Below are 70,551 nucleotides of genomic sequence, written 5' to 3' on the forward strand. Positions count from 1 at the left end.
AAGTGATACCTGATATTGATTCTTTATTAAGTCTAGATGCATTTTTTCCTGACATACAAAGTCACATTCAGTCAAAGTTAAAAGTCAAATTTGTATGCTGTGGATGTTCCCCCCATTTAGGGCTGCAACGAACGATTATTTTCATTGTCAATTAATCTGTTGATTATTTTCTCGATTAATCGATTAGTTGTTTGGTCTATAAAATGTCAGAAAATGGTGAAAAATGTGGATCAGTGTTTCCCAAAGCCCAAGATGACGTCCTCAAATGTCTTGTTTTGTCCACAACCCAAAGATATTCAGTTTACTGTCATAGAGGAGGAAAGAAACCAGAAAATATTCACATTTAAGAAGCTGGAATCAGAGAATTTTGACTTATTTTTCTTAAAATATTACTCAAACCGATGAATCGATTATCAAAATAGTTGGCGATTAATTTTATAGTTGACAACTAATCGATTAATCGTTGCAGCTCTACCTCCATTGGTTACATGATCAACAAACTGGACAATTTAACACTCAAAAAGGAAAACAGCAGTGGGGCTGTAACCAATCCAACCTACAGCTAAGTCATTCTAATTGAATACATAAACAAGTCTGTGCAATAACATCACCCCCTCTATGAAGAAAAGTAAGTTAAGAAAAGTAACCAGAGAGACACTTTTAACAATACTTACAATATGTTTTTTTTTATTTTTTTTATATATATATCAAGTGTCCCCTGTGAGTTTTTGCATGTCATGCTTTCAGCCACAGCCATGAGAAAGCTGAAGGCTGAATTCAAAATGAGGAGCTTAACATCATGCAAGTGTTGAGTGCGAAAAGCCAGGGAAGAGGAAATTTGCAGGGGGAAATAAAAAAAAAACACGTGACTGCACGTCCACTCACTAAAGGCAAGGCTGGGGGGGGGGAGGGGGGTGAGTGCTTTTCCAATGCTTCAGAGCTATAGGCCTGCATGCTGACAGATGTAGCCTTACACAGGCATCAAAACCAACAGTGCAAGCAACAAGCCACAGGCACAGAATTGATTCGAGGGGGCATTGCTTCCACACTGGGGAGGTCGGCAATGAGGGGAGTTACAACTTAGGCTTTGATGCACTGCGATGCATTACCCACTCCAGCTCTCAGAGGGCCGCAGCCTCCTGCTGAGGAAACGTAGTCAGCGTCTGACTCAGCAGTTCGATGAAACCGAGCGGGTGTGGCGGCGGCGGTGATGTCACGGGACACGCCGGGAAGCGCGGTGCGTTACTTCCCGTCCAGAGATGCGTCGGTGATACGATCTCTGCGGCGGTATTGCGAAATCCATGACATCAGCAGCTGCCCGACCCTGCTGAGTCTCATTCAGAAACAGGAAGTCAGCCTCAGTGGTAGATAACCGACTACTCTGGTGTTCACCCCTGATTCCAGGAAGCAGGAGAAAGACGTATGTTTCTGTTCCAGCCCTGTGTCCACATCAGCCTGTTTGTAGATCCGATCTCAACTAGTAATAGCCAAATTCATTCAGAGGATGTGCCTCAGATAAAAAAAATGGCAGACACCGGACTGGCAGTGAAACATACAGGAACCAGGAGTGAACATTGTGAGGCTCTTGAGGCGGCCCAGTGGAGCGCTGGAGGGTGCATCCCCGGTGCTTCGGGGTGGGGGGGTGGGGGGTACGGGACTCACCCGGTGCGGCCGCCGTCACACAAGGACGTGGCGAGCGTCTACTTGGCGTGATGCTCGTAGGGAATGCTATTCTGAGGTTGGGGGGAGGGAGAGAGAAGGCCGAATATGTCAAGTCAGAACCCACAACCTGCAGCAACCACACAACTGGAGAGAACTGGCTTCTTCTGGCCGTTCTGGATCCTGTGTGAATCACTATAGCTCAGCCTTTTGTAAAGCTTGTAGATGGCACTCCGTTGGCCTCTCTCCCTTCAAAGCAATGATCTTTGACGGCCATTTGGAGTAGTACAATACACAGTTCTATGAAGACATAACTTTAAAAGATAGATAGATTGCTATAAAGCTCCTGCTGACTAAGTAGTGGGTTACGAGATGTGATCCAAAGAGCCTGAGCTGAGCCAGAACAGTCTATGACAAATCCAAAGTTTGTTTCTCGTGGGTGGAGGCGCTACCGGGAGCTGGCTCGCGGGTGTCTTGTACCTGTGAGGTGGACATGCGGGAGGTGTCCTGCCGCCCGGTCAGGTCTGAGGACGACACGTTGACGGGGGCGCCGCGGTGCAGCCGCATGCTCACCTTCCGCTCGCGCTCCATGCCGGACACTTGCCGGGGGGAGGTGTTCGCTGGAGGAAAGAGAAGAGGAGGGTTAGACCGGTGCATGGGGCCGACATTGGCCTTTTGTCAAAAAAAAAAAAAAAAGCGTATCGTCCACTAGGGCTGAACAATTAATCGAAATTTTATCGAAATCGCAATTTATCGCCTACTGCAATTTTCAAATCGCAGGAGGTGCAATATTTGTTAAAGGTGAAATGTGTCAAAATAGCATTTTAAATGAAATATTGTGGTGCTGCAGAGATGTCCTGGCCTACACATCATATTCTACAGACTTAAGAAAACATCTTTGTTTGGTACAGATCCCCCGCAAAAATCACACCATAATCATGTTAATGTTTTTCAATGAAAATGAGAATAATGATGTAAAAATGGTCATTCCCTCTAATATCGCAAATCATATCGCAATATGCTATTTTTTCATAATCGTTCAGCCCTATCGTCCACCTCTGATATGATAGACCTGATGCAGTTTTATTACATATTTAATGTAGAATTTATCAATACTACACTGTTGTCTATGAGAAGGTCTTAACCTGAATTGATTCTACTGTAACATTTTGATAAGATTCCAGACCAGTATGCATGGATGTCTTTATTATTATTATTATCTTGGCTTTCAATGGAGAGTTTTAGTGTCCCATGATGGTCTAAATGCTGTTTCAAAAGGTGTTTCCACCCTGACAAGAATTAAATCTGGGGGAAGCACTGAATATTTTGTGGATATTTTTGGGATTAAAACAGTCAAATTCAAATTGGCACAATATCAGTCCAAAAAGAAGGAGTATTCAGAACGAGTGAGGCTTTGGCTGACTCACCACTGTTACTCATCTGGATTTTTATCTACATGTGTGGGCCTGAGGAGGGGACGGGGCACTCTCTGGACGAGGTGCGTTATCTCATCTGTGCTTAGACCGCGGAAAAGCATTTACTGTGGCTAAGGCGGCGAGTTGTGGCCCAGGCGTGAACTGACCCGTGTGTGAGGTGGGCGTTAGCGGGGTGGGCGGCGCTCCGTCCTGGGTGCCCCGGGGTCGCCCCGACGCGGCGGGTATCCCCCGGGCGCCGGGGTTCCTGCCGTGTCTCAGCCTGTCCTCCCGGTCCCGGCGCTCCCTCTCCGCCTCCTCTGCTGCGCGGTTGGCTCCCTGTGTGGCGGAGTGAGGCGTTATTGGGAGAGGAAACAAGGCAACATGCAACGTGATGGGTGGGTTCGGTGGGAAACTACATGGCTATAGCTTAGGGATATATCCCTGACCGCAGCTAGTGAATATTTATTATTATTAATGAAATCATTCCAGTGAGGTGTGGGAAGATTTTACCCAACAGTCTGTGAAACCTGCCTCACCCTGCCTTAAGGATCCGCAAACCAACCTGAACAAATTTCATTAGTTTGGGTTTCGATGGAGAGTTTTAGTCTCCCATGATGGTCTAAATCAGTGATTCTCAACCTTTTTCATATCATATCTAATTTAGTACACTTTAGGGCCACAGACCCACATTTGATGAGATTTTGTCTCTCCGACCCAAATTTGAGACATTTTTTATTGTTAGATATGATTTTGTCCAGAATTCCATAACTATGTGTATTGTAGGTAGAGCGATAACAGTGAAACTATGATCAAAACAGTCATTCTTCTACATTCTCTAATTGTGTTAACTTCTTGTAAATGAAGTAATTGTGAAGTTTAATACTTCATCAATTTGCTGGGGACCCCCTGGAACCCCCTCAGGGACCCCTAGTGGTCCCTGGACACCGTGTTGAGAACCACTGGTCTAAATGCTGTTTAAGAGGCTTTTCCACCCTGAGAAGAATACAATTCTGGGGGAAAGACTAAATGCATGGACTCTTTGGCATGAAAATGATCAAATTTAAAGACACTGCACATCAACCATTGGCTATCACAGCAGCTTCAATCCAAAAACTCATTCTGATTGAACCCTACTCTAAACCCCCTAAACGCAATGCCATGTATTCTTACCATCCGTCAAGAACAGTGCAAATTTGAAAACATTTTAAGGCTGATGCTCTTTTTTCCCCCCCAGAAACTGATCGGATTTAGCTTTTTTTTTTTTTTTTACGATCGGCACTCACAAACTTGAGCATGTTCCAGTCGAAGACGTAGTCGTAGGAGAAGCCCTGTCTGTGGAAAAGGTTCCTGAACAGCTGCCTTAGGTAGGAGTAGTCCGGCTTGTCGTCGAAGCGCAGGGAGCGGCAGAAGTTCAGGTAGGTGGCGAACTCGGCTGTGGGGAAAAAAAAAAAAAAAAAAAGAGTGAGAAAAGTGATGAAGCGATCCGTTTTTTGTTCTCAACGTTTATCGCGGTCTGGACGACGGGGGGGGGGGGGGGGGGGACTCACATGGGTATCCCTTGCACAGCACCTCGATGGGGGTGGACATTTTCTTCTCGCTGATGCGTTCGTACTTCTGCCTCTTGGTGGCCGCCTTGAGGCCCTGCCAGGGGAGGGAGCCCAGGTTGAAGTACATGAGGACGTAGCCGAGGGACTCCAGGTCATCTCGCCGCGACTGCTCTGTGGAGGGAAGACGGGGTGGGGGGGGGGGAGAAAAGGGAGGGGTGGGAAGAAGAGAGAGGGAAGGAGAGGGGTCAGTGTCGCACCCGGAGGAAATTAAAACTTTGATTCATTTTGAAGGGGGGTTCGGCTAGCGTCAAGGAAGTGTTTAGTACCGATTCCCAGATGTGTGTTGATGGAGGCGTAGCGGGCGGTGCCGGTCAGGTTCTTGTTCTCGCGGTAGGGGATGTGCTGGTGCGTGCGGGCGTCGCGGTACTTCTTGGCCAGGCCGAAGTCGATGATGTAGACCAGGTTGCCCTTCTTGCCCAGCCCCATCAGGAAGTTGTCGGGCTTCACGTCTCGGTGGATGAAGTTCTTGGAGTGGATGTACTCGATGCGGCTGATCTGTGGCGGGGAGGAGAGAGAGGGAGGAGGTCATTACCAAAGATCGTAAAGAAAAAGAACGGACACGGCGCACAGAGTCGTAAGTGACATCACCTCATTTGTTTTGAATGGGGTGTGCTCAGTGGCAAGAATTCTCACGCTTTCCTGGTTGCAATTTTGCTTCACTTCTGCCCATGAGACTGCATACTATTGAGCAGTCCTTCCAGTCTGTAGTTCCTTGTTTTGAGTTTCTAATATTTTCTAACTTAATTCAGATGCAGCATGTAGCGTCCGCACTCTTTCTCACCGTTTTCTCAGCACCAAACCAATCTCTTCCTGACCAGACCTCTGGTAAAAAAATAATGCCATCCAGAGAGGGGAATCCGGGGACAGAGCACCAAATCCAGCCTGTAAGAATGTCTGGTCACCCTAGTACAGCTTATATAGCCAGGGGAGAGGGGGACTCCACCATTGAAAATGAATTGAAAAAAAAATAATTTTGGGCGCTTGTTTGGCACATTTGGTCACGTGCCAATCCCTGCCCCCCCTGGTGATAGGTTAAGCTTATATGAAAGCCATTATATCAATCATTGTCTGTGGGAAAATCTCAATAATGGAAGAGGCTTCTCGTCTCCTCTCATGTGCAGTGATCTGAGAAGAAATAGGAGCGGCACAATTTCCCTTGTAATTGACATAAAAAAAAAAACAGATAGCAAACTGCACAACGTTTAGCAGGATGGCCCGAAGTGCCCATAAACAAGACAATGAAGTCCTACCTGCTCACTCATTTTAAGCCGCTTTGGATGAATGCCTAAAATGTAATGCGATTTTAGTGCTTTCTGCTGTCGTTTGTAGGTCATCTGGATGAACAGATAAGAGGTTGAGTGCGAGTTGGTCAGTGGGTAAGGTGTCTATGTGTGTGTGTAGTAAGCGGTTGGTCTCACCATCTGGTCGGCCAGCAGCAGGACCGTCTTGAGGCTGAACTTGCGGGAGCAGAAGTTGAACAGGTCCTCCAGACTGGGCCCCAGCAGCTCCATCACCATCACGTTGTAGTCGCCCTCCGCGCCGCACCACTTTATTGTCGGGATGCCCACTGCAAACAGACGGGGGGAGAGAATTGTATGTATTTATTTTTTTTCATTTTTTTTAATGGTTCTGTAACGCAAGGGAACAGAAAACAAAGTTAAAAAAAATGAACCCTCAGTCGGTGAAATTAGCCGAGTCAGTAGGTTATGTGATTGAACTCTGTAATGCAGAAAGGCGATGCATTAATAGCAAACATTTGCATCAACAGCACCATCCCCAAACTACTAATGCACCCACTGTTTACACTCCAATCAGCTGAAGTGCGCTACTTTTGACCCACTCCCTTCAGGACAACATGATTTCCAGTTGAGTGAGTGGGCTCTCCCACGTGAGTGTGGACTCAGGCTCCCAGTGATTCTCGGGCTGTGAGCTGATTCAATGTTGCAGTCGGTCGCTCGCTCTCTCACTCACTCAGCCTGCCGGGTGACTCATGTGGATCACTGGCTGCCCGAGCCATGTGTGTGCATCACATTTACATGGAGAGGAAGGGGGGGGGGGGGGGATAGGGGCGGGGAGGACGGAATCAAACAGAGGAAGAGGATTGGGAGAAAGGAGATTTGGGGAAGGGGGCAAGAACGAGCGATGGAAGAGGCTGGAAAAAAAATGTTTGAAGAGGAGTAAATAAATCTGATGGACAGAGAGCAGGGAGGAGGGGGGGGTGAAAGGGCTGATGGAGAAAGAGTGGAGGGCTAAGTGGAGAAAATGCAGAGAAATGCAGCTAGTTAAGGGCTCAGCAGAGTGGGCTGGAGTGGCCAAAATGGAGGCCAGAAGGTAGTATGTCCAATGAAGGATGGAGGGGTTCAACAGTGGGAGCTGATGCCTCACCTCCGCCTTGCATCATCTTGTAGATCTTGCTCTCGATGTGGAGCTGGGGGTGTTTGGTCTTCACACATTCCAGCTTGATGGCGACCTCCTCACCCACTGAAATGTCCGTGCCTAGAGAATGAACAGAAGCAGTCAGGGGTTATTTTTCTGGTATCCACATGATTACCGTCCAGGTGGATATGATCTCTTATCTCAAACCGTCTCAAACTCAACGTGTTTGTTGTTTCAGGAGTCAAGTTTTTTTTTTTTTTTTTTCCACTAAAGGGAATGTGGACTTTCAGATCCTCAGAGCATTAGCGGCTCTAAAATCCGCTAATGTCAAACTGGTGAGCCCAGGCCAGCCGGGAAAAAAACACTACTTAATTTTACTCTGATTTAGCTCATTTCAGACCTTGTGTAATAGGAATGCCGTTACGAGAAAGGAAAAGGAGAACATTCTCTTCCGAACTTGTGAAAGTGAGCGACAGGGTCAGGGAACAGTGAGTGTGACTGAACGAGTCCAGGCCCGTCCCTGCCCGGCAGCAGTAAAAACAGAGAAGGAAGCCAACTCTATCCTGACTACCGACCGCAACTATAGAGGCTTGCAGAGAGGAACCTTACAGTCGGGTTTCACACCCCAGGAACAGGCCAAGACGTTACATAAGACTCAGCTTGAAGCTTCAGTGTGAAAAGGCACCTCTGTGCCCATTACTGCGGAGCTAGGCCCGGGCCGACGCGACCTGCAAAGTTTAAAAAGGATAAATCTAAGCAGTGGGAGACGAACTTAATGAGAAAGGGAAATACAAAGCCAAGTGCTGCGAGGTAAATGTTTGATCTGTGGTTGTCAGTGGCTGCCCTGAGGGGGTCACACCAGGCCGCGTCTTCTGTTATCAAAAAACATAAACGTTCAAGCAGAATACAAAGGGCAGTGCAGGGAGGCCTACTCAATGGCCACTTGGTTAGAGGAGAACAGAGTGTCGGCTTGCTATGCAAAGCAGACGAGCCACCGTGCAGTGGCAATTTTGGTCGGCCTATCTCCTGAAAAGGCACTTAACACCTCCGTGCGCAAACACTCGACATGTTGGATGATTCATATGTGCGTGCGTGTGTGGTTACATAAAACTAACCGCATTAGTCCACACTAGAGCTAGGCAGGGGAATTATGGTCGACTGGAGCTTCCCTCTCTCTACGCGTGTTTGCGTGTGCGATGACTAACACACACCTGTGTTCAGCCTCGGCCCCGCCTTCCGTGGACACCGCGAGACATGGAAACAATGCGATGGCTGATAGAGCATGGACAGGGGCACAAGACGGCCCTGTACTAACTTCTGTCATTATTGAGGGTAGGGCTGCAACGCATGATTATTTTCATTGTCGATTATTTTCTCGATTAGGTTGTTTGGTCTATAAAATGTCAGAAAATGGTGAAAAATGTGGATCAGTGTTTCCCAAAGCCCAAGATGACGTCCTCAAATGTCTTGTTTTGTCCACAACCCAAAGATATTCAGTTTACTGTCATAGAGGAGTAAAGAAACCAGAAAATATTCACATTTAAGAAGCTGGAATCAGAGAATTTTGACTTATTTTTCTTAAAAAATTACTCAAACCGATTAATCGATTATCAAAATAGTTGGAGTTGACAACTAATCGATTAATCGTTGCAGCTCTAATTGAGGGTGTAGTGACACTCCAAGTTAACACAGTACTAGTGGGCCTACTTAATGCTTATCCGTGGCTATGCTTCTCCACCAAGTCCAAAGTGATCTGCAGCCTAGGAGGAGCAGGCCTGCTAAATGTTTAAGGCATGTTCCAGGCTCCGTTATGCAACATGCTGTAATTCAGTCGAGGGTCTCCGCACAGCTAAAGCATGTGTAGGCTGTGCGAGGAGTGTTTCCGGACTTGAGAGGAAACCCCAGGGAGTGGGGCGGGGTAAACTGGCCTTATCAAATCCACATGTCTACTATGGAGCGCTCAGAAAACATCCACACACAGTCGCCCTGCACGAGCCAGGCTGGGTCGGGGGTCAGGCCCTTTAGGACCGCTCTCCCTCGAAATCGACAAACCTATGATTCGACTCTCTAGATGGGTTTGGTGGATATTCCAAAACAGGTTTCACACGTTTCAAAGCTTCTTATTTGCAAAAAACACTAATCCAAATGGTGTACGCAAATGAGTCTACAAATTCTGCAGAGCAAACACGCTGCTTTGTCAGTTGAGGGTTCTCCCATGTAGGTCTAGCCTATTTGTTTTCTCAGCTGGCCTATTCAAATACCCATCTTCAGGCTCAAATGCTGCACAAAATGACTGAAACAACCATTTAAGCTTCGCCGCCCATGTATACTACGAGCTATTTCGGTCAGTGGAATTTTCTCTGCAACAGCGGCAGGTGAAATAAGGTGACGGCGGTGTACGGTGGAGTGAATAATTTTGAACATCAAAGACAGTTATTTACAGTTTTCCACATCCACACTGACACACAGACCGTTAGCGCGACAACAAGAGGATTGTTTGTGGCACAGCTGATGTCATCCTAGGAAAACAATACGTTCTTTCTAACTTTTATACACTAGTAACTGCCGTGTGCATGTGCCGAGCCAAGCTTGGTAGGCTTGTGTGGCAGACTCCCGAGTTCCTGGCTCACTTACAGTACAGTAACTGAATAAATCCTGGACAAATGCGGTCTTGGCTCAACAATGGAGAGGTCACATGTAAACACCCAGGCAACAAATTACACGTTCCATGACCAGGCTGAAAAGAAAGTCAAGGATCCAGGAGCCTGAACCTCTTCTGACATCTGTTTATGACAAGATTATACCAGATACAAAACTATCCTTGCAAATGACAGAGTTCTCCGGGCCCGAGCCTGACTGGCAAACAGTGCATCATGAGACAATTTCGCCCTGACAGCTGCCTGATGACTCCCGTGAACTGGAAAAACCAGCGTGCCCACTCTTTGTTTGTATAGAAACACATACACGCAAAACCAGTCAAAAGAGAATCCATCAAAGTCAATGCATGTCACGCCAAAACAATAAATGTGTGAGTGAAACAAAGAGAAGCAAACTCAGGCAAACTGGGGGGGGGGGGGGGGTTAGGGGGTGAGGGATGGGGGGGGGGGGGTGCAGGGGGTATAGCAGGGAAACTGGTTCACTGTGTCTCATCCTAAAATATGGGTGACTGCCATAGCCTGGAGTACAGGACAGAATTGCCTGGCTGGCTCGCTCATGTTATCTCCTGCCCTTCAGCAGTGGAATTAGCTGACAGATGGCAGGGACCTAGCAAGCTACTGGCAAACAACTGCAATTTAGGGTGACTAGGTCTGCCTGTACTCAGCCTAGTTCTGGAGGATTCAAAAGCCTGTCTAGGCTGGAAGTAGTCGTCTACACTGTAATCTAGCTGCTGTAATAACAAAAAAAAAAACAAGCTAGCCTCGGCCAGCAGTAGCTTGACCATAACACTGGTTCAGGTAACACTGACAGTTTACTGCATTTTCCATTGATGCCTGCAATGCCACAGATCGGTCAATGTATTTCAAGCCGTATCCCCTTACATGGAGACACCATACACCTTACGATAACTTCATTTCTGTCAACTGATACGCCTGGCATTTGATTGTCAGTATGATGCTGGTAGACAGGTTCATCAGCGCACTGATATGATAGCTAGCCGATGAATTTGACTGGCTTTATCTTCCGAGCAGACAGCTAACGGTAGCTAACTTGGCGAGATTGTGGTTAGCAAACTAGCTTGGTGTTAACTAACGTTAGTAGGAAGATGACATTAGCTCAACGTCATTGGGATTCTGTAATGTTTTCGCTAGCTCAACAGTGTAGTTAACAGTTGCAGAAAATGTACTTGGTGAGAGAACTTAGGATTCAAATTTTTACTCACCCAAATAGATGTCTCCAAAAGATCCACTTCCAATTTTTCTCCCCAGTCTGTATCGGTTTCCCACTCTCAGTTCCATTTCGCTGTTAGCTAATGTTAACGTTTACAGCCTCGTCTGTACCTTGTTAACCAACGTTACCTTGTCCTAAATATCCAACCTAAATGCTCTTTACTCTTTTTGTTAATGTTCCCTCGGTAAATATTTCACCTTCCTCAACTGGTTTACAACCTCCTTTATTCACACTCCCCCCTTCCCCCAGAATCCAAGCAGATTCAGTTCCTTCTTTAACAGTCCAACTTTCACCATTCCTTTTTTATCTTTCTGAAACACGAAATGCTACAATATCGATATCATCCGATAGCCCGGAGTGTGTAGTTTATGTTCTCGGCGTTTTGGATGTCATTATTCCCCAAAAAGAGAAGGATGGAGACGGATTTTGATAGTAGCTTTATCCCCGAAATCGTCCGTCCGCTACTCCACTGTGAGAATTTTCCTCCACTGTGAAAGCTGTCATACGCCGGTGACGCCACTTCCCCTAGCAACCGTGGGCAGATCAGAAAAAAGGAAAGACGAGCGTAGCCCCGACATGTTCCATTCTCTGTATGAGAACGTTACACCAAACTTCATTTAAAAAATCTGGCAATTTAATGTTTCCTTATTTATCGGCAAACGTGCACACCTAATAGAACACGACTTAAAACCGTTTACGAATATTAAGGGTCTACTGATAAATTCGGCCTACATGTGACCCACCAAGCAGCTCTTATTTAAATTCAAATTAAACTTTTAGAATTGGTTCACACTCCGAGCTACCACTCACCACGCTGTATTTTGGTGGTAAAATATTGCGGCGGTAGCAGGCGAACCATTGCTCAGGATAAAATTGTATTTACCTAAGAGCTGCTTGGTGAAATGTATACCTGCCGAATTAATCAGTTACATTGCAAGGTATTTTATAGTACATTGAATAATTATGTGATTACTTTTATAGATTATAATAACGAGTTCATATTCACATACAGAGAAGTAAGGCTGTTTGACAAGTCACTCTATTACTGACTACTGTATTCATTCAGGCATGGTGACATATTCATTTTGTCACTTGGAAAGAATGAGAAAAACTCAAGACTTGGAATCTCCACTATGTTAGGCAGCACAATAATGTGAAACAGTGAAACATGATGCATTGAAGGCTATCATTAAAAGGTTTATCATAGTTTTACTAGTGTACCATTTATGAATTCAGTTATACATGAATTATTCAATGTCAAACAAGGTAAGAGACTAAGCCGTGAACGCAAATGGCCTAAACTGTAGGAGAGAAGCTTCAGGCCTTTTAAATATCATCTTCTAAACTTTAGTGTCGGTTGCTGGGTTTGTTACAGGACAGATTGTGATGTGTCCCTCCTCTGGCTGGGTCGATTTTGAAAACCGAGCATGAGGAACGGGAAATAGGTTTAGTCAGCATCTTTCATCACCCACTCCTCCATGCAGTTCTATGTAGGGAAGTAGGCCACACTCCACTGTAACTTTCCCCTCGGTGCACATTATATGAAGGGACGCATCTAGGATAGGCAAATCAGTTGCAAATGTGCATGGCTTAGTCTTCCTCCAATATAACTAAATGAGCAGAGTGAGTCATGGCCTTGTTATTATCAAGTCAGCCATTGAAATGAGAACACATCAGCTATGGGTTTTGCAGATGTGTCAGTTCTCTAAACCCTATAAGTCCCAGCATCTAATATTTTCCACGTATTAAACTATTAAATTATCAGTATCAAGCTAGCACTGTTGTGTTCATCTTGGCATATAAGAACCAAGCCAGAGAGAGAGAGAGAAAGGGAGAGAGAGGGGGCACGTCCCACTCATATCCATATATGGTATCGCCCAGCTCCTAGCCACGCCCGCTAATCTGAAGAGCGCGTGAGATTTTTTCTGATTGGCCGCCTATGGACCAGCCGCTGCGATTTTTCTGATTGGTCGCGCACGGGCCAACCAGCGAAGCGCTGGGGCGGCTCACATGGCAGCCTGTTGTTGTTTAGATTGGGTAATCCGCGCCGCACGTGTCGGCCAATGCTCTGAACAGGAGTCTGCATGCCGCGTTCATGACCTGTAGGAATAATGACGCACTAACGTCTTCGGACATGTTCGCGGCGTTCAAATTCACGCGAAGCCGTTGTTTTCTGTAGACTTTGGTTTCTTGTTAAAAAAAAAAAAAAAAGACTAAGGTTTTTTCAACACATGTGAATACGTTTTTATTATACAGCAAACCAAACTTTGGTGTAAATACACAAATTAGTCATGTCCTGCCATGGCATTTATGGGGATTATGCTGAAAAAATTAATTATGTGCTGTAAATTGTTTATCTTACCTATTATTTTGTACACTTGACTACAGCTATGTCTTTGTTAGTGACATCACAATTCTGTAAGTGTTAGACAACAGAGTCCAAGTAGCATTTACCTGAGGTTAACCTTATTTTCTAGTAATATTTACCACCAGAGCTGGGGGGAACAGTATTTCTAGTACTATTTACTACCTGAAAACTGAGGTAAACAATGTTTTCAAGTACGAATCTCACATTTACCATCTTTCCGATATCACTTGAACGCAACATCAGAGGAAACGAGGAACGGCTCTCAAGTTGAGAGAGAGGACAACATGGTTTTTATTGTTTTGTTAGCTGTTCAAATATATTGTCATTAACGGCATACGCTTACTTTCCATTCATTTCTGTGACTATTAATGCCAAACGCTGCTACATTTTTAGAAACATGTGCATACTACAGCCAACGTCACGCATTAGGACAGCGTGTACTCACAGCTGGTTAATGAGGAAGAAGCCTAATCCAATCATCAGAGGGTTACTGTTCTCTATCCCTTTATCAAAACAATATTGTGACATGTACCTGCCCGCTAATACGGAACAAATGGAGTAGCGTGTGTTATGCAACAGCTGAGTTTCCATTACAAACTGACACGCTGAAGCCTAGCCAACATGGTGTTTTTTTACAAATGAAGAAAAAAAAATGCTAGTCTCTTATCTCAGTTCAATTCAGTTCAATTGAATGACTTTATTGGCATGGCTCTTTATCGACATCAATACTGCCAGAGTATGTACGTATGTAATAAATTAGCAGCCATGAAACCTGTCAAACCCGACTCAAACTATTCCTCCTTCAGCAAAACATTATCTGTTGTTGTCTTTGAACTGGAGCAGGGGGACTGGACCGTATGGACTGTACGTTCTGTTCAGGTTTCCACAGATGCCTCGGCTCAGTCCCGGGACTCTGCTGAGCACAGCGGAGGCCTGTAAGCTCATTCATCTGACCTCCCTTTGGCCGCCAGTGCCGCCACAGTACGGCCAGAGAATTATAGGAGCGTCCAGAGGAATTAAATCCAACGCTAAATGGTCAAAACTCTGGGCTCTCCTCTGAGGCTCTCTCACAGATTGTGCTTTCAGTTATGCAAATATTTCTGCAGTTAGAGGAGTCTCTGGAGTCTAATTGGTTGAGTCAAACTTCAGTGGGCGGGGCCAAATAAACAGTTTTTCTGGCTAAGTAAGGTTAGACTGAAGCCCAGCTGAGGCAAGAGGTAAGAGGAAGGAAGTTCCAAGTTCAACCTAACCATAGTAGCCTATAGCTATCTAAACAAGCTAGCCTGTTGAACTTCCATGAATGCCATGGACACAAATTCATGAAAAAAATAAGTCATTGCCATATACATGTTTCATTTTTATTTTACGGTCCATATGTTCTTAAAACCCCACACAACATACATCCTGTACATTTTTGCACTCTGCATCCTTTTGCAGCTTAGAACCATACACACTGTTTACACACTGATAATTGTAAATTGTTTATAACTGGCCACTTTTCTTTTTTTCTTTTTTATCTATTCCTTGCTATTTTTATTTTTTTATTTTTATTTTTTATTTCTATCCTATGTTATTATGTACATATAGCTTTTATGATACTCGTCATTTTTTCCCTGTATATAGCTTTATATTATTATATATTATTATTGATATCCTGTTACTACGTTCGCTATTTGCACAGTTGTCGGAGTTGTTGCAACCCCATTTTACTGCTGTTGTACATGTACAATCATGCATGTGACAAATAAATCTCTTGAATCTTGAATCTTGACCAGAGTTCCTTCTTTGACATTCAAGTTTGCTGGTTCACTAACTGTTTCTTTGGCTCCACTTATTGAGGTTTAACTCAACCATTGAGATTATTTCTGCCTCTGTCTGAGAAATGTTTGTATAACTACAACTCCCATCTGCTGTTCTTTCAAAACTGGAAGACTGCTTTCTTTTTGGTCAATCTGTTGCGATACCAGACAGCAATTAATAGAAGTGTACAGACAAGATTTCATATTTTTGATCTGGTAGCAAATTGATTACAGAACTTTATGACTATCTGATAAAGACCATAGCCATAGATGTTGATGTGCGCTACTAGTCCATAAATAAGATGAAATTTTAATGATATTTGTGGGGAAATTGGATCGGTGCAACAACAGAATAGCAACAGGATACACCAAATGTAAATACAAACATAGCAGATGGGTGAGTATTAAACATAATGCAGCCGATAAGTCCAACATGTCAAAATCATGTAAAGTAGGCTAGAAATGTATGAATGAAACATGAAAAAATGAATTACAGGCAGCATTAGGGTGTGCACAATAACAGCTTGAACATAGTAGGTAAAAAATGAATGAAAAATACATAGGATATGAAAATACACCACAAAATGAAATATATGCAAAGAGAGAAATGATCAAATATCAAGATATATTCAATATAAGCAAAGGAGAGAACATGGGAATAAAACAATTATGTTAATTTTCAGCAAATATATACACAGGATGTGTAAATTGTGTAAAAGTGTTCAAATTAAGGCCATACTGTATGCAAAAAGTGGATAAATCCTAGTATGTCAGGCAGTTAAAATCTTTGACACCTGTTAAAAAAAAGCTGGTGTGGTGACAATATGATAATTTGTGACAAGTGAAGTGGCAGAAAAAACATTCATGGATAGTGTCTGATCTCTGCTGTAGCTGTTGAGCCCGTCTGTTACCACTCACTCACTCAACAGCCTGGCCTGGTTTGACCTGTGGAAGTCTTCAAACCAACGGCGACATCTAGTGGATATGAGGAGGCAGTGTCTCGAATTGGCGGTGTTCATTTACAGTAAACACCCAGCTTAAGAGCCCTCCGTTAAGCGGTAAAATGACATGTTTTCCTCAGCTGTGAAAAGGTCAAACCCTCGCCCGTTCCCTGAAAAACAGGCGGCAGTCCCCTCCTCGTCTTTTGTTTCCCGCCTGGATGGGAGCGCTGCTTGTTTACGCTGGCTGGGAAATTCCTCCAAACGGAAGCCGTGACCTGCTATGCTCTTTGTGTCTGCAGCAGATGGACGCTTGGCAATGTCTCTCTCTCTTTCTCTCTCTCTCTCTGGCAGACGCTGTTCCTTGAAGAAAACATACACACAGGGATGTAAAGGGATCAACTCAGCTTACCCACTTTTTGCAGAATAGGGTTTACTCACCTTCTCGACGTAAATCTTTTAAGTAAATTCACGGGAAACATCTTAGTAAGAGGCGTCAAATTGATGTAAGTTGTATAAATAGATGGTCTTTTAAGGGGGAAAAAAACCCATGAATTAATCATTTTCGTCTGAAAATAGTTTACACATTTTTGTTTACACCATATCACTGCGTGCGCATGCGCATATATGTATGCACACACACATGTTGATTCTTATGGTAGGTTCAAGCTGAAAGAATCAATCAACGCTTCAGAAAAATCCAGAGAAATATGAGGTGTTGAAAGGAAACCCTAAACCTAAACCTAACCCTAAACATAACCCTAACCCTAACCCTAACCCTGGTTGCAATCTATTTACGGTTGATGGCCAGTGCCTAACCTGGATAGCTCTGATAAAAAGCCCTTCTGTTCTTTGAAACAGTTGTGGTCAGAGCTCTGGGTAAACATCTACAAACAACCAACCTAACCCTAACCCTGACCCAACAAGGTTTAACCCCCATAAGGCAAATATAAAAACCATTACCCAGACCTAAAATTTATGGCAATAAAACTAGGGTTTTTCCCCCCTACACCACAAATGTCTACATGGTCTGAAAATCCATCCAGATATTCAATCGGTTGATGAGGTAACATCGCACACCCCACAGCAGTTTATGCTGCGGCAGAGAAAAATAGTTCTGTGATTTCCTGATTAGTTAAAGTGTGTGTAATGGTGGAATTGTGTCATGTTTACGCTCAACTCCTCTGTGGTGTAGCAAGAGGCAATGGAGCTCACTGGAGTCAATATTGTCTGTGGGTCCAAGTACTACAGGTATGTAAGAGACAAATTATATATAGGTCAAAAATCACCGAACCTCTCTTTTAAAAGCTCACATGCCGCATTTATGCCACATTTTACCATTGTATCCTTGCATAACTCAAACATACCGCCATGAAAACTGGAATAGCATCAATAACAGCTGTGCTTCCCCTTCCAGCACAATGTGTAACCCATTACCTCACTAAGCCTCTTGTAACAAATTCCAGATTCCTGCTGGGAAAAACCTTAAACAAACCAAAACGGACAATCTTGCATATTACTGCGGCAGCCAGATGTTTGTCTTTATGAGTTTGGCTGAGAGAACCGAACTCAACACCTGTCCTGTTTGGTTGCTCTTGGTGGTGGAATGTGGGAATACACAAGACATAAAGAGTTCAGAAGTCATTACACTTCATCACAAACACTTATTACCAGTGTTGTGTACAAAAGAGCCTGTGATCTGATAAGTAAGGTAGGGACTCGAGTCACATGACTTGGACTTGAGTCAGTCTTAATTGCTTGAGACTTGACTTGATGCATGAAGAGAAGACTTGAGACTCGACTTGACTTGGGTTCTGGTGACTTGACCTTTGACTTTGACTTGGGTTCTGGTGACTTGGGACTTGACTTTGACTTGGGGTCTAGTAGCTTGGGACTTGACTTGATGCATGAAGAGAAGACTTGAGACTTGACTTGACTTGGGTTCTGGTGACTTGGGACTTGACTTTGTCTTGTACTTTGATGACTTGAAAAGGTTTCTAAAGTCTTGACAAAAGACTCAGGCTCAAGTCTTGAGGCACAAGTCTCAAGTCAAGTCCCAGGTCTAAATGTAGATTACCAAGTCAAGTCCATGTCATTAATGTCAAGTCTCAATCAATTTAATATTGAGACAATTGTACGCTCTGATTTCTTATTTTTATTTTGTATTTATCAGAGGTGGGGACTCAAGTCACATGACTTGGACTCGAGTCACAGTTTTAATTGCTTGAAACTTGACTTGATGCATGAAGAGAAGACTTGAGACTTGACTTAACTTGGGTTCTGGTGACTTGACCTATGACTTTGACTTGGGTTCTGGTGACTTGGGACTTGACTTTGACTTGTACTCTGATGACTTAAAAAAGGTTTCTAAAGTCTTGACTTGAGATCTTGTGTTTGTGTAAATGACTTAGATTGAAAGTGATGAGATTTGTTCCAGCAGACGACTGAATTGAAATTCTGTTTTCTAAATTTGTATGGAATGATTGAATTTATTGAAGTTGAAACTGATTATAGAAATCAAACTCATGATGCTCCTACCAAGTTTTTATCCTATTAAAACCATATTGCATTGGAAAGTCCTAGATATTTAGTTTTCTTTAAGATATTAAATTGACTCTTGATTTGTTCTGACTTGACTTGCTGTTCTACATTTAGACTTGGGACTTGACATTAATGACATGGACTTGACTTGGACTTGACTTTGTAATCTACGAGTTTGTGATCATACGAGTTAAGATCAAGCAAAAATCTATTTGGAAACCAAATCAGCTCTACATTGACACAATTGTTGTCAATATAACCAGTTTTGGAGGTTATAGTGGCAAATGATATTGAATGCAGGGACTTTGCCATAGCGTAGTTTATTGAATTGACGCCTAGAGAGTTGTTTGTTCACATTACAATGAATAAATGAGAAAATATTTCAGTTTGTGGGTGAGAAAAGATGTAAAGAGATGTTGAATGTAGTATCATTGATTACAGATGATCGTTGGGCTTCCTGTCAGAAACACACAATGCATTGCAACACAGGCCGCTTCATCATTTCAAGTTGTGCAGATCTTGAAAGCCTTTTCATGCCTTGAGCATTAACAGAATCAGTCATGCACCACTTCAAAAAGTTTGGGTTTGATTGAGCGGAACCACAGAGCCATAAAAAGAGAATACCAGCTCTGTCTATTATATGGGGTGAAGTCGGTGAAAATAAACTCTTTCTCTTTTAGAAACTGTGTGTGTGTGTGTGTGTGTGTGTATACATACTGTAAGCTTGAGTTGACTTACTAAAGGACAAATCCACTTGTCCTTACACTCTTAGATCTGGTGATGTTCCGGGAGTTACTTTGTGTTGTAATTAACTTTTTTGGTCGACCCACTTTAACTCAACCTGCCTGTCTACTTCTAATTCCGTTAGTGATTTCCTACATTTCCCAGAATGCTTTGTGAACTTTTTGCATTCAGTGGTGGGTTTTACATGTAGGTGGAGAGAGCAATAGCGATAGTGACAGTAAGATTTTCACCAAACAACAAAATTGACCCAGAAATGTAATAGCTGTTTTGTAACAGTGTGTTTTCGGGTGGATTTTTCCTTTAAAACGTGAAAAATCATGATGTGAGCAGACAGAAAAATCCCCCATCCATGGCACAGTGAATCAAATGTTCTAAGAAATCCCAATCAACAGTTTGAATTGAATTTTCAGTTTCCCATTTGGCTGTGTAAGTATGATTATACTCAGTGGTGGAAGAAGTACTCAGATCTTGTACTTAAGTAAAAGTAACAATACCACAGTGTAGAAATACTCTGTTACAAGTAAAAGTCCTGCATTCAAAATGTTACTTCAGTAAAAGTACAAAAGTATTAGCATCAAAATATACTTAAAGTACCAAATGTAAAAGTACCCATTATGCAGAATGGCCCATTTCAGAATAATGTATATTATATTACTGGATTATAATTATTGATGCATTAATGTGTAAGCATCACTTTAATGTTGCAGCTGGTAAAGGTGAAGCTGATTTTAATGACTTTATTTACTGCTGGGTAGTTTGTAAATTTCCCCCTGGGGATCAATAAAGTTTTATCTTAATCTATAATAATACATCATAATTTATTTGTTGATTATATTTTGTATTATTAATCTGAATCTGCAAAGTAACTAGTAACTTAAGTTATCAAATAAATGTAGTGGAGTAAAAAGTACAATATTTCTCTCTGAAATGTAGTAGTAGTAGAAGTATAAAGTAGCAGAAAATGGAAATACTCAAGTAAAGTACAAGTACCTCAAAATTGTACTTAAGTACAGTATTCGAGTAAATGTACTTAGTGATTTCCGCCACTGATTATACTTATATATTATTATATATTATAGAATTATATATTATAGAATTCACTCACAGCCGCATCTAGGATTTAGATGCAGGCTTGAGAATGTTATGTATAAAAACAAACCCTAACCATTCCACATTTAACTTTTTTCATGCTCATCATAAGAAGTTATAGTAAATTTGGGATTCTTGGGTTTAGCATTGCTGATAATTTGCACGAACTGTGCCAGTATACCTCGGTCCATGATCAAATCTTAGTACGGAAAAATGATAAACTCGTTGATAAACATGTTGGAATGCAGATGACATTATGCATATTTTTCAGAACATCGTTTGACACGCCGTGATTAATCGACGTGTCGGAGCGTGAAGGATTTTGTTCCGTCAGCATCCTGACTTCTTGGCCGCTTTCCATACCTGGAAATTAAAACGTCACTCTGCGTTGGAAAACCAGGCCCCCGTTATTATGATTATTATTGAGGTGCTCCATCAAACGCTTTGGCAACCCAAGGGCGAGCGGTGATCAGGACAAAAGGGCAAATGAAAACTTTCTTTTAACACTTTGCTCAAACCAACTGTTGAATTCTCCCTGAAAAAAAAAAGTCAGGTGAAAACCCATATGTGAATTCAAAGCACATGTGCGTTCTGGACGCATGTTGGTTTTTTCATATGTGAACATTTTTTTTTTTCACATTGTATCCTGACATCAGACTTCAGAAAATTTCAATTCATAGGTGTTTTTTTTTTTTTTTTTTTTTTTTTTTCAGATCTTCCCCTGCCATTACATATGTACAGAAGAGGATTAGGGCCACATGTGAAAAATTTATTTGAGTTCTGAGTTTAAAGTCAGAATTCTGACTTTAAAGTCAGAATTCTGAGTTTAAAGTCAGAATTCTGAGTTTAAAGTCAGAATTCTGAGAATAAAGTCAGAATTCTGACTTTAAACTCAGAACTCAAATAAATTTTTCACATGTGGCCCTAATCCTCTTCCGTACATATGACAGTATTTTGTTTCACACGTGAAAACTTAATTTCACATGCAAAGAGACAATTGACAGGTGCAAATGTCATTTTCACAAAAGGGAAATTCCACATAATATGAAAACCAACATGTGTCCAAAAATGTGCTTTGAATTCATATGTGGGTTTTCACATGTGACCTTTTTGTACGGGGGATAGAGACAAAGCTACTGCTGCTCTACTCTCTCTCTCTTTCTCTCTCTCCCTCCCTCACACACACACACACCACTCATCTGTTCCTCCGCCTCTGTCTTTTTTTGTGTTATTCTTCTCCCCTTTTATCCCTGTGGGCTCGCGCTGCCGGCTCCTCCTCCTCCCTCCCTCCCTCCTCGCAACCGTTCCAACCTCGCTTCTCTCTCTCTCCCTCTCTCCTCCCTTTTCCTCCTCTCCCCCTCTCTCTCTCCGCTCCCTCCCACTTGTTTGGAGGGAGCAGGACTCTCCCACACACCCCCCTCCCTCCCTCCCTCCCCCCCCCCCCCGGCAGACACACTGGTTGTACGCTCTGGGCTCGAGGAGGAAGGAGGAGAATGACCTGGAGGAGGGAGAGAGAGAGAGCAGGACGAGAAAAACAGAAAAAAAATAAAATAAAAAAAATAAAAAAGAGCCAAGGACTGGAAAAATCCTCCATCAGAGAAAGTGACGGAATCATCCCAGGCGCCCGGACGTTTCCACTTGCCAGAGGGGGGAAAGACTGGATAACAGTAAAAAAGTAAGCGTCCTCTTGTTTGCAAAGTGCTTCTTGTAGGGCAAAGAGACAAACATCAGTGCTGGTTTGTGTATATATGAGTGGAAATATATTGAGGCTCCAGTCATGTTCTTCTTACTGCTGCTGTTCACTGGCATTCATAAAGCGTCTGGCATTCACACACACACACACACACACACACAGATATTGAGATTCACAGCTTCTGCAGCTCCGGGACAAAAAAAAAAAACATTCCCAGATGTGAGACCCCGAATGCCCTCTCGGCTTACCCCCCCCCCCCCCTCTCCGCGGGACGGTTTGCTTTGAGAGGCAACACGACAACCAAAGCACCTGAGCGCGGTTTTTTTTGGCGAATCGGTCAGGACGGGTTTTGATACGAAGTTGGGAACAGCTGGGAGCGGTGGGCCAGCTGTTCCGTTCCATCCAGCTGTTCCTATCCCGTTCCATTCCGCCTGGCGACAAGGGTTTACGGGACGCGCGTGTCGTCAGCTTTTTTATTTGCTGTTGTTGTTGTTGTAGATAATGAGTGTTTTTGCTTTGTGGGGATGACAGCATGGCTTTACCTCACCTCACCCCTTGTACCTGTTCACCAGTACCAGAATGTCAGGGACCCCAAATCAGTCCCTCCAAGAATTTGGGTTTTTGGATTTTGACTAGGGCTGAACAATGAATCGAAATTTTAATCGAAATCGCAATATGGCCCACTGCAATTTTCAAATCGCAGGAGGCGCAATATTTATTAAAGGTGAAATGTGTCAAAATAGCATTTTAAAGTAAATATTGTGGTGCTGCAGAGATGTCCTGGCCTACACATCATATTCTACTGACGTAAGAAAACATCTTTGTTTGGTACAGAATCCCCGCAAAAATCACACCATAATCATTTTAATACGTTTTTCAATGAAAATGAGAATAATGATGTAAAAATGATCATTCTCTCTAATATCGCAAATCATATCGCAATGGCAATATCAGCGGAAATAATCACAATTAGATATTTTTTCAAAATCGTTCAGTCCTAATTTTGACATCGCGATTGCAATCTCAACCCAGTCCCAGTTAAACTTGTGGGCAATTTTGCGAAATTAGCGCAAAATTTCTGGCTGAAAAGGCCAAAACAACAGAGTGCTTGTGATTCTACGTCTGGCCAATCATTGCACCGTTTTGCATAAAATGGTCCAATCAAACTATACATCAACAAGCGATGTCTAAAGAGTTGTAGATCCAGTTTTATTTTCCCTCCAGGTGGAAGACATTGAGTCACTTTGTTTTTCATTTGAACCTTCTTCTAGTTTCCCTTCATCCTGAGCCTTTGGTTTGCATAGTGTTGATCAGAAGAAGCCTCAAATATTGTATTTTAGTTGATTTAGTGTTGAACTGTCTAGGCCAGTGGTTCTCAACGTGGGGTCCGGGGACCACCAGGGATCCTTGAGGAGGTTCCAGGGGGTCCCCAGAAAATGGATGAATTGTTAAACTTCAGCATTTTTTCATTTACAAGAAGTTAACACAGTTATAGAATGTAGAAGAATGACTGTTTTGATCATAGTTTCTCTGTTATCTCTCTACCTACAATACAGATAGTCTTGGAATTCTGGACAAAATCATATCTAACAATAAGAATGTTCTCAGTTTTGGGTCCGAGAGACAAAATCTCATCAAATGGGGGTCTGTGGCCCTAATGTGTACTGAATTTGCGGTCCTTGGTATGAAAAAGGTTGAGAATCACCGGTCTATGCTGTAGTAGAGGAGATAAAAGTGGTGAAAGTATACATTCTTGAATTGGGATCATTTCTTATGAATTTGAAAACCACTGCTCTATATGACAGGAATACCAAAGCCTGTTTGGGATACAAGACAGCTGAATAATGATATTTTGATATTTGGAGTGGAGCAGAATGGGAGGAGCGTCCCCTGAGAAAGAGACGAGAAATCCAGGAGAGGAATTCTTTGGGCATGCCATCACAAAACCCAGCTGAGATCCGACGAACGTATCCTGTTTGGGCTCTGGCATGAGAGAGAGAGAGAGGCAGAGAGAGAGAGAGAGAGAGAGAGAGAGGTTACATTACCAGTGGAACAAATTCAAACTTGACTAATAATTACGTAACACAGCCATGCTGTTATGTTATGCTTTCCACGTCTGGGTCTTGGGTCTTTACTTGGACCTGGACCTTCTACTGTAAGCTGTTTTCACCTCTTGCCCTCATGCAGTATTAATGGACATTCGTGTAATTGGCTGGCCTCAGGCAACAGGTGCAAAACTGCGTCTCTGTGTGTGTGTGTGTGTGTGTGTGTGTGAGAGAGATTAATGTGACTGTAGGTGATGACTAGCTCCTCAGGTGACGCCGTTTAACAGCATCGCAGACAAGTGGCGGCTGAGTTTTTTTGGACCGGTGCCACCTTAGAGACGGCTCCTCGGATAAACAGCAACCTCTAGTGCAGTGGTTCTCAACGTGGGGTCCGGGGGCCACCAGGGGGGTCCCCAGAAAGTGGAATGAATTGTTAAACTTCAGCATAATTTCCTTTACAAGAAGTTAACTCAATTAGAGAATGTAGAAGAATGATTAGTTTCACTGTGTTATCCACAGCTGAATGCAGCAAGTTCACGCTCCTTCTCGAGGGGTTGTCAAAAGGCATTCTGGGAAATGTAGGAAATCAGCAGATGTAGATGTGGCAGGTTGAAAGTGGATACACCAAAAAAGTCATTATAACACTTAAAAAATAACTGCTGGAACTTGTAATAATAAGTATCGGAGGGTGGATTTTACCTTTAACAGAATATTCCTGTCCACCTGTGGCGTCCCGTCCACCTCAATAGGTTACTTTTAATACAAGGAAAAGATGATGATGATGATGAAAATGATGATCCCTATAATAATAGTAGATATTGCTTACTTCCATGTTTTTTGTTGACTTAAAAATGTAGTTTACGCAGATGGTGGAGGCGGTACGGTGTTTCCAAGTTGTTTAATATGGGAGTAAGCCAGTTGTTGAAGAATTTAGTATAAACTGATTAATCAATAATTCAGGGAGAGGTGTGTGTCTTCTTTCCAAAAAGGTAAACAAGTGGCATAAGGATTCAGTACTTTTCCACTCTGCAAACAGATACCCACTAAAGAAAGAATGATACATGCGTCAACCCAAACCCAGGTTAAGAACTGAATTCTCCCTACATGTACATATGGCCGATGTCTTCAACCTTCCCATGTTTTTGTCTGACCAAAACAAAAGAGAGGCTTGTTGGTACTGGTATATATTATTGAACACTGGCTAAGCAAACCCTATACAGGCTCTTGTTGCGTTCAGGTTCCCTCCATACGTTCAGCCCTGCCTTTTGTCCTGCCTGCCGTCGCATATTTGTGTTTAAGGAGGGACACTTTTTTTTCTCATGGATACATCTGCAACAGACAAGTTATTACCTGACTTACTTAACTTCCAAATGAGTTACCTGAATGAATATCGCCTTTAGGCTTGGAGGAATTTATAATGTAAGAGCTGCAGAAAATGTAATAAAATCTCCCTCTAAATGTACTCAAAGCTGTTAAGGTAATAAATTGCTGAATAATAACATCTTCAGAAAGTGTGCAACGTTTTTTATATATATATTTTAGTGCTGCCAAGCATCTAGATCTTGGATTGTTATAACAAGAATGTGAAGAGCTGTTGAAGTTGATGTTGAACTAAGCATGTCTGAAGTGACTGGTAGTAAACTTTAGGCTGATGACGCTGTTGGATTAATCTCATGTGCTTGAGCCTGTGGTGGCCTACAGATGGCGCTGATTGGCCACTTGGGCATTAAAGGATAAGTTCAGTGATTTTGGACCTAGATACGGAAGCGTAATGCATTTACTTGAGAAAAAAAAAATTGCCCTGTTTTTCTGAATTAACGAGAATTATCTCCGAAATCTGAGAAAAGTTTTCATGGGAAAAAAAAAATTCTGCTCTCTTTTTCTGAATTAACGAGATACCTCAAAATCCTGCGAGAAGCTCTCACCTGCATGGAGTAGCCTACGGTTGCAATACCATCTATAGACACGAGTATCCCCCAGTGTTCAATTCAAACCAAAAGCAAAATAAAACTGGATTAAACTGAACAGGCGGGACATGTTTGCTTCCATGAAATCGAGCTCTCAAGTAAGAATGAGAGCTTCTCTTGGGATTTTGAGATATCTTATTAATTCAGAAACAGAGCAGAATTATTTTTTTTCCATGAAAACTTTTCTCAGAATTCTGAGATAATTATCTGGTTAATTCAGAAAAACAGGGCAAATTTTTTTTCTCAAGTGAATGCATTACGTTTCCGTACCTAGGTACTACAGGCATGTAAGAGACAAATTATATATAGGTCCAAAATCGCCAAACTTATTCTTTAAACACTATGAGTGAGATAGCACTGCATAGTGCTGGACAGTAGATGGATATGCAAGTATACACAGCGGAATCACTGTCACAGTGTATTAAGATGGTAATGTATATCAATTGATTGTAGAATGGCTTTCAATACTTAGTTTGCTGTGTTTATATGCATGATTTCATGACAGAGTTATCTTTATTCCTTGCATTTGATGTTTGTAAGGAATCATGGGCAGTGTTAAGTACAGTAGAGAAGCTCTTTGGGATTGGCTACTTATGGTCCCATTCCTAAATTGCATCAACACAGGGCTAGAGATGGCTAGAAAAGCTTCTTATCACCAATCACGTGCTTGTTTGTTTGATATCTGTGTTATTTTGAAGAGTGTTAAACCACTGGAACATAGAGTAAAGGCCCTGTTTCCAGCAGACCTGTGTACTGGGCTGCAGCAGAACCCAGTGACCCACAGGCCTGTTAACCAGTGGGAGGAACTGGGGCGTGAAGTGGGACGTCTGGCCTGGATGAAGGGCATGAGCACACACACACACACACACACACACACACAAAGCTAAGACAAAGGTGGGGTTGGAGCCTTGCCGATCTTCACCATGAAACCTGGCATTGTTTTACAGAGTGCCCTAAGCTCAGTGGCTCCTCTGGTCACACACACACAAACACACACATATACAGAAATATGTGTGTTTGATGCGTAATCAGAGACACACTTAAGCACGCGTAGGCATGCTGGTACCCAAGTCTACATGCATGACTGCACACATGCATACACACACACCCACACACAAGTTTCTAGTCAAGTCTCAGCATGTGCTCTTGAAGCAGCGGGAGAGCAGATCTTTTATTGGGCGATGTGGGTCCACCGCTGTGCTGTGCGATGCTATTGGGTTTCATTAGGTGGGCTGGACCACAGAGAGACTCTGGTTCCAAGCCAGCTGCTTCTGAGCTTTGCGGTGAATGTACAGTCATCAGTGTTGGTTTCACCATTTCAATCCATGGAATTGAACGCTTATTTCTGCATCGGGATCTGTCGGTTCAGATTTCTTCTGTTGTGGCTTTGATGCAGGACCGAAGAGAGCAACCTTGGTTTTCCAAACTATCTAGGGAGCTGAAGGAAGACGCAAATTGCCTTAGGTGGATCTCGGAGCAATAAGGATTGAGAGCCACTGGAATATTGGTTTTGGGACTCGTCCACATCTAAAAGCGTGTGGGGAAGTCAAAACAAAAACCCCATCTGTATTGCTAAGGAAAGTGGGATTTGGCGGGAATTCAGGCCAGCTTTGGTTTCTGAGGCTGGGCTGGCAGGAGCTTTATCTCAGTGACAAACACAGGCAGCTGGACTCAAGGTCTCAGGCTGCGTATCAGTAGGGTTAGACTGATACATCGGTTTGGTGATATCAGCCTTTCAAAAATCAGATATTACCCAGTCAATGCTGTCCACCAACAATATAATGGGGGTTCCTTCCAGAGAAATCATTCCAGTGTGGTGTGGTAGGATTTTACTCAACAGTCTGTAAAACCTGCAGTGAAACCTGCCTCACTCTGTCTTCAGGAGCTGCTAGTCCACCTAAAACTATTTCATTAGTATGAGTTTCAATGGAGAGTTTTAGTGTCCCATGATGGTCTAAATGCCTCTGGTCTTTCAGAGGCTTTTCCACCCTGATGGAGAATACAGTTCTGGGGAAAACACTAAACACTTTGGATTTTCTGGCATGAAAACAATCAAATTTAAAGATACTGAATATTGGCACAAATACCGTCGAACAGCAGCTTCAATCCAAAATACTGATATCGTCTTTCAACAACCAACACCAGTCTAACCCTAGTCAGAATGTATCTCCACTTTTCTCCTTTTGTCTTCTGATTGCATATTTAAGATGTGGGATGAATCGACCACAGAACTTGAATGGATAGGTCCTTACACTGTTTCATTTGGCTAATTCTGCATAAAATGGCGACTATGGAATTTTAAGGGTTAGTGATGGTGACAACTCAAGTTTGGGCATTTAGGCCGTAAAATTTGCCACACTTGCTTGAGAACTGTGTAGATGAGTCTGTTGCATGTGTTTAGCACAACCTTTTTCATATTGAGAACCCCTAATTTAGTCCACATTAGGGCCACGGACCCCCATTTGATGAGATTTTCTCTCTCAAACTCAAATCTGAGAATATTTTTATTGTTAGATATGATTTTGTCCAGACTTCCATGACTATCTGTACTGTAGGTAGAGAGATAACAGTGAAACTATGATCAAAACAGTCATTCTTCTACATTCTCTCATTGTGTTAATTTCTTGTAAATGAAATAATGGTGGAGTTTAACAATTTATCAGTTTGCGGGGGACCCCCTGGAACCCCCTCAAGGACCCCTGGTGGTCCCCGGACCCCACGTTGAGAACCACTGGTTTAGCAAACTGTCAAAACTCCACTGAAAGATGCTGTTTGCGCCGAGGCTAACGTAGCTTTATCAAAGATTGTGCCTCTCTCGCTAGCTCCTCTCGTCAAAATCAGCCCCTTAAATGCTATAAACTAACGTAGATTAGCCTACCTTTAGTGGGGAAGAAAAGTTTGCTAATTTCAAACCGCTAACGGACCACGGCTGAAACAGATTAACTCAACTTTATACCATGGTCTGGGTGAATACTTGATTCTGATTGGCTGCAAGGTGTCCATTAATTCCTGATAATGGACACCTACTAAGTAGTTACAGTGAAACTGTCTGTTCACCGTTCTAAATTAATGCGCTGGCTACGTAGTATCAGCCTGTATCTAAAATGAGTAACCATAGCAACAGGGATGCAGTCAAAGCCTCCGTTTGCTCTGTTCATTTGTTCGTGAAAATCTTGATATTGATTTGGGGACAATGACATGGCTGGATAGCTAGCTAGTCTTGTTGTTAAACATACTGTCAAATTATATTTACTGTTTGTCAACCGTACGCAATGTTATTGACTTTGAATGTTGCTAGCATAACGTTAGCTTTCTGGCTCATAGCTGAGCCAAAGGGTTCTATGAGCTGAGCGGACTAGAAATATCTCCCGCTGCCAAGTCGTATCTGAGGTTTGTCCTATTTACTGGAGGAGTGAACAACGTTTCCATTGCATAAGAACCTTATGGGATGGTAATGATTGTTCCAGGTATTAGTCAAACCCTCAAGTGTTACCAGGGAAACTGAGTTATGGCTTGTGAAAAAATTTTGATTTTGATTACAAAACGCATGAAAATATAAATTAATGGTCTTAATTTTTTTTTCTTTGGCAAGTGACCATGGTATAAGCGGGACAATGCCCTTCGAGGAGTCCATAATCAGGAATTAATGGACTCCGCGGAGGCAAACGGTTCTGGCCTCCCCGTCGTCCATTAATTCCTGATAATGGACACCTTGTCAGACATTATCCCTTAGCCTACTCTCTCCTACCCGACTCCTCTTACTGTCCAGATAGACATGGCAAACTCAAGGTCTGATTGACTGTGTCCTGTGAGAGTAAAGGCCAACCTCTGCTCCAGCTGCTGGTTGTATAATGGCCGTGGTTTGAGGAGAGGACATGAGAACCGGTCCGTCAAGGCCGACTCCCAGGCTTTGTTGTCTCAGGCCCCGACTCTGACCCGCTATCTGATACCACCTCCTCACATGTTTTAGCACCGGAAGAAGCGCTGGATGTGTAGGCGACTGCTGGTGCACCACATTCCCTGGAGGATAACACAAGCACACACACACACACACACACACACACATGTAAATACACACACGAATGCAGACACGCACATATGCATGAAAAACATCCACAGCCACAGAAAAGCGCTGGTTCCTCAGACTGAAGGGAGAGAAGTTACACACACACACACACACACACACACACACAGAGGATTATGCAACAGGTTTACAGCAGGGCCAGGGACCATTTCCTTCTGTTCCCTAAACTGACGTACTGCTGCAGTTCAAATAAACCTCAGGGTTATTACAGTTTTCTGTTTTTCATTAACTTTTATTTCAATATGGGTTTTTTTTTTTTTTACTGCAATTTCAGTTTAGCTGTTGTTATTTTCCAGTGTGGGATTTGTAGCTTTAGTTTAGTTTTAGTACAAATGTTTGGTTTTTGTTTGGTTTTTAGTTTCAGATTGAAATTTAGTATTTTTGGTCGGGGTGGTATTTTTAGGGGTAAATAATAGAAGTTCAGAATGGGTATCAATCAATAAATCAGGAATTATTTTCAAAATGTATGTTGGAATTTGTCTTAGTGAGCTCACTTAAACACAGACAAACACATAGAACCACTCACTTAAAAACAACATAATATATTCAAAAAAGAAAGTATAAAACAGATAGATAACATCCAAGCCATAAAATAATCACAAAAGCATAAAACAAATGGGTAGAATAAAATAAACTCCAACACACAAGAACACCATTTTACGACACCTACTTTTCCTCTTAGTTTTAGTTTATAAATAACCTTGTACAGTAAACTGCAGGGAATTTGGATGGGTATAAAGGCACGTTTATGTATGTGTGCATATACTTTTGTGTGTTTTGCATTGTGTATGCTTCAGTGGAAGCTGTGAAAATTCACAGAAGCAAGGTACTACAGATACTGAGAGCTACACAACAAAATACACAGCAGCCCACACTGTACCGCTCACAGTTAGAATAATAGCACATTGAAGTAGACAGAGAAACCACAAAATCAAACTGACAGCAACAGTTTATTTTTGTTGCTTAATATAGAACCAGTGGATGGTGAATTAATGTCAGTTTACCCTCCTTTTTATATGTGGAATAGGGTTTACCACCTTTTTAGAATTACATAAATCTTTCTGATGTTAATTCATAATATACATCACCCTATGTAGTATTAAACTGATGTAAGTTATTTGAAGATGGGGTCGGATAAGGCTGGATTTTAATATAAAAATCGTTGCCTAGTGCAGCTTTAAGGAGAAAAAAAAAACATAAATTAATGCTTTTCTGAAAATATAATTGATTTGTGTTTACACTGGTGGCTGTTTGCCCTTTGAGGACCACTGACTGGAGACCAATGTATACAATTGAAGTTCCTCTTTTCATGTGTTTGTTCTCTTTTGTGTACCATTTTAGTGAGGCAATGATGGACTACACTGTTAGTTATTCTAGTTTGTGTGTGTGTGCATGTGTGTGGGGGTGCATACATGTGCTTTTCAGCATGTTCACACGTGATTAACCGTAGCATAAACTAACCTCTGCTCTTGAGGTCCGCAGGAAGTATAGAAAGAGTCAATGGACGCGTATCTGAGGTGGGATCGTAAACATGCTCAAACAAAATAGGAAGAACTCCAAAAAGGATGTGACAATTTCAGGGGGGGAAAAAAAGACAAGGCATGTTTTGCCGTGACGGTAAACATCCATGGTCTCTTGTTTTTTTCACATGATGGGGAAGAAAATGGGACGTTTCAAATTATATAAGGAACAAACAGTTTAAAACCGCTAGCAAACACATCTGGAAGGTACTGTGGAGTGTTTGGAGAACGTTTTACTGGGAAGACAATGTTTGGCATTGTGTATACAAGGTGTGACCAAGTCAACTTTGCTCGAGTCCCAAGTCAAGTCTCAAGTCTAAATGTAGAACAGCAAGTCAGAACAAATCAAGAGTCCAGTATCAATTTAATATCTTAAAGAAAACTAAATATCTAGGACTTTTCAATGCAATATAGTTTTAATAGGATAAAAACTTGGTAAGAGCATCATGAGTTTGATTTCTAGAATCAGTTTCAACTTCAATAAATTCAATCATTCCATACAAATTCAGAAAACAGAATTTCAATTCAGTCATCTGCTGGAGCCAAGTCATTTACATAAACACAAGATCTCAAGTCAAGACTTTAGAAACCTTTTCAAGTCATCAAAGGACAAGTCCGAGTCAAGTCCCAAGTCACCAGAACCCGAGTCAAGTCTCAAGTGTGACTTGAGACTTGACTCCAAGTCATGTGACTTGAGTCCCCATCTCTGGTACACACACACATATATCTTCGAAAATAAGCCTTTATCTAACAACTGGGCTCCAGTTTGGTCATGAGGGACAAGACAACACGTCAACTGAAGGATGAAGTTTGAAAGGTGGAATAAAGGCAGAGTCTTTGTTGGTTGGACATTGGGCAGGCACGCTGTCTTCAAAGGCAAAAATGCTTGACTTCATTGACTTCGTCTGTTATCCCATCTACAGATTAGAGCTGGTGTGTGTGTGTGTGTGTGTGTGTGTGTGTGTGTTTGCGGGGCAGTACCCATCTGGATGCGACTCTATCTCTTCATGTAGTAAGAGGCGAAGTTCAAAGGCTTCTGGGTTCACGCCGGAAACTTTAATCCCTGGTTAATCTCGGGAGCGCACTCCGATCCGACCTCTGATCCTAATCTCTGCTTTATACACACAGGGCCGGTGCCCACACACACACACACATACACGGTGGGTGGACAAAATAACACGGAACCTGAACTTTGAAGTGACTAAATCACAGCTACAAAGGCAGCGAGGCACATGCGGGTCATGTTAAGCAGAACGCCAATTAGCAGCATGTGTCAGCTTTAAAAGAGCTCCAACGATCACAGTACGGAATCCTCCAAGTGAAGTTAAACCATGAAAATCAGTTGGAGTTACGAAGCTTTCATCCGAGAGCGACGATATGAGAGTCTCCATTCATTTCTGGATGGATGGATTCGTCAGTGTCCGTTCAGCCAATCAGAGGCGTCCTACGTTTGTTTCGGAAAACTAGCGGCGAAACACGGAGACGACGGTCCGACCGAAACAAAGATAAAACAGAGAAAGTCTGGTGTAACATTTGGACATTTTGGACACAAAAACTGCCAAAGTATCTCACGGCAGCTCGTGAAATAGTCACGTAATTGAATCTATTGATTCGTGTACATGGACACGATTTTTCGATTTTTTTCGTGACACTCAGCACGACTTTCAAACTAATGTATTTCAATTGGAAGTATCTTTCGTGCCCGCAACACGTTTTTTTTTCTGTCAGTCGGGACTCAGGAAGGAGTGTGACATTGAATTAAAACAGCAGTGTGGTCGGGATGGTGGATGGGCGAATACGTTTGCCTTCGATGCCGACGACTGGGGTTCGATTCCCAGCGTGTTCAAAGTACATTTTAACCGTAAGCTGCATTTACATTTTTAACGAACGTTTTTCTTATTTAACCATGACCAAACCATTTCTCTAACCTTAACCAAGTTGTTTTAGTTGCCTAACCATGACCGTAACACAAGTTGTTTTATTTGCCAAAACTTACGTTTTCAAATTCGTGGTGGAGGAACGTAATTCAGGTCGTGGTGGCGCCACGTTTTTTAGGTCCATGTACACGAATCAATAGATTAAATTTCATGACTATTTCACGAACTGCCATGAGACCGTGTTGCATATACTGTATACTCACACGCACAAGCTATATAAACCATGTATTACCTTTGATTCTCTCTCATTTCTCTTACCCATCCAACATACTTGAACAAGTTGTCACTTTAACAGTTTATATTTTAGACTTCTCATGTTGGCTAACATGTTAAAATTCAAGTTTTAAAGGGAAGGTTCAGCGATTTTTATAAGCCAACCCTATTATAATCAAGCTCCCTCTTAGAATGAGCCGAAGGTTTTTACATTAGCGCTTGTGCTTTCTGTGAAATCAGCAACCGCCTATTATCATTTATTAGCATTGCTAGCACAAGTCAATGGGGTATGAAACCAAACCTCTTAAAATCACTTTCTATAGCTCCATATACTTTATTTATTTCTTTGAATTTTATTTGATAGGGTCGATGCAATTTAACATAGTTCCAATACAGAGCATGAAACTGATGTGCTGCACAGAGAGTTTATAGCTATTGCTAATTTTCAACTCTTGTCCCTGGTTGGGCTTTTACATGTACAGTGTAATTAAAATATACAGCTTTCAGTATCATAAAACCACAATACACTACAGATATGGAAATACAATAAAATACACATACACACCAATACACATACACCATACACCAATAGTACTTCCATAGCTGTAGTAATAGTAAGAATTATGTAATAGAACTTGCAAATGGGATTTTGAAAGCAGTGGTTTCATATCCTACTGACTTGCACTAGCATTGCTAACAAATGCTAACAGGAGGCTGGTGCTGCTTCTCAGAGACAAAAACTCTGATGTAAAAATGTTTTGAATGATATAATAGTGGACATGGTTAGTGATAAAATAGGATATGCCTCTAAAATCACTGAACCTTCCCTTTAATGGTTGATCTGCTTCTCTGTGTCACTCCATCGGTTCTGATTGTAGATTGTTTTCCAGTTTGTTTTTTTCCATATATGTCAGTGGATGGAGAATTTACTACTACCTCTCCACAAACCAAGGTTTCTTTCTTTAATGGAAGCTGTTTTTCACCCAGTGAAGCTCTTCAGACTTCAAAGGGAAAAGCCATTTCCCCTGCCGGAGACGCTGCTGAAGAATAGAAAGATAGAGAAGAAAGAAAAAACTCAAGCAGAGGCCATGATGAGCCGTGGGTAATGATGGTTAACATGCGCCAGCTATTACCCAGAGGATGACTAGAGAGAGAGAGAGAGAGAGACGGAAGGGAAGGAAAGGAAGGAACAAAGGTGGAGATAAGGGGGAAATAAAGGAAGAAAGAAGCAGAGAAAGAAGGGGAAGACAAAAGGAGGAAACAAGAAAGAAGGGAAAAGAAACAAGGAGAAAAGGAAAAGAGCAGGTGATGGCATTGGAGAGAGAAAGAGGTAAGAAAGGAAGAAGGAAAGAGGGAAAGGCGAAGGAAGGTAGAAAGGAAGGAAGGAAACAAGGGCAGACAGGCAGCAAGAAGGGGAAAAAAGGAAGGAGGAAAGAAATAAGAAAGAAAGAATTGGAATAAAAGAAAGGAGGAAGGGGGAGAGGAAAAAAGAAAGAAAGATTGAAGGGGAGAAGAGGAGAGAAAGAAAGAAACAGGGTAAAGAAAGGAGGAAAGACGGGGAGAAAAAAGAATGGAGAAAGCAAGCAAGCAGGAAAGAAAGAAAGAAAGAAAGAAAGAAATTAAGAAAGAAAGAAGAAAGGGGGAAGAAAGATGGAAAGAGATGGAAAAAAGAGGGAAAGAACAAGGGAGAACAAAAGAAAGAAAGAATGGAATAAAAGAAAGTAGGAAAGGGAGGGGGAGATGAAAAAAGAAAGATTGAAGGGGAAAAGAGGAGAGAAAGAAAGAACAGGGTAAAGAAAGGAGAAGAGGGAGAAAAAAGAATGGAGAAAGCAAGCAAGCAGGAAAGAAAGAAAGAAGGAAGAAAGAAAGGAAGAAAGAAAGAAAGAGGAAAAAATGATGGAAAGAGATGGAAAAAAGAGGGAAAGAACAAGGGAGAAAAAAGAAAGAAAGAAAGAATGGAATAAAAGAAAGGAGGAAAGGGAGGGGGAGAGGAAAAAGAAAGATTGAAGGGGAAAAGAAGAGAGAAAGAAAGAAAGGGGAAAGAAAGGAGGAAAGAAGGGGAGAAAAAGGAATGGGAGAAAGCAAGCAAGCAGGAAAGAAAGACAGAAAGAAAGGTGGAAGAAAGATGGAAAGAGATGGAAAAAAGAGGGAAAGAACAAGGGAGAACAAAAGAAAGAAAGAATGGAATAAAAGAAAGTAGGAAAGGGAGGGGGAGAGGAAAAAAGAAAGATTGAAGGGGAAAAGAGGAGAGAAAGAAAGAACAGGGTAAAGAAAAGAGGAAAGAAGGGGAGAAAAAAGAATGGAGAAAGCAAGCAGGAAAGAAAGAAAGAAAGAAAGAAGAAAGAAAGAAAGAAAGATGGAAAGAGATGGAAAAAAGAGGGAAAGAACAAGGGAGAACAAAAGAAAGAAAGAATGGAATAAAAGAAAGGAGGAAAGGGAGGGGGAGAGGAAAAAGAAAGATTGAAGGGGAAAAGAGGAGAGAAAGAAAGAACAGGGTAAAGAAAGGAGGAAAGACGGGGAGAAAAAAGAATGGAGGAAAGAAAGAAAGAAAGAAAGGGGAAAGAAAGATGGAAAGAGATGGAAAAAAGAGGGAAAGAACAAGGGAGAACAAAAGAAAGAAAGAAAGAAAGAATGATGATGACACCATAACTTCAGTATCATCAGGTGTAAACATTGTCCTACTGGAATTGATTCTAAACAGAGGAATGCAGCTTCTTCCATGGATTTCCTCTGACGTTTTTATGATGTCATCATCTCATGGTGGTGCTAACAGTGCATTCCATCGGAAGACGGAAGTCGATAGTTCCGAGTTGGAATTACCGACTTCCGATCTAAATGCGTTCCAGTGCATCTGCTCGGGAAAACATGGACGCAACAGCCTTTGCCCACTAATGTTAACATTAGCGATCTGACAACGCTAGCAGACTAGTTCGTACAGCAAAGACTTCTATCCAGTAACAAACAGTGGTGGAAAGTAACTAAGTACATTTACTCAAGTACTGTACTTAAGTACAATTTTGAGGTACTTGGACTTTACTTGAGTATTTCCATTTTATGCTACTTTGTACTTATACTCCACTACATTTTAGAGGGAAATATTGTACTTTTTACTCCACTACATTTATTTCACAGCTATAGTTACTAGTTACTTTTCAGATCAATATTTTATCTTTATAAAATAACTATAAAATAGCATTGTTATAGATTAGACTACCCAAAAGTATAGTTAAATTGTTAAGATTAGCTTCACGTTGACAACTTTAAAATGCTGCTTACATGTACATGTATGTCAATAAATCAGTATTAATATTCCAATAATCTATGAAAAATATAACTCTCTAAATGGGGACGGTTTGCATAATGAGTATGTTTACTTTGATACTCTAAGTACATTTTACTGCCAATACTTATGTACTTTTACTTAAGTAAGATTTTGAATGCAGGACTTTTACTTGTAATGGAGGATCTTTACATTGTTGTATTGCTACTTTTACTTAATAAAAGATCTCAGTACTTCTTCCATCACTGGTAACAAAGCACTGAAGCACAAAGTCAACTGAATTAGGTCACAAATGGAAACTACAAAGTTGTTGCAACATGTTTTCATAACACAAAATCTAGGCTACATATCAAGTAAAATCAAGTTTTATTTTATTAAGTAGCGTACACATTGATGCTGTGACGGCAGGTGTGTTTATGTCAGAGAACATGGGCAGAATGAATCTTTCCGACTGGGAATTCCGACTTGAACGACCGTTCTGTTGCACTTTTCCGTGTCGGAAGTCGTTTTTCTCAGAGTTCTGAGTACAGTGGAATGCAGCATAACAAGAGGTTCAATTCAGGAAGTGATCTCCGTTACCATAGAAACAACCTGTGCGTACTGGTGGGTACAGCGGGATGGGATGTTACACTTAGAACTTAGAAAGACAATGAAGGAAGGAAGGAAGAGGGAAAGGAAATAAGGAAGGAATGAAGGAAGAGGGAAAGGAAGGAAGGAATGAAGGAAGGGGAAAGGAAGGAAGGAATGAAGGAAGAGGGAAAGAGACAGGAAGGAAGGAAGAGGGGAAGGAAGAGGAAAAGACAAGAGGAAGGAAGGAAGAGGGAAAGGAAGGAAGGAAGCAAGGAGGAGAGAGAAAGAAAGAACAAACGTACGAGAGAAAAAAAGAAATTAAGAAAGAGATAGAAAGAAAAGGGAGGAAGGAGGAGGGAAAATGAAATAAAAAAGGAATAGGAAGAGGGGAAGGAAGGAAGCAAGGAGGAGAGAGAAAGAAAAGGAAGAATGAAAGAGTGAAAGAAAAAAGAGAGAGCAAAGGTAAGGGAAATTAAGAAATTAAGAAACAGATAGAAAGAAAAGGGTAAAGGAAGGAAGGAAGGAGGATTATCATCTGTTTATCATCTGAACTAGAGCAAAACAATCTGAGCTGTTTTAAAGACAAAAAGAGGGAAAGTAGAGGGGAAAGAAAGTAAGAAAGAGGGAAAGTAAGAAACAAAGAAGGAGAAGAAAGGGAGGATTATCATGTGGTCTCCGCTGCTTTAATGAGCTGCTTCAGATCAGGGCCATGTGGTCCAGAAACAGAAGACCTCTCCTCATTACAGTGGCAGCTCCTTTGATAAACAGAGCCGGCTTCCTGTCTGTCAAATTACACAGGAAGTCATTATGTTGAGTGGGCTGAACAATTTCTGTGCATATGCAACAGTTTTATTCCCCACTTTTCTACTTGGAGGAATTGTACTCAAAAGCCTCTGAAACAGCATTTAGACCATCATGGGACACTAAAACTCTCCACTGAAACCCAGGATAATCTTCATTATAGTACAAATTGATCCATACTTGTGTGGAATCTGATCAAAATGTGTCATTAGAATCAGTTCAGGTTAAGGGCTTCCCATAGACAACGACACAATACACAATATCGGCCCCATATATCTGCAAAATGATCCATCAGGCGAACCCTAGAACTGATTTCAACATGCTTTCTCCAGGTATAGACTTTACCCATCTTGTAGTCCTTCTCATCTCTTCTGAATTTTCGCAGCTTCTCTTGTTTAAAGGTCCCATATTCTCCACTTTCCAGAGTTTTATTTTATGTCTTGAGGTCCATTCAAAGCTGTGTGTGTGGTGTCATGTACCAAAAACACTCTCAATCCATTTTCACACGTTCATTTTCCAGCATCTCTCTGAGCCTTGCCAAGAACAGGCTGTTTCTGTCGCTGTGTCTTTAAGGCTCATTAATATTAACGACCCCTCTGTTCTGATTGGCTAACCGTTTCAAGAGTGAAACGTGAGATGCCGCAGCTAGGCAGCTACAGGTAGGGAAAACGCTCCGGTAATAAACAATGACAACCGCTCAACCGCTTTGAAAAAAACACTTTGTTAGTCTATTATTTCTTACAGAAATGATAATGAGCGAACCTTTGTGACGCCACAAAGTTACGGAAGTCCAAACGGCTCGTTTAGAGGCTCGCTTTTCTAATATGGATTGTGTGGATTTATTTGCTGACCGTGCGTTTTGATACTTTCACCATGTTTAGATAGACCATCCAACTGCTTTATAATCAAAGAGGCAAGGGGAGTCCTGATCTTTAAGTGGTGTTCAGGTATATGAACTGGATATTCACCAGTTCAGGGTGAACTGGTGAATATCCTCTTTCAGCTTTAGCTCTAATTGAGTTTTGTTAGCATGTTCTCGATTACTGGCAATGCTTTTCTTCATATCTTCCATTTCTGTTTTTCAGGCATCTCTGTCGCTTTTGGCTTCCTCTATAAGTAGCAGCAACTGGTCAAAGGAACAATTATTGAGGTTAGATTCCCATTTGTCCCTGAATTCTGTTTTGTCTCTTCCCCCATTAGCAGGAAATCTTCTCAATCTCAGGCCTCCCAGGATGAGGCCTCTTCTCTGGTAATCTGAGAGTGTAACTATGAAGATCCAGTTATGTGTCTTTTATCATTAGGTTCTTCAGTTCTAGAAAGGTGTTTTCAATATCTGTTTCTGGAGGGTCCGCGGAGGTCCTTTCCTCTTAACAGAGAAGTTGTACTGATCATCCGCTGGCCATCTTCTTGAGTATAGAAAAAAAAAATTGTCTTGTTTCCAAAATGCAGATAGGTATGTGTGGTGCTCCTTCAGAGTACAATCCTAGTGCTGAGTGTAGAATGAAGGAAGATAGGACTGGAGAGCTTCTTGAAACTACCAACTGTATCAAACAAGAAGGTGCACTTTGGCAGAGGATATATATATTAGCCAGGAGGATATGAGAAACCAAGGAAAATAATTCAAATGCCTTCATTGCATTGGCACATTCTAAATACTGAACATGGTTAAAAAACTAGCTCCGACGCGTATCTTGCCTTCTTCTGGGAGCTTACACAAAACTCAAAACCAAGAACGCCAAGTCGATACTTGTGTCCTTGTGGAGAACGTTCTTCCCAAGTTGTCTTGGGGAGAATGATCTTCAGAGAAGCTTCCTTGCAATTTGAGATGGACTGTGTGCTTCACATCGCGCGCGTGATTAATTAAGACACACAGCTGTTAATTTTCCCAGCTGTTAACTGGCTCTGTACTGTAGACTACAGCACTGCTCGCCGTTGTCTAGGGCTGGGAATCGTTTAAAAAATTACGATACCAGTACCAATACCAGTATCCTTAAAGTGATAGTGATACCAATACCAATAGAGTACTTCTTTCGATACCTTTTTTTTTTACGTTTTGGTGGCATCTCGGCACTCGGAACTGCCGACTCCATCACATACACCGCGCTCGACTTCACCACCACAGACTGTATGGGTTGTAGCTGCTGCGGTAGTGGGCAAAACCATACAAATAGTCATTTTTTTCTAGATCCGTGTACAAAAAGTATTGAATGCAGGTATCGTTTGACTGGAGAAGTTTTGATACTACTTGGTACCGGGTTATTTCGGTCGATACCTTAAAGGTATCGAGTGCCAATACCCAGCCCTACCGTTGTCACAATGAATCTTGGGGCTTTCAATTCATTCTCCTTGGTGAAGTCACCATCCGATACATCCTCAATATTTTGAGGTTAGCAAGAAAACATCCAGGGTTTCTATCCGTCCTCCGTCCTGTTTTTTGTTTTAGAATCATACTTTGGCAGTTAGATATTACGTAAAACGCGTCATGGAGGACACAAGAAGGCACAAAAATGCATATTGATAATCAGCTAATGGTAAAAGAATACTCAAAGGAAAGACAAAGGTGAAACAAGTGTTCTCATTTAGCGATCTATGCCAACCAGACAATTGGAGTACAGGTAGTCACTCCCCTAAAGTGAACAGGCAGGAACAACAGGAGGCAGCGTCAACTGAAAAACCATATCAAATCAAAGTGAACAACATATTCAAATATAGAGGTTACATACACACTCATCTTCAACATGCTTTTGTAACATCAGCTGCATTCCTGGGTAAGAAGTTGGTAACCTCTAATTTGTCAGCCGTTAGCTAATATTAACAAATGCAATCGCTGATAAAGGGAATCTGCAAAGATGTTTTACTTTTTGTCCAAGATGTTATGGACATGTTCAACTCCAAATACTCAAGACATCTACATCAGATCTTCGCAGAATACGGCTCTAGCCATAAAATAATGGCTAGAGGAGGAGGAGTATGGAGTGTTTCCTCCTTTAGTTTGGTGCATTTGGTCAGGTGAGAACGATGCCATTTGAACCATTTGGCACCAAATAACTGCACTTGTTCAGACCTGTCAACTCGCCCGTTTTTCCCGGGTTTCTCCTGTATTTTCACCTCCTCTCCCGCCGTGCTCCCGTTTGGTAATTTTCCCTGTAAATCTCCCGTAGACAGGTGAGTGAGAGAGAGAGAGAGAGGTGAGTGAGCTATGCCTCCACCCCTTGCGAACGGAGGGTCAGATCAGACAGCAGTAAAACGTAACAAAATAGAAAGGAATCCTTCCAAGAAAAGAAAAGGTGGGGCAGAGAAATTGAGGGACAAAAAATAACGGCCCGTGAAGCTGAGGCATCAAAATGCACAAAAATTACTGACCTTTTCAGTAGTGCAAGCACCAGCAGCATTTCCATAATCAGTAGAACGGCATCAAGAGGCTCAGTGCCTCTCTCTACATGTCCATCCCTTTACTCCACCTTTTAATTGTTTATAGTTTGTTATTAGACAACGTTATAGTTTATTAGAGTTTATTGTTACCTGGTGTTGGTTAATTTAAATATTTATTGTTGAAAGTTACCAAATTAAAGTGCTAAAAATGGCAATGGCAATCCCTGACTGATTTCATCTGTAGGCCTATTGATATAAATTATATCGCCTTTTCAAATATAGCCCTTTATCATGATGCACTAAATGCTCAATGTTGTGGTATCCTCACAGTGATGGTCTGCTGGTTGACAAACCGTATGTAGTACTAATTTATATACTGTTTTATCCATTCCTGACTAGAAGTATGTTGGGAAACAACCATGTGTTTTGCAAGGTTTAGGGTGAAGTTTAGTATTGGTCACGGTGGGAAAAAAGATGTCAACCAGCATGCTAGTTGGTAGATCTCTGGAACCGAGAGAGGAAATCCCTTTCATAATGTAAAAATTATGGTCAGGTAGGGGTCCCGGAAAATCTCCCTTATTTTCAAAGCCCAATGTTGACAGGTATGCACTTGTTAGAGGCCTGAGTCTCTAACAAGAGAACTGTGGTGCGGTTCGTGAGAATGTAATCCAACCAACTATGGGCAACGACCCCAAAACTCAAGGGTTTACAGGTAGAAGGAGACAGATGTTGACATCTGACAGCCAGCATTTCCGCATGCTTGGAAAGCCTAGCATAACAAAATGAACTGAGCAAACTTGGAGTCAAGATGAAGTGAAATGCCTCCTTAACGTGCCGAGGAGCACATTTTCCAACTTCTTGAAATAACACACATGAATACTGAAGAGTGCAGACAAGTTCATCATGCTTTGGAACTGGAATCAGATTTGTTTAGACTCTGCCTTGCTGCTACTTGTGAGTCCATGTGTCTTTTGTTTACAAGCCCTAGTTTGCTTGTCATTGGGCAGTGTGAACCTAAATGAGCCAAATACAAGAATGCAACAAAGTCAACTTTTCCACTGGTTCGGACCAAAGAAAACCAACTGCAGGTGTGATCACATCCTTAAATACAATATCGACTGTCCCCTTATTGTGATTCATAGTCTTTGACACAAAGGTTAGTGCGCTTGGAACCTCAACAGAGAGTCTAAACTTTTAGAACACTTTTATACTAATTAGGAGCTTGTGAGAAATGACATTTTCTGCCCAAATAAAACGTGTCACATAACTACTCCAAGATGAAAATAACTATTTACAGGGCCCGCAATCCACAAACACATTATATTGGGCCAAGTTATGGTGCGCCACATATACCACATCCCCCTGTTGAGAGTGCTGCGGTGCAATCATCATAGGGAGCATTCTTTCAATTCAGTATAGGAATGTGAAAATGTATCATGCTGTTCTAATTACAGTAATTCAGCACTGGCCGCAGTAAAACGATGTGATGTATTACTTCTGCTCAAACTGATTTGGGTTGTTTTCTAGACCCTACTGAGTATTTTTCTTTACATTTATTACACACACACACACAGCATTTTTCCCTTGTCTTGTGTTTTAGTTGCTTGTGTTTCTGGATCATTTTAGATGACTGTGCCCTGTGTGTGGGCCCTGCTGCTCCTATGGGCCTGTCCAGCTGAACCCTACCGGGCCCCCTACGACCAGAGACAAGACCCGGGGCCCGACCGGGACCGGATTAACCCCAGGGACTACCATCGAGACGCCAGGTAGCCCTTTTCACCCAGCCAGCCCTTTTCACCCAGCCAGCCTCCTCCATGCATTTGATGTTCCATCTATTAGAGGTGCAGGGGACACAATTCAAAAAGTCATTCTTACTAACTTATTTTTCTTAAAAGTAGTGAAACATTATGTCAAGGAGAAAAAAAATCCAACACTTATTCAAGAAAATTCTCCAAGCAATTCAATTTCATTTTTGGGTGAACTATTCCTTTAACAGCCGCCCCTAAGCTATATCAGCTCTATGAGAAACAACTCTCCAATCACACTTATAAACACTGGAAAATTTGTTCACGTAAATTCATAGTATACATCAGTGGTTCTCAACGTGGGGTCCGGGGACCACCAGGGGTCCTTGAGGGCATCCCAGGGGGTCCCCAGCAAATTGATGAATCGTTAAACTTAATTATTTCATTTACAAGAATAATTATATAATGTAGAAGAATGATCATAGTTTCACTGTTATCTCTCTACCTACAATACAGATAGTCATGGAGTTCTGGACAAAATCATATCTAACAATAATAATATTCTCAGATTTGGGTCCGAGAGACAAAATCTCATCAAATGGGGGTCCGTGGCTCTAATGTGGACTAAATTAGGGGTCCTTGATATGAAAAAGGTTGAAAACCACTGGTATACATCATAGTAAGTAGTATCAAACTGATGGAAATTATAATGGAATAAGGTCTTTTAAGGAAAAAAGAACATTGAACCTATTGGCAGAAAATTATCTTTTACTACTGAACGACTTGTTAAGATGGACATTTATGGCAGTATTGAAGTTATAATTCAATAACAATAAGATAGAAGCCTGTAGTTTGTTCAGGTATATGCCTCTACAGGTATTATATAGTGGTGAATACCATTTGTTTGTGTGTTGTGTGTGTGTGTGCAGCCACAGGGAGGTGAGGGAGTGTCGGCGATGCTGCGACCCAGGAGAGGAGCCTCCCCCTCAGTATGCCAGCCAGCACTACCCCCAGTCCCACCCGCAGTACCAGGTCGTACCACAGATCAACATCACTATACTCAAAGGTAAGGTCAAGTGCATGCACACACAGTACACACACACACACACAGACACACATACAGTAGGGTTGGACTGATATGGGTTTTCGAAAGCTGACCTGAAGCTACCAATATCTTTAAATTTGAGACCATTTTTATTCCAAAAAATCTCAAGTATTCAGTGTTTCCCCCAGAATTATATTCTTGTCAGGGTAGAAATACCTATTGAACAGCATTTAGACCATCATAGGACACTAAAACTCTCCATTGAAACCCAGGATTATAATAAGAATAGGAAGAATAACATACTGATACATTTTTGTGTGGAATCTGGTCAAGACGTCGCATTAGAATCAGTTCAGGTTAAAGTCTCCCCATAAGCAACCAGTGTGTATTTATCAATTATACAATAAATATGTAATCAAATAAACCATATCCAATCATATCCATCATATCAGAGGGGGATGACACTGACTGGACCAGCTTGGATTTTTGATAAAACGGCAATATCAGAAAACTGATATATCGGTCTAATCCTAACACACACACATGCATACAAACACAAAGACTTCATGCTCCTCTGTGAGGTTCAGGCTGAGGCCATCTGAAGCCGTTTGAGGTGAGGTTTGGAGATTCTTCCAGCTCCCTACTGCTCCTTAGGGAGTGCGGATGATTGGAAGGCTTTCATAACTCATAGAAGAACCAATAGCAGCTGTGAAAGTCTGGGTTGGATGGTAAACATGAAGGGGGTCATTTGAGGCATTTGGCTTTCCATAGCATTCATATTGTAGTTGTGTCGCAACCAGTGTTGGATGATAGTGTGTTATGGTACTATTATTACTTTTCCCAGTAACAAGTAGTGTTAAACTAGATCCAACCACCATCCTCTGGATTGTTTTCAGCATTATTAGCAGCGGTGTGACCAAGTCAACGTTGCTCGAGTCCCAAGTCCAAGTCAAGTCCATGTCATTAATGTCAAGTCCCAAGTCTAAATGTAGAACAGCAAGTCAAGTCAGAACAAGTCAAGAGTCCAGTATCAATTTAATATCTTAAAGAAAACTAAATATCTAGGACTTTTCAATGCAATATGGTTTTAATAGGATAAAAACTTGGTAAGAGCATCATGAGTTTGATTTCTAGAATCAGTTTCAACTTCAATAAATTCATTCCATACAAATTCAGAAAACAGAATTTACATTCAGTTGTCTGCTGGAACAAATCTCATCACTTTCAATCTGAGTCATTTGCACAAACACAAGATCTCAAGTCAAGACTTTAGAAACCTTTTCAAGTCATCAAAGTACAAGTCAAAGTCAAGTCACAAGTCACCAGAACCCAATTCAAGTCAAGTCTCAAGTCTTCTCTTCATGCATCAAGTCAAGTCTAAAGCAATTTAAACTGTGGCTCAAGTCTGACTTGAGTCTAAGTCATGTGTCCCCACTTCTAATTATTAGGCATCGTCCTCTCACACTGAACTGCGAGATGAGAAATGATAGAAAATTTGAGTAATTTGAGTTATTGCATTCTTCAAAGGTAAGAGGGTGCAATCATCAATTTTGGGGGTTTAACGTAAAGGTAACAATAACTGATGTCACTTTTGACATATGTAACACATAATGAGTAGGGTAAACTTTGGTAACATGACTCTTCCCGCCTCTCTTAGGTGAGAAGGGTGACAGCGGCGATCGAGGACCCTACGGTAAGTCAGGCAAAGCTGGCCACATGGGTCTCCAGGGTCCGACCGGCTTTAAGGGCACCAAGGGCAGCATGGGCCCCCCCGGCGAGCCCTGCAAGTCCTACTTCGCCGCCTTCTCCGTGGGCCGCAAGAAGGCCCTGCACTCCAACGACTACTACCAGACCCTGGTGTTCGACACGCAGCTGGTCAACCTCTACGGCCACTTCAACATGTTCACCGGCAAGTTCTACTGCTACGTGCCGGGCATCTACTACTTCAGCCTGAACGTGCACACCTGGAACCAGAAGGAGACGTACCTGCACGTGATGCACAACGAGCGCGAGGTGGTGATCCTGTACGCCCAGCCCAGTGACCGCTCCATCATGCAGAGCCAGAGCCTGATGCTGGAGCTGGAGAGGGACGACCAGGTGTGGGTCCGGCTCTTCAAAGGCGAGAGGGAGAACGCCATCTTCAGCGACGACTTCGACACCTACATCACCTTCAACGGACACCTGATCAAGCCCAAGAATGAGCTGTAGGTAAGGGAGGTGGGACAATGCGTGAAGAAGGTGGATGTACGGACAGGAAAGTGGCATAGAGGTGCCTCATTGTACAGTGTGGTAACCTGATCAATGTTGGTATGAAATATCATGTCATGTAGACGATGGTGTAGTAGACTGTTGCAACACATGCACCTGATCTTGGTCAAATAGTATTTGTAATCTCAACTGTGCTTAAAGGCAAAATCTCCCCTCAGATACTCTTACACTGTTTGATATCATCAATTTGTGATGTTCAATGCATTCCAGGAGCTATTTTGTGATGACGTGTTGTAATTTTTGGGTGTACCTTGTACCTGTTCTGGCCTATTGAGGCTACTGTTGGTGGAGAAATTGGTCTCTGTCCTCTTCTACGATGGATTTCTCCCTGTATGGTTGTTGAACGTCTCTTGGTGCAAAATGGCGGCTCTAGAAAGAAGCCCTTGCTCTTTGATTCTGAGGGACTGACACCAAAACCTGACGTTTACCGCTCATTTTAGATCGTTTTAGATTGCTGAAACATTTTCTGCTATCATACTCAGTGTAACTCACAAACTCATTGTAGCTAACACCAAACAGCAAAATGGACCCAGAACTGCAAGGTCCATCACCAATAATTGTCTTTCAACAGTGTTAATGTGTTTAGGGTGGATTTTTCCTTTAAAGGTGCTATGTGTAGCATTTTGTGTTTCTCAAAATTAAGACCACGTCCCATAAACCCTGTTCCCTCCTGTTGCAAACGCTGTGTTCCATTCAAAGTCGAAGGTCGGAAATTCCCAGTTGAAATTTACGACCTCCGACGCCCTTGAGTTTTAAATTTGCCCAATGTAAAATACTGTTCCCCACACAACAGCTAACACTATGTCAATTATATTTGCCAACTTTAGCTGGCTAGTTAGCATAGAATGTTAGCAACTGTAAGTGCAACTTTACATTTCAAATTGATGTTTAATCATTTACCACATGGGTGTTTTGATAGATTCAAGGCCATGCAATGCTGACAATCACACTAAATCAAATTTTGAGGATAATAAACATGCTAAAACTAATACTGTGTAGCATGTATAGTGTATGCCGCCATATTGACGTGACATCCGATAACTGCATCTTGGAAAATTCAGTTTCCTTCCCGGAATTCTGACTTGAAGGGCTCTTCCATTGCATTTTTTCCTAGTAGGAAGTTGAAATTTTCAGGTATGCTAACATCAGGTTGAAACTATGCAGTTAGAATAGCGGAACTGGAATAAGTAATAATGGTTCCTGTTTAGTGCTATAAAGCAAAGCAGCTGTATCCACTGTACCAGCAGATTTTCCACAAAGTCCGACCCGATGGCACACAGTGTAAAATGCAATGTAAAGGCTGGTAGAGGATGTCAGTCTTCTCAGTGATGGTCTCGTTTGTTTACGGTAATCATACTAAACATTAATGTGGTAATGATTTATTGATGTTAAAATGGTACATATAGCACCTTTAAATGATCTTACTTGGTGCATATGAAACAATATAATCTAATGATTTCAAGGGATATGAAAGCATTTCCCATTCATATGAGCTGGGTGTAATATGGTGCAGATGTTGTGGTTACAATGCGTGTTGGAGGGAAATGTCTTCGATGACGCACATGAGGAATATACAGTATATCATCATGTCAAGTACAGTAAATCAAGCATTCACTGTTTATAAGCATATCAGCCAGAGTCAGGTCTGTATATTTTATCATAAGCTATATGGTTAAGTTAGTGACAGTGTTGTTTTCTTGTGTTTCTTGCTTTTCAGTTTTGTTTTGTTCCTAAATTGCACCAGTATTTTGTCACATGGAATAGTTGTGCTGTCTGATGTGGAGTTGGAAGAGTTTGAACCAGGGCTGTGGTACTCAAGTCTAGTCTCCGGAACACATTTCTAACATTTTCAACTTGTCTTGGTTTTATTTGTTTATGAATTTTTTTGGATCCCCGTTAGCTGTTGGCTTCCCAAACGGCGACTCTTCCTGGGCAACAGACGCGCAAAAAAACAAAAGTAGAAAATTATTAGAACTTAAAAAACATAGAAAAGAAAAAACATGAAGGGAAAAAAAGAACAAACAGTACCAATACATAAAAAAATGGCACACAAATTTATAACAGACTATAACAAATCAGAAATAACAAAATATCTACTACACTTGCCCTGAGTTATTGGGAAGATATATCATATCGACACTAGTGGCCGTGCAATGGTTCTTTATTTTTTTTCTTGAAATTGGCTTTACTACCCACTGGTATCTGAGCAATACTAGAGGGAATGTGGCTCTACACATTCCCTTGTGCTGCCCCAAGCTTGTTTTAGATCTTGGACTTGTAAATAGCATGTCTACTGGCCTAAAAATGTTGGTCCAAACTATATGTAAGTTGCTTGTATAAGCACTTTGCTGATTATATTCCTTATATTGACCAAGAGTGAGGCTTTCAGTCTGTCCTCTACTATAAGCCAAGAGAGATTTGTATGCATTTTATTGACGTTAGTTCTATATGAACAGTGAATGGCAAGGCAAGCTGCTCTGTTTTTGATTAGCTGTGATTTTCCCAAGTCTCTCTTAATGGCACTTGATCATACAACTGAACAATAGTGCTTACAATTCAGAGCATCGTCTCACCACAGATGGTACTCCCCATTTTAACAGCAACTTTATCAATATGCTTTGTCTGTTACACCAAGCAGTTTAGCCTCTTCAACCTGCTCTATAGCCTAACCATCTTGTACCAGATTTAACTGAGATTTTCTTTGTAAAGGGTGATTAGTTCCAAATGCTGTACTCTTGGTTTTAGATATATTAAGGATCAACTTATTACTGTATAGCCATTTTTAAATGATTGCAGTCTGACATATATACTGTAGAATCGTCTGCATATACAGTAGGTAATGATCTGCCGCTAAGGCTAGTGACAGATTGTTTGCAAAAATAGAGAACAACAAAGGACCAAGGCCACTTCCCTGGGGAACTCCACATTTCACTAGTTTATATTGTTACATGGCAGTAGAAAAGGTTAGATTAAATGATCCTGTTTGTTTGGTGATGTTTGGTTTATTTTTCCCCAACATTGTAAACAATTTAAGGGATTTCAATGGTCCTCAAACTTCTGCACATCGATTAGTTGGATGTTGAAGGGTTTACAGAGCTCTTGCAGATAGATCTACACCTCTCTGCTGATCTTTAAGAAACTCCTTAATCATTACATTTGAAAGGACATTTATATTGTTTATTGCCTGTTATGGTCTTGAATAGGACTTGATCTGGCCCAGCTCTCGGTCTTGACTTGGTCTCGACCCCCTTTGGACCTGGTCTGGACCAAGGTTATTATCGTTAACGAAAACTAACGAAATAACGAAAACTAGGTGTGAAAGATTTTTTTCGTTAACTGAAATAAAAACAAAAACGATTCTTTACAAAAAACGATAACTAACTGAAACTGTATTGTGTGTTTACAAAACTAACTAAAATAAACTAAAATTATAGAGAAAATGTCTTTAGTTTTCGTCTTTGTCAATTTATTTCATGCCTAGTATTTTGAATTTTTGAATCTCGTTCCTGAAAAATACCCCATATTACAAAAAAAGACTAAAACTAACACTGAAACTAATAAAAACTAAATTAAAACTAAGCATTTTCAAAAAATAAAGACTAAACTAAACTAGCAAACCCGCTTTAAAAACTAATTCAAACTAAACTGAAATTGAAAACAAAAAGTCAAAACGAAATAAAAATAAAAACTAATGAAAAATGCAAAACTATAATAACCTTGGTCTGGACTTGGTCTTGGACTGGACTTGGACCCGGCTACAGCCCTGGTTTGAACCTCTGTCTAAGGAAGTTGTGTGTTTTGTTTCAGTTTGGGAGTGTATCTGTAGTCATGATTTCATTCCCTGTCGTGGTGATGTCATGCTGGGCCAACAGTGCTGAGTACTGTTACATCCTCTGGGTGCTAGGTTTCACTTCAATTTTACTTTCAATGCTAAGGCATTTTCATGGACCAATTTCCTCAAATAACATCAAATATGTGTATCAGAGTTGCTACATTTGTCTTTATGTTTGCTGTATGCTTAATCTTTTTACATTTGCACTTGTATATTGTAAAGCAACTTCAACATAGTTTTGATAACTTGGTACCATGTTATGTCAGGGAATTATTTTCTTGTCACAAACAGTTTAATAGCTGTATTTGTTGGCTTCCACCCCTGCAATCATTGACAATGGTGCTGTCAGTATTCATTTGGATGTAAAAACCTCACTGGTGCTATTAAGTCCGCATGGACACACCCCTCCCCTACAATTATTTCTAAAACCTTTGTGTACTTTTTATGAAGTAGTTCAGGTTATTCAACTGTACATTAATGCATACATTTGTGTGTTCAAATGTATCCTATATGCCTTTATTTACCATTATGCCACAACACATCATCAAAAGGTACTGAAAGAGGGACCATATATCACTTCAGGGACTAAAAGAAAATAAATAAAAAATACATTTCCTTTGAAACAAGCTGTCATTGAGAATATCCGAATATTGAATTTGTAATGCGTTTGATGACAGCCAATTCAGATTACCTTTCCTCAAGGCCCGCAAAGCCCCAGCTGCTTTGTACTCGTACGTCCTTACTCATTTCCTCATATTTATTTAAAGTGATTTTAATATTGTATCATTTCTATCCAAAGACGATAATGCATAACGATGTGACAAGGTAGAAGAATGACCGAACAAGGACAAAGAGAGGAGCGTCAAGTGATACGTTTGGAATCAGGCCCCAGGAAATAATCAGATCCAGAGATGCCTTGAGAGGAAACAGCTTTTACTGCCTGCAGATGTACATGTTTTTCTGTCAGTGACTGTTCTGCTTCATCACCATATCAACTGTTTGATAACATTGTTCAATATGGATATGGGTCTTATTCATTAAAAACAAATAACAAAAATACCCCAAAAGTCAGTGTCATTTCGTTGAAGTGAGTGAGCGGCATGCAGTTTGATTACGCAGTTGAGAGTTGAGCGTGTGTGTGTGTGTGTGTGTGTGTGTGATGGGTGTGCCATTGTTTCTCCTGGCAGTGTGTGATGGTGTGTGTGTGCTCACAGAGGACTGTGGAATGTGCTGCAGAGAAGAGGATCACTGACCAGGGATCAGCCCAAGTCAAACCAGACCGGACAAACCCCGAAGACACAGACAGCAAATATTATGATTCTCTCCCTCTCTCTCTCTCTTTCTCTCTCAATTCAATTCAATTCAGTTCAATTCAATTCAGTTCAAAGGGGCTTTATTGGCATGGGAAACATACGTTTACGTTGCCAAAGCAAGTGTGAAATAAAAACAAAAAATGTACATACAATTAAAGATATACTAGAATAAAGAAATGTGTAAACAGAGCTGCAACATTGAAATCAAATATATAAATAGGAGTAGGAAAAATTAACTTAAAAATACAAACAGAAAAATTTTGCTTTTGCTGTTAAAAAAAATATACAGTATATATACAGATAAGTAAAGATAATTTAAAATAAAAATACAAAAATGTGGACTTTTCAGTTAAAAAATAAAAATACAAATAAGTGAGAACTGTGTAAACACTGCAACAAATTATGTGCATTATGCTACAGTATATAACAACAATAATATAGAAATAATAATAATAATAATAATCTCTCTCAATCACACAGCCTGGAGAGAGCCATATACTTACTGTATTACTGTAATGGCTTATACCGCCCTCTAGTGGCTCTTTTCCATGCCAGGGCTTGTAAACAAAAGTCACATGGACTCATGCATGTTGCAGACAATGCGTTGTGTGTGTCTGAGCTGAAGCCCTAACATCTGTGCTCGTCCAATAAGATTCCTTATAGGAGACGGGCTGTTGAATCCTGTCAGTTAAATCTCTTTCTATTCTTTTATTCTATATACTAGAATTTATAACCTCCTCCTCTCCTCTCCTTGTCTCCTCTCCTCTTATTGTCTCCTCCTCTCCTCTCCTCTCCTCTCCTCCATGGTGGGACACACAAACACACAAACCGCTCTCCAGTTATAGTAGTGGGATATCCCTACATTCAATTAAATGCCTTTTTCCATCTTTCTAATATGAACACACAACTCTTCAACTCTTCAGTCAATCACAGGAGCATCAAGCTTAGAGGGAACACTGTTCTTGAATGCACCCTGGTGTGATTTATTTTTTTAGATTTGGCTTCCAATCCTGGTGATTTTTGCTTGACCTTTACTCTCCATTATAATGATAAAAGCTACAAGATCAAATTTGGACCCAGTCAGGCTAAAGCAGGGGTACTCAAACTTTTTTTTTTATTAAAGGTCCTCGCCTGATTGCCAGGCAGAGGCACTGACCCAAGTGTTCATTGGTCAAACTGCTGTGGTAGGAGTTTTTCACAAAGTTCATTGTGGAAAATCCAGACCCACATCGATAATGTAGAACCAAACATGATGATTTATGGTAAATTAGCAATAACGTTCGCAGGGCCCGGGCCTCTGACTGACTGACAATTCATTGTCATAGCAATGACATTGTTTGTTTGACATTACATAATGACGTTACATTAACTCAGTGGCTCTCAACGTGAGGTCCGGGGACCACCAAGGGTCCTTGAGGGGGTTCCAGGGGGTCCCCAGCAAATCTCTAAATTGTTAAACTTCAACATTATTTCATTTACAAGAAGTTAACACAATTAGAGAATGTAGAAGAATGACTGTTTTGATCATAGTTTCACTGTTATTTCTCTACCTACAATACAGATAGTCGTGGAATTCTGGACAAAATCATATCTAACAATAAAAATATTCTCAAATTTGGGTCAATGAGACAAAATCTCATCAAATGGGGGTCCGTGGCTCTAATGTGGACTAAATTAGGGGTCTGTGATATGAAAAAGGTTGAGCATCACTGCATTAACTTATGTCTAATGTGACACAAGGTCCGGTCCGGATTGCTTTGTAGTTCGGTCCGGATCCAGACCTTGGTCCGGAGTTTTAGAAGCCCTGGGCTACGGTATGGTGAGAGCCATACTTAAAGATATTGAATATAAGCTAACAACAGCTTCAATCCAAACATATCTGCATTGGCATTGACCTTCAAAAACTCCAATTAGTCAAACCCTACAGCATGCACGTACACATGGAAAGGAGTGACTCTGTCTCTATCCGTCTGTCTGTCTCTTCTCATCCCTTGATGAAGATACTGTAATGTGATTTAGGAGGCTTTTCCCAGCCTGGATGGTAGGGGCATAAATAAGCCATGAGAATAGATTAGTGTGTTGGGGCTAATCAGCGGAAGCAGGGCCCTGGGAAACTCCCCAGCACAGCAGAAATCCACCAGGACGGTAAACGGGCTGGAAACAGCATCAGCAACTCTCTGCTCCTGTATTGACCGCATCACTCAGTCTGATATCAATGTCCACCACCAACACCACCGCTATTTTCTAATGTTCTGTCTGAAAAGCTCTTACTCGTTCTTTGAATTATGGGCGGGACGGCATTTGCGTTGATGGGCCCTAAAGTGCTAAACGTGTAGTTTGCAGATTTTTTGAGTATGTGAAGAGGCATAAAGAGCGATACAACCAATGTATCTTCAGAGAGGGACTGCTGACTACCAATCATTCTGAGATGCTTTATGTCTCTTTACAGTAATGCTGCCCGTACAGCTGTGTCTCTCTGAAGGAGCTGACCTCGGTCAAAAGGCCAGTTTATGTCAGCAAGATAAAGAGAAGAAATATCCCTATCTCCCTAAATTCTGGATTCATCCTTTTTTCTAATGTTTGTATGGGTGAATGGACATGAATGGCTGCATTGGCTGCAATGGCTGTAGGCCAAATGACAGAATCCAGGGTTCTGATGACATGGTGCAGTCCACAGATAAGCACTCACTGTAAATAGATGCGCTTTAGACCACGGAGCCCCATTTGAGAAGATTTTGTCCCAAGGATCTGAGAATATCGTTTGAGGAGATGATCATTCGAGAAGATTTTGTCCCAACGATCTGAGAATATCGTTTGAGGAGATGATCATTTGAGAAGACTTTGTCCAAAGGACCTCCATTTGTTAAGATTTTGTCCCAAGCACGTCTATTTTGTGAGATTTTGTCCCTAGACTAGTACCCCTGGGCCAAATTCCAGTGTTCTGATGACATGGTCCAGTCCACACATAAGCGCTCACTCTAAATAGATGCATGTTAGGCCAGGGACCCCCATTTGAGAAGATTTTTGTCCCAAGGATCTCCATTGGGTAAGATTTTATTCCAAGGACCTCCATTTGGCAAAATCCTGTCCCAAGGACCTCCATTTGAGAAGATTTTATCCCAAGGACGCCAGTTGGTTAAATTTAGTCCCAAGGGTCTCCATTTGGAAAGACGTTCTCTCATGGACCCACATTTGATAAGATTTTGTCCCAAGGACCAGCTTCATTTCGTAGGATTTTGTCCCAAGGACCCCAATTTGGTAAAAGTTTGTTCCAAGGCACCCCATTTGAGAAGATTTTGTCCCACAACCCCCACTGGAGAAGATTTTATCCCAAGGACCCCAATTTGGTAAGTTCTTGTCCTAAGGAACCCCATTTGTTAAGCTTTTGTCCCAAGGACCTCCATTAGAGAAGATTTTTGCTGTTGGATACGACTTGGTACAGAACTACAACTGTCTATATTATAGGTAGGGAGGTAACCACAGTGAAACCTGTGATCAGTACAGTAATACTTATACATTCTCTCATTGTGACTCATAACTTCTAGGGAATGAAAAAATGGTGAAACTATTAATCTCTTCCTCAACCACGTTGGGAACCACTGCTATACGGATAAACTTGTGATCGTTTTTTTTTTAGATTTTGCTCACAGCGCTATTGGATCTTGGAAACCATGGTCAGGATCATATTCTGATCTCAGTCTGGATGAAACCTAACCACAACGTGCATACAAGCAGTGTAGAGGGATAGAGAGGGAGAGCGGGAAAAGGTATTGCACACAGGACATTTATAACAGCCATTTTCAGGCTATCACGTTGCACATAATAAAGCAACGTGATCTCAGCAAATCTTACAAAGCAGATCTCAAAAATCATGTCGAGGTGACAAAGTTGAAGAGTCAGATTTGTATGTCCTGACATAAGCATGCTGATTGTCCGCAAGAATAAACCCCAAGAATAAACTACTGTAAGAAACCACCATCATAGCAAAATGTTAACTTATTTCTTCTCAAAACATTATTAGTTATGTTATTAATGTAATCTGAAAAAAAACCCAGATTATTATTATTTTAGGAAAGTTACAGTTAATGAAATGATGTATTGTATTTGTGACTTTGAACATCATCTTACCTTAGGAAGAGCAGTATTTAGGGTCACAGAGCACATGAGGAAATCTGTGTCTGCTGCATCTGTGTCTGTCTCCTTCAAAATGACTGACAGAGTGCCCCTACCCCCCCCCCTGATAGTGTGTGATACTTTAAATTAGGACCCATGGCAAACATGAACTCAATAAATAGTTCCATCTGTTAAAACTGCATAGGCGGGAATTGGGTGCTTTTGACCGGGATCCCCCAGGACCCCGATACCATTGGTATTTTTAAAAAGCACTAATTAAAACAGAAACAGAAAACAATGATATGAAGTCATTAGGAACAAATTGATCGACAAAGTCATGAAAAAATTGGAATGATAGACTAAAGCACCTGCGAGATATGACAAAAAGTATAGCTCTGGGGTCTGCGGGTGTGTAAGTAGAATTTCATATAAACTTTTTCCATTTCTAAACCTGGAGCTCGAGGTGAAAAAGTTCCCCTCTCTGCAGCAGCTCAGCCGCTCCAGTAGCCTATTTATTATGCTAAAAAGCATACATACGCTATATTGCAGGCAGCGGACCGCTTTGCTAATGAAATAAACGCCTTGATCAATGACAATTAGGCCTACTTGAAGGATGAAGGATTATGTAGCGAAGAGATTTTTGGACACGGCACGGGTATCCGATGACCTGAGCAACACAGGGGTGATGGAGTTAGACTAGTTATTTACATATGTGCTGGCAGGTAGGTGTGGAGGTCTAACAGCCTGTCAACCATAATGACAACAGCTGTCTGGGTATACCTGCCGGGGCGATGCTGGTGGGGTGGCAGGAAGTCAATCTGCTGTTCTTTCAAACTTCACTGTTGTCAAATGTAAGAATCTGTTTTAATGACTGCAGTGACACGGCTGGGCCCCATACAGATTTAGCCTGCGCTTATGGGAAAGAGCTATAGTAATGTAATAAAAGTATCATATTGAATATACAGTTATAGAGTTATAGAATATTATAGAATGTTATAGTGATACCAAAAGTACCATAAGGTCAGTAAACTCACTATTGAGCACCACAGACACACTTTCCACAAGTTCCTATAGGAATATTATAGGAATATTATAGTGATGCCATAGTAGATGAAAGTACCATTAAGGTCACTAAGTCCCTACAGGAATGTTATAGGAATATCATAGTGATTTCACACATGGGGTAGATTGATAATACAAGCTTCCAACTTGAATACACATTTATGTTATTATTGTACCTTGAATGCTTATTCATTGGTAGCCTACATTTTTTTTTAGCTATGAGGCAATTTTTGGCCATTTTGGGTTGAATTCCACTATAATTGAAGTCATTAGAAATTAGCCCAATTAGAGAATGTATACAAATGACACATACAAGTGTCACTCTCGCCATTATTATCTACAAATAATAAAAAAAAAAAATCTTCTCATATCCTTGGACAAAATCTTATCAAATGTGGTCTGTGGTCTAATATGTGTCTATGAAAATGTGAGAAATCCCGCCCTAGACCAGTGGTTCTCAACGTGGGGTCCGCGGACCACCCAGAGGTCCTTGCGGGGGTTCCAGGGGGTCCCCAGCAAATTGATGAATTGTTAAACTTCAGCATTATTTAATTTACAAGAAGTTAAGACAATTAGAGAATGTAGAAGAATGACTGTTTTGATCATAGTTTCACTGTTATCTCTCTACCTACAATACAGATAGTCATGGAATTCTGGACAAAATCATACCTGACAATAAAAATGTTCTCAGTTTTATCAAACGGGGGCCCTAATGTGGACTAAATTAGAGGTCCTTGATATGAAAAAGGTTGAGAATCACTGCCCTATAGACTACCACTACAGGCTATTGAAACTCAGGCTCAGTGTTCATGCTGCACAGTCGCCACATGATGGCAGACTTGACTGCATTTTGAGCCCGAGCGGGTGTGCTGCTGCTGCACGGCGAGGGCTGTGTTCAGATCAGATGGACATTATTTGTAACATTAATAACTGACACCCCGGGGGCTTAAATACTGCTGGAGATAGTCTGTTAGAAATAAGGCTGTCAACTGAGCATGCAAGAAATTGAACAGCCTCGGTCGACCCTCTCTCTCTCTTTACAATGCCCATTAGCTAGACAACACCTAATACGCTGTCTGCTGCTACAATACAGAAGTTGTCTCCGATCCGCTCTCCGCTGGAGTCGGGGGTGGGGGGGGGGGAGAGACAAATAACCGCCGCGCGTTTTCTAGTCACCGAACACAAAACACACTCATCCACCACCTCATTTGTTGCTGTAGTTTAGGAAAGGCCTGTGGTGGTTTGAACTTTTTTTTTTCACCAAGTGGGAACCTGAAAGCACTTTTCTCTCCCGTACGACTCGAGGAGCTGCGGCATTTTTTAATGTGTTGATGGTGGCATTGAGAGATTGGAAGAAGTTACAGTATTGTCTGTCATTACTATTATACTGGGACAAAATAACTGAAACACTACATGAGAAAGGTTTGAAGTTTGAAGATTAGAGCCACAGACCTCCATTTGATGAGATTTTGTCTCTCAGACCCAAATCTGAGAATGTTTTTATTGTCACATATGATTTTGTCCAGAATTCCATGACTATCTGTATTGTAGGTAGAGAGATAACAGAGAAACTATGATCAAAACAGTCATTCTTCCACATTCTCTAATTGGAAATGAAATAATTCAATTTGCTGGGGACCCCCTGGAACCCCCTCATGGACCCCCGGTGGTCCCCGGACCCATGTTGAGAACCACTGCAATACAGTATGTGTCAGCTTTAAAAGAGTGCTGACAGGCACCATTTTAATATGCATATAAACATGTATGTGTATATATTTTACTATGTATATACATATAAAACATATATATATACACTATATATGTGTTTTATAGGTTTTCCAACAAGTAACAGAGATCCAGAGAGACCAAATAGGAGCATTAGACACAGAAAAGTAAAACATTTTATGCAACAAGGAGAACAGTCTGGAAACTCATGACAACATATAGCAAACACAGACAAACTATAATAGAAAGAAGGAAGGAAGGATGGAAGGAAGGATGGATGGATGGAAGGAGGGAAGAAAGGAAGAAACGAAGAAAGGAAGAAAGGAAGGAAGAGTGTGTGGGGGAAAGAAGGAAAATAGGAATGCACAACAAGGAAGGACAGAGGAAAGGAAGGAAGAAAATGGAAGAAAGAGAGGGAGGTAGTTCAGGTCAAAGGATAGAAGGAAGGAAGGAAAATAGGAATGGAGGAAAAGCAGGACAACAAGGAAGGATGGAAAGAAGAAAGGAAGGAAGAAATAAATGGAAGGAGAGGGAGGTAGGTCAGGTCAGTGGAAGGAAGGAAGGAAGGATACAAGGAAGGAAGAGTGGATGGGGGAAGGTAGGAAAATAGGAATGCACAACAAGGAACAAGGAAGGATGGACAGAGGAAAGGAAGGAAGAAATAACTGGAAGAAGGAGAGGGAGGTAGGTCAGGTCAGTGGAAGGATGGAAGGATGGAAGGAAGGAAAGAAGGAACAGAGGAAGGAAGAAAGGCTGTCGGAAGGAAGTAAATTAGGACAAGACGTAATTGAAGGAAGGAAGAAAGAGGGAAGGAAGAATGGAAAGATGGAGAGAGTGGGACAAAAGGGTGTGGGCAAGGAGGGAAAAAGCAAGGATGGATAGAAAGGCAGAAACTGGGATGGATGAATAGATGAATGCAGAAAGGAATAAAAGGAAGGAAGAAAGTTCAATGGAAGGAAGGAAGGAAGGAAGGAAGGAAGAGTGGGTGGGGGAAAGGAATGAAAATATGAATGAGGAAAAGCATGAACAAGGAAGGATGGACAGAGGAAAGGAAGAAAAAAATAAATGGAAGAAGGAGAGGGAGGTAGTTCAGCTCAGTGTAAGGAAGGAAGGGAGGAAGGAAGGAAGAAAGAGGGAAGGAAGAATGGAAAGATGGAGAGACTGGGACAAAAGTGTGTGGGCAAGGAGGGAAAAGGGAAGGATGGAAGGAAGAAAATTAGGAGGAAAAGCAGGAACGGGGATGGATGAATAGATGAATGCAGAAAGGAATAAAAGGAAGGAAGAAAGTTCAATGGAAGGAAGGAAGGAAGGAAGGAAGGAGGGTAACAATGAGTGTTGGAAGGAAGCAAATTATGGCAAGACAGAGGGATTGAAGGAAGGAAGAAATGAAGGGAAGGAGGAAAGATGGAGAGAATGATGGTGAGTCGAAGGAAGGGAGGAGGGAAGAAAGGGCATGGGAAGGAAGGAGGGAAAAAAGGAAGGATGGAAGCAAGGAGAGAAGCAAGGAAATTAGGAAAGTATGAATGGGGAAGGATGAATAGATGAATGCAGAAAGGAATAAAGGGAAGGAAGGAAGTTAGGAAGGAAGGAAGGAAGGAAGGAAGGCGGAAGGAAGGAGGGAAGAATGGAAGCAAATTATGGCAAGACAGAAGAATTGAAGGAAGGAAGAATGGAAAGGTGGAGAGAGTGGTGGTGAGTGGAAGGAAGGGAGGAGGGGACAAAGGAGGGGGCAAAGGAAGGATGGAAGGAAGGAGGGAAGCAAGGAAATTAGGAAAGCAGGATGAATAGATGAATGTAGAAAGGAATAAAAGGAAGGAAGAAAGTTCAATGGAAGGAAGGAAGGAAGGAGGGAAGGATAGAATGAGGAAAGACAAGGTGTGGGAGAGAAGGAAATGAGGAAGAGAGGAAAAGCAGGAACAAGGAAGGATGGACAGAAGAATGGAAGGAGGGACGAAAGGGTGGGGAAGGAAGGAAAGAAGGAAAACAAGAAAGAAAGGACAAAGAGTAGAATGGGAGGGAGGAAGGTAGGTAGAAAAGAAATGAAGAGAAGATGGAAGGACAGAGAGAAGGGAGAAGGGAAGGATGGATGAAGGAAGGAAGCAGGAAGAGATGAATGCAGAAAGGAATAAAAGGAAGGAAGAAAGTTCAATGCAAGGAAGGAAGGAAGGAAGGAAGGAAGGAAGGAAGGAAGGAAGGCCGTCGTACGGCAAGACCGAGGAACTGAAGGAAGGACAAAACGAAAGGAAGAAAGAGGGAAGGAAGAACGGAAAGATGGAGAGAGTGGGACAAAAGGGTGTGGGCAAGAAGGAGGGAAAAGGGAAAGACGGAAGGAAGGAAATTAGGAGGAAAAGCAGGAACGGGGATGGATGAACAGATGAATGCAGAAAGGAATAATAGAAAGGAAGAAAGTTCAGTGGAAGGAAGGAAGGAAGGAAGGAAGGAAGGGACAGAGGAAGAAAGGAAGGAAGGAAGGAAGGGAGAGAGGAAGGAGAGAAAAGGGTGTGAGAGAGAAGGAGGGATGGAATGACAGGGACCGATGGACAGAACTACTAATCAAATGTCCACCCGATGCTTCACCGATGAGAATAACCGCACCTCTCTTTTTTCCCCCCTCCTGCTCGTCTCCAGGATAACGGCACCCGGCCGGCCGTCCCGGTCCCTCGGGGCCCTCGGGTGCTCCTGGAGTACGGCTATCAAGGCGGCCCGGATACACGGTTCTATATGTGAGGGCCACAAGCAATATCAATTTTTAATTCAGAGAGCACTTTGAACGGGCTCCACACATGGCTCTGTCGTCTATTTATTAGCATATGCCGATAGGAGGCCTATACTAAATAATCAACCTCCGAAGGGCTACCGGCGAGATATTAATATTTCATAGGCCAACGCTGTACCTCGCTGTATATATATGCTGCATTTTTAAACATAGATTCTCCTGGTTGTAATTTTCATCATGGTTTATTAGGTATTAAAGATTGAACTCTGCTTCGCCCCGCGCCTTTTCAGTGAGAGAGAGAGAGAGGAGAGGAGAGGAGAGGAAGGAGAGACTGACTGAATGACAGGATGGCAGCAGGAGGGGGAGGGAGGGAGGAAGCAAGGGAGAGAGGGAGGAAGGGAGCAAGGAAGGAAGGCGAGATGATAGGAAATTAGGATGGAAAAAAGGCAGGAACAAGGAAGAGGGATGGAAGGAAGGAAAAGGAAGAAGGACGGGTGAGAGCTGAAGTAGGTGGAAGGAAGGAGCAAATGAAATGAAGAAGGGAGGAAGGGTAGGAACAAGGAAGGAGAGACAAACGGAAGGAGGGAAGAAATGAAGGGAAGAAAGAGAGGAGGAATGAAGGTAGGAAGGAAGGAAGAGGGGGGGAGGGAGAGAGGAAGGGAGGGAGGGAGGAAGGGTGGAAGCAAGGGAGGGAGGGAGGAAGGAAGGAAGGGAGAGAGGGAGGAAGAGAGGAGGGAAGGCAGGAGGGAGGAAGGAAAGAAGGGAGGAAGGAGGGAAGGGAGGAGGGAGGGAGGAATGAAGGGAGGAAGGGAGAGAGGGAGGAAGGAAGGAGGGAAGGGAGGAAGGAAAGAAGGGAGGAAGGGAGGAAGGAAGGAAGGGAGGGAGGGAGGAAGGAAGGAAGGAAGGAAGGAAGAAAGGGAGGGAGGAAGGAAGGGAGAGAGGGAGGAAGGGAAGAAGGAAAGAAGGGAGGAAGGGAGGGAGGAAGGAAGAGGGGGAGGGAGGGAGGGAGGAGGGAAGGGAGGAGGGAGGAAGGAAAGAAGGAAGGAAGGGAGGGAAGAAGGAAGGAAGGGAGAAAGGAAGGGAGGGAGGAAGGAAGGAGGGAAGGGAGGGAGAGAGGGAGGAAGGAAGGAAGGGAGTAAGGGAGAGAGGGAGGAAGGAAGGAGGGAAGGGAGGGAGGGAGAAAGAAAGGAAGGGAGAGAGGGAGGAAGGAAGGAAGGGAAGAAGGGAGAGAGGGAGGAAGGAGGGAAGGGATGAGGGAGGAAGGAAAGAAGGGAGGAAGGGAGGGAGAAAGGAAGGGAGGAAGGAGGGAAGGGAGGAGGGAGGAAGGAAAGAAGGGAGGATGGGAGGGAGGAAGGAAGGGAGAGAGGGAGGAAGGAAGGAAAGAAGGGAGGAAGGAAGGAGGGAAGGGAGGAGGGAGGAAGGAAAGAAGGGAGAAAGGGAGGGAGGAAGGAAGGGAGAGAGGAAGGTGAGATGATAGGAAATTGGGATGGAACAGGAAGAGGACAAGGAAGAGCAGAGAGAAGGAGAGAAGGAAGGAAAAGGAAGATGGACGGGAAGGAGAGGAGAGAGTTGAAGTAGGTGGAAGGAAGGAACAAATGAAATGAAGAAGGGAGGAAGGGTAGGAACAAGGAAGGAAGGGAGGGAGAGGGGGGAAGGGAGGGAGGAAGGGTGGAAGGAAGGAAGGAAGGAAGGAAGGCGAGATGGAAGGAAATTAGGAACACGGAACAAGAAAGAGCAGAGAGAAGGATGGAAGGAAGGAAAGAAGCATGTATGAAAGGAAGCAAGACAAAAAAAGACAGAGAGAAAAATGGGAGGAAGGAAGGTAGGTAGGTTAAGAAATGACGAGAAGAAGGAAGAACAGAAAGAAGGAAGGAAGGAAGGAAGGAAGGAAGAATGGGTGTGGAGAAGGAAGTAAATGAGGAACGTAGGAAAAGCAGCGAGGTCAACGGAGGGAAGAAAGGAAGGAATGAAGGAATAGATAAAGGAACAAAGGGTATCGGAAGGAAGTAAATTATGGCAAGATGGAGGGATTGAAGGAAGGAATGGAAAGATGGAGAGAGTGGTGGTGAGAGGAAGGAAGGGAGGAGGGAACGAAGGAGGGGACAAAGGAAGGGTGGAAGGAAGGATGGAAAGAAATAAAATTTGGATGAAAAGCAGGAACGAGGATGGATGACTAGATGAATGCAGAAAGGAATAAAAGGAAGGAAGAAAATTCGGAAGAAAGGAAGGAAACAAGGAGGGAAGAATGGGCAGTGGAAGGAGGAGGGAAGGAAGCGCAGAAAGAAGGAGAAGGTGGTAGTGCATTTCAATGGAAGAAAGGAAGGAAGGAATGAAGGAATAGAGAAAGGAAGAAAGGGTGTCGGATGGAAGTAAATTATGGCAAGACGGAGGAATTGAAGGAAGGAAAAAATGAAGGGAAGAAGGGGGAAAGATGGAGAGAATGGTGGTGAGTCGAAGGAAGGGAGGAGGGAAGAAAGGGCATGGGAAGGAAGGAGGGAAAAAGGAAGAATGGAAGGAAGGACGGAAAGAAAGGAAATTAGGAGGAAAAGCAGGAATGGGGAAGGATGAATGCAGAAAGGCAAGATAGAAAGTTGGGAAGGATGGAAGGAAGGAAGGAAGGAAGGAAGGAAGAATGGGTGTCAGAAGGAAGCAAATTATGGCAAGAAAGGAATTGAGGAAGGAAAAAAAGGTAAGAAAGAGGGAAGGAAGAATGGAAAGGTGGAGAGAGCAGTGGTGAGTGGAAGGAAGGGAGGGGGGAATAAAGGGCGTGGGAAAGAAGGAGGAAAAAAGGAAGGATGGAAGCAAGGAGGGAAGCAAGGAAATGAGGAAAGCGGGAATGGGGAGGGATGAATAGATGAATGCAGAAAGGAATAAAGGGAAGGAAGAAAATTAGGAAGGAAGGAACGAACGAGGGAAGAATGGGTGGCGGAAGGAAGCAAATTAAGGCAAGACAGAGGAATTGAAGGAAGGAAGAATGGAAAGATGGAAAGAGTGGTGGTGAGTGGAAGGAAGGGAGGAGGGAACAAAGGAGGGGACCAAAGGAAGGATGGAAGGAAGGACGGAAAGAAGGAAGGATGGATGAAGGAAGGAAGCAGGAAGAGTGGGTGGGAGGAAGGAAGGAAAACAAGCAAGGAAACAAGGAAGGATGGACAGAGGAAAGGAAGGAAAAAATGAATGGAAGAAGAAGGGAAAAAGGGAAGATGGAAGGAAGGACGGAAAGAAAGAAAATTAGGAGGAAAAGCAGGAACGGGAATGATGAATAGATGAATGCAGAAAGGAATAAAAGGAAGGAAGAAAGTTAGGAAGGAAGGAAGGAAAGAAGGAGGGACGGAAGGAAGGAATTCCTCTGTCTTACGGCAAGACAGAGGAATTGAAGGAAGGAAGAATGGAAAGATGGAGAGAGTGGTGGTGAGTGGAAGGAAGGGAGGAGGGAACAAAGGAGGGAACAAAGGAGGGACCAAAGGAAGGATGGAAGGAAGGAGGGAAGCAAGGAAATTAGGAAAGCAGGATGAATAGATGAATGTAGAAAGGAATAAAAGGAAGGAAGAAAGTTAGGAAGGAAGGAAGGAAGGAAGGAGGGAAGGATAGAATGAGGAAAGACAAGGTGTGGTAAAGAAGGAAATGAGGAAGAGAGGAAAAGCAGGAACAAGGAAGGATGGACAGAAGAATGGAAGGAGGGACGAAAGGGTGGGGAAGGAAGGAAGGAAAACAAGAAAGAAAGGACAGAGTAGAATGGGAGGGAGGAAGGTAGGTAGAAAAGAAATGAAGAGAAGACAGAAGGACAGAAAGAAGGATGAAAGGAAGGATGGATGAAGGAAGGAAGCAGGAAGAGTGGGTGGGAGGAAGGAAGGAAAACAAGCAGGAACAAGGAAGGATGGACAGAGGAAAGGAAGAAATGAATGGAAGAAGGAGGGAAAAAGGAAGGATGGAAGGAAGGAGGGAAGGAAGGAAAGTAGGAGGAAAAGCAGGAACGGGGATGGATGTAGAAATGAATAAAAGGAAGGAAGAAAGGAAGGAAGAAAGTTAGGAAGGAAGTAAGGAAAGAAGGAGGGACGAATGGGTGGCGGAAGGAAGCAAATTACGGCAAGACAGAGGAATTGAAGGAAGGAAGAATGGAAAGATGGAAAGAGTGGTGGTGAGTGGAAGGAAGGGAGGAGGGAACAAAGGAGGGGACAAAGAAAGAAAATTAGGAGGAAAAGCAGGCACGGGGATGGATGAATACATGAATGCAGAAAGGAATAAAAGGAAGGAAGAAAGCTAGGAAGGAAGGAAGGAAACCAGGAGGGAAGGAAGGAAATGAGGAAACGAGGAAACGAGGAAAGTAAGGGAACGTGGACTTGGATTCTCTGCTCAATTTAGAATGTTTTGTCTCTTTCCCTCTTTCTCCTATGCTCGCTCACCCAGACCACTGTGTGTGTGTGTATGCATGTGTATGTGCGTGCGTGTGTGTGTGTGTGTGTATGCGTGTGTATGTGCGTGTGTGTGTGTGTGTGTGTGTGTGTGTGTGAAGCAGTGGAAGCTCACCATGCCTCTTTTAGTCATATTAATGAGGAATCGATGCGGCTCACCCAGAGCTCTGAACCGCCGAGCCTGCCGACACCGCCCCCTGGTACAGCAGATTAAAACAGTGGGAGAGCTGCATCTCTCTCTCTCTCTCTCCCACCCTCCCTCTCTCTCTCTCTCTCTCTCTCTCTCTCTCTATTCAGGCCAATCGATGATGGGACAGTGGTGGCTGTGTCAGCACCGCGGAGAGCTTCCCTCCGCAGCTACAGCACGTCAATGCTGCTTGTCAGCCTCCTGCATGTGTGTGTATGTGAGCGTGCACGTGTGTGTGTGTGTGTGTGTGTGCGTATTTTTCATTTATCCTTTATTTAATCAGGTCGTCTCATTGAGATCAAGATCTCTTTTTCACGAGATAAAAAAAAAAAAAAAAAGAAACATTCATAAAAACGTCAAAGGAAATCCACAATGCAGTTCAGTCAGACAGCAACAGACAGGGACATGAATTAGAAAAAAGCAATCGCAAATGTCAGAGAAAATATGATGTGATATGGCTTTAAAATCACGGAGGTGGACGACAAATTATGATTTCAGAGTGCTGCTACATTCGTAAGGTGCAAAAAAAAAACCAAAAAAAAAAAAAAAAACGGCCTTGCCAAATTCAGAGTTTATGCATATTTGAAGTATTTAAAGTCCGTATCCGCCTGTATGCCGGGGAATGACCGATGGCGGGAAATCCTCTGGGCGTAAAAAAAAAAAGAGGAAGTGATGCGTTTTACAGATTAGGAAAACAAAAACCATCTGCGGGGGCCGTTTCGGTTGGTAGCAGATGCGGTTTGAAGCCGCGGTATTATGATATGACCAAACGATCGGCTTTGCAGAACATCTCCGCGACAAAGCCTAAAAAGCCTCGTTCTAAAGCCGAAGAGGACACTGACAAAGCCGCTCCAGAGCCCGAGAGAACGGTTGCTGCAGCATTTCAAATGTGGACGAGCTTAAGGACTCTGAGAAACTTCAAGAACTATGCGGACATTGGACAGGTAAGCAACCTGTGATGTAGCTAGCGTTAGCCACAGAAGCTATGCTCACAAACGGGAGCGTATCTATGTTCCCAGGGTCCTATGTTCCCAAGTTCCTATGTTCCCAGAGTCCTAAGTTCCCAGGGTCCTATGTTCCCAGAGTCCTAAGTTCCCAGGGTCCTATGTTCCCAGGGTCCTATGTTCCCATGGTCCTACGTTCCCAGGGTCCTATGTTGCCTGGGTCCTATGTTCCCAGGGTCCTATGTTCCCAGGGTCCTAAGTTCCCAGGGTCATATGTTCCCAGGGTCCTAAGTTCCCAGGGTCCTATGTTCCCAGGGTCCTATATTCCCCAGTTCAATATTCTGTTAACACACATTAACCCTCCTATTGTGTTTGGGTCAAATTTGACCTGTTTCAAGTTAAAATATTTCATAAATATTATTCCGTTTTTTTTTTATTGGAACAAGGCTTTGAAACAGCTATATAAACACAACAAAACCAATGGCTATAATTTTATTTTATTTTGAAGGTCTCTAACCCTAACCCTAACCCTAGAACTGGGGAACATAGGACCCTTTGTCATGTTCCCATTATGTGCCATATAAATCTTGGGATCATAGGACCCTGGGAACATAGGCCCCTGGGAACATAGGACTTTGGGAACATAGGCCCCTGGGAACATAGGACCCTGGGAACATAGGACCTTGGGAACATAGGACCCTGGGAACATAGGACCTTGGGAACATAGGACCCTGGGAACATAGGACTTTGGGAACTTAGGACCCTGGGAACATAGGACCTTGGGAACATAGGACCCTGGGAACATAGGACCCTGGGAACATAGGAATGACTCCCTCACAAACAACCTGATGCTAGTAAGCAGCTAAAGGGTATTGGGTAAAGTTGGTTAGCGTTAGCTACAGCTTGAGTTGCTAGACCTCTGCTAACCTCTTTTCCTTTTGTCTCAACCTGATCTCACAGAAAAACGTCAAATGAACACGACTTGTTATCGGCAAATTATGTGTCGGTAGAATGTAAAGTGTTAAATTTACTTATTCCCAGCACCAAACGGTTATGTGAAGGAGACACGACTATAAACAGGAAGTAGTGTCGCAACCAGGGTTTGATTCCTAGCGTTTACAAAGGACATTTTAACTGTAAGTCACATTTTATGTTCCCAGGATCCTAAGTTCCCAGGGTCCTAAGTTCCCAGGGTCCTATGTTCCCAGGGTCCTAAGTTCCCAGGGTCCTATGTTCCCAGGGTCCTATGTTCCACAGTTCAATATTCTGTTAACACCCATTAACCCTTTTAATTTTTAACATTTTTCTTATTTAACCATGAACAAACCATTTCCCTAACCTTAACCAAGTTGTTTTAGTTGCCTAACCATAACCTTAACCCAAACCATAACCAAGTTGTTTTAGTTGCCTAAACTTAACCATAACCTTAACCCAGACCTTAAGTAAGTTCTTTTACTTCCCTTAACTTAACCAAAGTCGTTTTACTTGCGTAGTTCAATTTGTGGTGGAGAAACATATTTAAATTTGTGGCAGAGGAATGTATTCCAATTTGTTGCGAGGGAACGTAATTCAGTTCTTGGTGGAGAAACGTTATTTTCCCATAATACGTCCATCCCACTCTTTCTTTCTCTCTGTTCTGTTGACTGGTAGATTATTTTCTTCATCTCTCTCTCTTCATCCACCCTCAGCTCCTCCATCGCTCTATCCGGCTTCTTTCTCGCCATTCCCTCCGTCCATTTTCTCTCTTCCTGTTACCTCCATTGGTCTAACCTCGCACGTTTTCCTCTGTCCCTTCAGCCCTGTCCATCCATACCTCCAATCTCCCCTCCTTCCTTCCCTCCCTCACCTGTCTACACTCAGAAAAAGAAGGGGTCTTCAAGGGGTCTTTGGTTTGGATAGTGGTTCTAGAACTGTACTGACTCGAATGACCCTCTGATTTGTTAAAATAAAACAAAATAAAAAACAAAAAACTGGTTAATCAGAATAAAGAACCCAGTATGGTTGTTAAAAAGTTGCTTTTATGACGATTAGGAAATGTTGCTATAAAGGTTGTTTACAGCACCATAAAGGCTCAATGTAAAAGTTTTTGCATTGTTAGTGCTTTCTCGAAATGAAGACCACATTTCACACAAACCCCCGTTGCTTCCATCTTTCCTTCTTCAGAGGTTTTCTCTTTGTCTTTACTGAAAAGGACAAACATGTTGGAAGTGATTTTTCCATCTTCCTGTCACTCCTTCCACCATCTTCCATTTGCCAGAAACTCTGAAAGCTTTAGCTCCGTTCACTCTGGAAGAACAGAACCTCTTCCTGTTTTGTGCCGTAAAGCAATCCAGCAGATTTTCCCGCCAAATATGACCCAGTGCTACACAGAGGTGGGGACTCGAGTCACATGACTTGGACTTGAGTCTGACTAACCCATTGAAAAGTCCTGGACATTTAGTTTTCTTTAAGATATTAAATTGATACTGGACTCTTGTTTTGTTCTGACTTGACTTGCTGTTCTACATTTAGACTTGAGACTTGACATTAATGACATGGACTTGACTTGGACTTGACTTGTAATCTACATTTAGACTTGAGACTTGACATTAATGACTTGGACTTGATTTGGTAATATACATTTAAACTTGAGACTTGACATTAATAACTTGGACTTGATTTGGTAATCTACATTTAGACTTGAGACTTGACATTAATGACATGGACTTGACTCGGTAATCTACATTTAGACCTGAGACTTGACATTAATGACTTGGACTTGACTTGGTAATCTACATTTAGACTTGAGACTTGACATTAATGACATGGATTTGACTTGGACTTGACTTGGTAATCTACATTTAGACTTGAGACTTGACATTAATGACTTGGACTTGATTTGGTAATCTACATTTAGACTTGAGACTTGACATTAATGACTTGGACTTGATTTGGTAATCTACATTTAGACTTGAGACTTGACATTAATGACTTGGACTTGACTTGGTAATCTACAGTTAGACTTGAGACTTGACATTAAGTCTTGGACTTGACTTGGTAATCTACATTTAGACTTGGGACTTGACTTAAGACTTGTGCCTCAAGTCTTGAGACTGACTTGTGACTCGAGCAAAGTTGACTTGGTCACACCTCTGGTGCTACATAATATAAAAATCAGTGTAGAGGCTCCTGATCTCCTTGTTTCTTTATGGTAATTATACTAATGTCTCAAAATTAACGTGATAATGATTTATTGACGTTAAAATGATACATGTTGCACCTTTAACAGAGATTTCTAAGAAGCAAC

The 70,551-nt window shown here is 42.1% G+C and overlaps 2 protein-coding genes across 3 annotated transcripts; one reads left to right on the forward strand and one right to left on the reverse strand.

Moving 5' to 3' along the window:
• Window positions 1-6: 6 nt before the first annotated feature.
• Window positions 7-11,423, reverse strand: csnk1db (casein kinase 1, delta b). 2 transcript variants are annotated; one of them, XM_071546618.1, is made up of 9 exons: window positions 10,938-11,423; window positions 7,067-7,177; window positions 6,100-6,248; window positions 4,948-5,176; window positions 4,622-4,792; window positions 4,358-4,506; window positions 3,242-3,410; window positions 2,140-2,279; window positions 7-1,728 (listed from the first exon to the last, which is right to left on the reverse strand). In XM_071546618.1, exons 1-9 carry the CDS (start codon window positions 11,011-11,013, stop codon window positions 1,678-1,680), a joined length of 1,245 nt encoding a protein of 414 aa, XP_071402719.1. In that variant the 5' UTR covers window positions 11,014-11,423; the 3' UTR covers window positions 7-1,677. The 2 variants fall into 2 exon arrangements, with proteins under 2 accessions (XP_071402719.1, XP_071402718.1); XM_071546617.1 differs by having other exon boundaries at window positions 7-1,733.
• A 10,504-nt stretch (window positions 11,424-21,927) lies between these two features.
• c1qtnf1 (C1q and TNF related 1) lies at window positions 21,928-49,127 on the forward strand. The gene is made up of 4 exons (XM_071546619.1): window positions 21,928-22,099; window positions 43,533-43,672; window positions 44,581-44,717; window positions 46,354-49,127. Exons 2-4 carry the CDS (start codon window positions 43,533-43,535, stop codon window positions 46,902-46,904), a joined length of 828 nt encoding a protein of 275 aa, XP_071402720.1. The 5' UTR covers window positions 21,928-22,099; the 3' UTR covers window positions 46,905-49,127.
• Window positions 49,128-70,551: the final 21,424 nt, after the last annotated feature.

The sequence above is a fragment of the Centroberyx affinis genome, unplaced genomic scaffold, assembly GCF_046629955.1.
Source record: "Centroberyx affinis isolate AG114_WGS23_722 - 3 ecotype Tasmania unplaced genomic scaffold, CSIRO-AGI_Caff_v1 ptg005357l_1, whole genome shotgun sequence".
NCBI classification, from domain to species: Eukaryota; Metazoa; Chordata; class Actinopteri; order Beryciformes; family Berycidae; genus Centroberyx; species Centroberyx affinis.

Bases quoted from the DNA above. Each gene is read 5' to 3' on its own strand.
- csnk1db (XM_071546618.1), bottom strand. From the start codon at position 11,013: ATGGAACTGAGAGTGGGAAACCGATACAGACTGGGGAGAAAAATTGGA. The intron at 5,177-6,099 runs GTGAGACCAACC...TCCCCGCCACAG, and splicing joins TGCTGCTGGCCGACCAGATG to ATCAGCCGCATCGAGTACAT. The intron at 1,729-2,139 runs GTACAAGACACC...ACCTCAGAATAG, and splicing joins CCCGCATGTCCACCTCACAG to CATTCCCTACGAGCATCACG.
- c1qtnf1 (XM_071546619.1), top strand. From the start codon at position 43,533: ATGACTGTGCCCTGTGTGTGGGCCCTGCTGCTCCTATGGGCCTGTCCA. The intron at 43,673-44,580 runs GTAGCCCTTTTC...GTGTGTGTGCAG, and splicing joins GACTACCATCGAGACGCCAG to CCACAGGGAGGTGAGGGAGT. The intron at 44,718-46,353 runs GTAAGGTCAAGT...CGCCTCTCTTAG, and splicing joins CAACATCACTATACTCAAAG to GTGAGAAGGGTGACAGCGGC.